Raw genomic sequence first — 71565 nt, 5'->3', positions numbered from 1 at the left:
GTTGGGAGTGTTTGGTAGTTTGAAGTCATTCCCACAGAGAGGCCTTTCCTCATTGCTGAGGGACCTGTTCTTTGAAAGCTAAAGCCTACAAGGAAGTACCGAGAATCAGGTGTTCTCTCATCCTCTTTCATACTCAAAAGGGGAAGCTAAGGCCAAGGCTGGGCTTACAAGCTGTAACTCAGAAGCCTTTGTAAAGCGTCACAGACTCTTCAAATGACAACACCAGGATCATGGGTTGGCTACGTGAAGTCTAATCAGAAGCCAACTGAAGGTGATTTTCTCTTAAAACAACTGGTTATCCAGTGTCCCCAGGAACATGTCCCTTTAAAGAAATAAGTCAAACTAATATGAGGTTAATAAAGGCTTTAAAGTCTCTCTCTTTCTCTCTCTCTCTCTCTCTCTCTCTCTCTCTCTCTCTCACACACACACACACACACACACACACACACACACACACACACACAAAGATATTTTGATTTTTTTTCATTTCCAACATAAACTGCCTTTCTTGGGGGACTATCTATAATCATAATATATTATATGAAAAGAACTATTTTCAATAAAAAATGGAAAAGTATGAAGGTGAAAAGAGATAGAGGAAGACATTTGAGTTGTGTCCCTGGCTTCCACACGGGCACACATAAACACATGTATACACACACACACACACACACACACACACAATCAAGAAGATGAAAAGAAAGCCACATAACTATATCAAATTGGTGAAAGTCAGCATGACGTATGTAGGGGAAAACTGAGAACAACTCTGAGAGGAAATAAAGATGATGTAACTACATAGAGAGACAAATCTATCTACAAAATGGATGCTCACAGATCCTGAGACTCGTTATTTTTAAGAAGTCAATTATGTGATCTTCAAGTTGTTGCTTAGATTCATTGCAATCCTAATCAGAATCTCAGTAGGTTTTTTCACCGGTAATTGGCTGACTCATTCTACAGCTCTTACAGAAAGGTGATGGAGCTAGAAGAACCAAAATAAACTTGAGAAGGGAAGACGCAAAAAGAGAAAATGTGTGTGTCTTCAACACTTTTAACGAAGCTCTAGTAATCCGGAACATGTGGAGTCACAACAGACCAAAAGGAAAAAAATCAATTGGTGAGAATGGAGAGTTCAGAATTAAACCCACCTGTACAGGGACAATTGATTTTTGACAAAGGTGCCAAAGAAATCCAGCAGAGAAAAGATAGTGGTTTTGGGAAATGAGACAGTATAATTGGAGTGAACGTCAATCGCAGGACTATAGAAATTAGATTAAGGACATAACCTAAGCTCGGATGATAAAACTTCTAGAAGACAACATGGAAGAAAAACTTTGTCTTTAAGTTAGGGAAGATTTCTTAAACATGCCACAAAAGAGTGGCCTGTTGTTTATACACATGGGGCCAGATGAAGATTGGCATCTTCTCTTCAAAACAACATTAAAAAAATAAGAGTATCAATTCTAAGCTGCCAGAAATAATTGTATAATATATATCTGATAAAGGATTTACACACACATATGAAACACTCTCCAGGTCTTAAAGGAAAAATGATGCCATCCAAGAAAGAAGAGACTAGACAAATTTTGGGTTCCTCATGTATTCACTGGAGACATGACAACAGATAAAATTTGTTCAACATATCATTCATAGAGGAATTGTCAACTAATTATGTAGAGTTTCCCTACTTTTAGGATAACAAAGCACCCTAAATGTGTCTCCACCACTTACTAGCTTGTAAGTAAGACAACAGAAACTCATCTAGTATTGAGATGACAAACATTGAGACAAAAAATTTTTTCAATTTCTTTTTTTTTGTATTTTTGACCTTTTTTTTTTTATTAACTTGAGTATTTCTTATATACATTTCGAGTGTTATTCCCTTTCCCGGTATCCGGGCAAACATCCCCCTCCCCCCTCCCCTTCTTATGGGTGTTCCCCTCCCAACCCTCCCCCCATTGCCGCCCTCCCCTCACCAGTCTAGTTCACTGGGGGTTCAGTCTTAGCAGGACCCAGGGCTTCCCCTTCCACTGGTGCTCTTACTAGGATATTCATTGCTACCTATGGGGTCAGAGTCCAGGGTCAGTCCATGTATAGTCTTTAGGTAGTGGCTTAGTCCCTGGAAGCTCTGGTTGCTTGACATTGTTGTACATATGGGGTCTCAAGCCCCTTCAAGCTCTTCCAGTTCTTTCTCTGATTCCTTCAACGGGGGTCCTATTCTCAGTTCAGTGGTTTGCTGCTGGCATTCGCCTCTGTATTTGCTGTATTCTGGCTGTGTCTCTCAGGAGCGATTTACATCCGGCTCCTGTCGGTCTGCACTTCTTTGCTTCATCCATCTTGTCTAATTGGGTGGCTGTATATGTATGGGCCACATGTGGGGCAGACTCTGAATGGGTGTTCCTTCAGACTCTGTTTTAATCTTTGCCTCTCTCTTCCCTGCCAAGGGTATTCTTGTTCCCCTTTTAAAGAAGGAGTAAAGCATTCACATTTTGATCATCCGTTTTGAGTTTCATTTGTTCTAGGCATCTAGGGTAATTCAAGCATTTGGGCTAATAGCCACTTATCAATGAGTGCATACCATGTATGTCTTTCTGTGATTGGGTTAGCTCACTCAGGATGATGTTTTCCAGTTCCAACCATTTGACTACGAATTTCATAAACTCGTTGTTTTTGATAGCTGAGTAATATTCCATTGTGTAGATGTACCACATTTTCTGTATCCATTCCTCTGTTGAAGGGCATCTGGGTTCTTTCCAGCTTCTGGCTATTATAAATAAGGCTGCAATGAACATAGTGGAGCACGTGTCTTTTTTATATGTTGGGGCATCTTTTGGGTATATGCCCAAGAGAGGTATAGCTGGATCCTCAGGCAGTTCAATGTCCAATTTTCTGAGGATCCTCCAGACTGATTTCCAGAATGGTTGTACCAGTTTGCAATCCCACAAACAATGGAGGAGTGTTCCTCTTCCTCCACATCCTTGCCAGCATCTGTTGTCCCCTGAGTTTTTGATCTTAGCCATTCTCACTGGTGTGAGGTGAAATCTCAGGGTTGTTTTGATTTGCATTTCCCTTATGACTAAAGATGTTGAACATTTCTTTAGGTGTTTCTCAGCCATTCGGCATTCCTCAGCTGTGAATTCTTTGTTTAGCCCTGAACCCCATTTTTTAATAGGGTTATTTGTTTCCCTGCGGTCTAACTTCTTGAGTTCTTTGTATATTTTGGATATAAGGCCTCTATCTGTTGTAGGATTGGTAAAGATCTTTTCCCAATCTGTTGGTTGCCGTTTTGTCCTAACCACAGTGTCCTTTGCCTTACAGAAGCTTTGCAGTTTTATGAGATCCCATTTGTCGATTCTTGATCTTAGAGCATAAGCCATTGGTGTTTTGTTTAGGAAACTTTTTCCAGTGCCCATGTGTTCCAGATGCTTCCCTAGTTTTTATTCTATTAGTTTGAGCGTGTCTGGTTTGATGTGGGGGTCCTTGATCCACTTGGACTTAAGCTTTGTACAGGGTGATAAGCATGGATCGATCTGCATTCTTCTACATGTTGACCTCCAGTTGAACCAGCACCATTTGCTGAAAATGCTATCTTTTTTCCATTTGATGGTTTTGGCTCCTTTGTCAAAAATCAAGTGACTATAGGTGTGTGGGTTCATTTCTGGGTCTTCAATTCTATTCCCTTGGTCTATCTGTCTGTCTCTGTACCAATACCATGCAGTTTTTATCACTATTGCTCTGTAATACTGCTTGAGTTCAGGGATAGTGATTCCCCCTGAAGTCCTTTTATTGTTGAGGATAGCTTTAGCTATCCTGGGTTTTTTGTTATTCCAGATGAATTTGCAAATTGTTCTGTCCAACTCTTTGAAGAATTGGATTGGTATTTTGATGGGGATTGCATTGAATCTGTAGATTGCTTTTGGTAAAATGCCCATTTTTACTATATTAATCCTGCCAATCCATGAGCATGGGAGATCTTTCCATCTTCTGAGGTCTTCTTCAATTTCCTTCTTCAGTGTCTTGAAGTTCTTATTGTACAGATCTTTTACTTGCTTGGTTAAAGTCACACCGAGGTACTTTATATTATTTGGGTCTATTATGAAGGGTGTCGTTTCCCTAATTTCTTTCTCGGCTTCTTTCTCTTTTGTGTAGAGGAAGGCTACTGATTTATTTGAGTTAATTTTATACCCAGCCACTTTGCTGAAGTTGTTTATAAGCTTTAGTAGTTCTCTGGTGGAACTTTTGGGATCACTTAAATAAACTATCATATCATCTGCAAATAGTGATATTTTGACTTCTTCTTTTCCGATCTGTATCCCCTTGACCTCCTTTTGTTGTCTGATTGCTCTGGCTAGAACTTCAAGAACTATATTGAATAAGTAGGGAGAGAGTGGGCAGCCTTGTCTAGTCCCTGATTTTAGTGGGATTGCTTCAAGTTTCTCTCCATTTAGTTTAATGTTAGCAACTGGTTTGCTGTATATGGCTTTTACTATGTTCAGGTATGGGCCTTGAATTCCTATTCTTTCCAGGACTTTTATCATGAAGGGGTCTTGAATTTTGTCAAATGCTTTCTCAGCGTCTAATGAAATGATCATGTGGTTTTGTTCTTTCAGTTTGTTTATATAATGGATCATGTTGATGGTTTTCCGTATATTAAACCATCCCTGCATGCCTGGGATGAAGCCTACTTGGTCATGGTGGATGATTGTTTTGATGTGCTCTTGGATTCGGTTTGCCAGAATTTTGTTGAGTATTTTTGCATCGATATTCATAAGGGAAATTGGTCTGAAGTTCTCTTTCTTTGTTGTTTCTTTGTGTGGTTTAGGTATAAGAGTAATTGTGGCTTCGTAGAAGGTATTCGGTAGTGATCCATCTGTTTCAATTTTGTGGAATAGTTTAGATAATATTGGAATGAGGTCTTCTATGAAGGTTTGATAGAATTCTGCACTAAACCCGTCTGGACCTGGGCTCTTTTTGGTTGGGAGACCTTTAATGACTGCTTCTATTTCCTTAGGAGTTATGGGGTTGTTTAACTGGTTTATCTGTTCCTGACTTAACTTCAGTACCTGGTATCTGTCTAGGAAATTGTCCATTTCCTGAAGATTTTCAAGTTTTGTTGAATATAGGTTTTTATAGTAAGATCTGATGATTTTTTGAATTTCCTCTGAATCTGTTGTTATGTCTCCCTTTTCATTTCTGATTTTGTTAATTTGGACACACTCTCTGGGTCCTCTCGTTAGTTTGGCTAAGGGTTTATCTATCTTGTTGATTTTCTCAAAGAACCAACTTTTGGTTCTGTTCATTCTTTCTATGGTCCTTTTTGTTTCTACTTGGTTGATTTCAGCTGTGAGTTTGATTATTTCCTGCCTTCTACTCCTCCTGGGTGTATTTGCTTCTTTTTGTTCTAGAGCTTTTAGGTGTGCTGTCAAGCTGCTGACATACGCTCTTTCCTGTTTCTTTCTGCAGGCACTCAGCGCTATGAGTTTTCCTCTTAGCACAGCTTTCATTGTGTCCCATAAGTTTGGGTATGTTGTACCTTCATTTTCATTAAATTCTAAAAAGTTTTTAATTTCTTTCTTTATTTCTTCCTTGACCAGGTTATCATTGAGTAGAGCATTGTTCAATTTCCAAGTATATGTGGGCATTCTTCCTTGATTGTTATTGAAGACCAGTTTTAGGACATGGTGGTCCGATAGCAGGCATGGGATTATTTCTATCTTTCTGTACCTGTTGAGGCCCGATTTTTGACCAATTATATGGTCAATTTTGGAGAAAGTACCATGAGGAGCTGAGAAGAAGGTATATCCTTTTGCTTTAGGATAGAATGTTCTATAAATATCTGTTAAGTCCATTTGGCTCATGACTTCTCTTAGTCTGTCTACATCTCTGTTTAATTTCTGTTTCCATGATCTGTCCATTGATGAGAGTGGGGTGTTGAAATCTCCCACTATTATTGTTTGAGGTGCAATGTGTGTTTTGAGCTTTAGTAAGGTTTCTTTTACATATGTAGGTGCGCTTGTATTTGGGGCATAGATATTTAGGATTGAGAGTTCATCTTGGTGGATTTTTCCTTTGATGAATATGAAGTGTCCTTCCTTATCTTTTTTGATGACTTTTAATTGAAAATTGATTTTATTTGATATTAGAATGGCTACTCCAGCTTGCTTCTTCTGACCATTTGCTTGTAAAATTGTTTTCCAGCCTTTCACTCTGAGGTAATGTCTGTCTTTGTCTCTGAGGTGTGTTTCCTGTTGGCAGCAGAATGCAGGGTCCTCGTTGCATATCCAGTTTGTTAATCTATGTCTTTTTATTGGGGAGTTGAGGCCATTGATGTTGAGAGATATTAAGGAATAGTGATTATTGCTTCCCGTTATACTCATATTTGGATGTGCGGTTATGTTTGTGGGCTTTCATTCTCTTTGTTTTGTTGCCAAGACGATTAGTTTCTTGCTTCTTCTAGGGTATAGCTTGCCTCCTTATGTTGGGCTTTACCATTTATTATCCTTGGTAGTGCTGGATTTGTAGAAAGATATTGTGTAAATTTGGTTTTGTCATGGAATATCTTGGTTTCTCCATCTATGTTAATTGAGAGTTTTGCAGGATACAGTAACCTGGGCTGTCATTTGTGTTCTCTTAGGGTCTGTATGACATCAGTCCAGGATCTTCTGGCCTTCATAGTTTCTGGCGAGAAGTCTGGTGTGATTCTGATAGGTCTGCCTTTATATGTTACTTGACCTTTTTCCCTTACTGCTTTTAATATTCTTTCTTTATTTTGTGCGTTTGGTGTTTTGACTATTATGTGACGGGAGGTGTTTCTTTTCTGGTCCAATCTATTTGGAGTTCTGTAGGCTTCTTGTATGCCTATGGGTATCTCTTTTTTTAGGTTAGGCAAGTTTTCTTCTATGATTTTGTTGAAGATATTTACTGGTCCTTTGAGCTGGGCGTCTTCACTCTCTTCTATACCTATTATCCTTAGGTTTGATCTTCTCATTGAGTCCTGGATTTCCTGTATGTTTTGGACCAGTAGCTTTTTCTGCTTTACATTATCTTTGACAGTTGAGTCAATGATTTCTATGGAATCTTCTGCTCCTGAGATTCTCTCTTCCATCTCTTGTATTCTGTTGGTGAAGCTTGTATCTACAGCTTCTTGTCTCTTCTTTTGGTTTTCTATATCCAGGGTTGTTTCCATGTGTTCTTTCTTGATTGCTTCTATTTCCATTTTTAATTCCTTCAACTGTTTGATTGTGTTTTTCTGGAATTCTTTCAGGGATTTTTGCGATTCTTTCAGGGATTTTTGCGATTCCTCTCTGTAGGCTTCTACTTGTTTATTAATGTTTTCCTGTGTTTCCCTAAGGGAGTTCTTCACGTCTTTCTTGAAGTCCTCCAGCATCATGATCAAATATGATTTTGAAACTAGATCTTGCTTTTCTGGTGTGTTTGGATATTCCATGTTTGTTTTGATGGGAGAATTGGGCTCCGATGGTGCCATGTAGTCTTGGTTTCTGTTGCTTGGGTTCCTGCGCTTGCCTCTTGCCATCAGATTATCTCTAGTGTTACTTTGTTCTGCTATTTCTGACAGTGGCTAGACTGTCCTATAAGCCTGTGTGTCAGGAGTGCTGTAGAACTGTTTTCCCCTCTTTCAGTCAGTTATGGGGACAGAGTGTTCTGCTTTCGGGCGTGTAGTTTTTCCTCTCTACAGGTCTTCAGCTGTTCCTGTGGGCCTGTGTCTTGAGTTCACCAGGCAGCTTTCTTGCAGCAGAAAAGTTGGTCTTACCTGTGGTCCCGAGGCTCAAGTTCGCTCGTGGGGTGCTGCCCACGGGCTCTCTGCAGCGGCAGCAACTAGGAAGACCTGTGCCGCCCCTTCCGGGAGCTTCAGTGCACCAGGGTTCCAGATGGCCTTTGGTGTTTTCCTCTGGCGTCCGAGATGTGTGTGCAGAGAGCAGTCTCTTCTGGTTTCCCAGGCTTTTCTGCCTCTCTGAAGGTTTAGCTCTCCCTCCCACGGGATTTGGGTGCAGAGAACTGTTTATCTGGTCTGTTTCCTTCAGGTTCCGGCGGTGTCTCAGGCAGGGGTCCTGCTGCTCCTGGGCCCTCCCCCACGGGAGCCCAGAGGCCTTATACAGTTTCCTCTTGGGCCAGGGATGTGGGCAGGGGTGGGCAGTGTTGGTGGTCTCTTCTGCTCTGCAGCCTCAGGAGTGCCCACCTGACCAGGCGGTGAGGTCTCTTTCCCACGGGGTCTGGCTCAATTTCTTTAAAGATTAAATCTAGTATATGTCCCAGCTTTCCCCTGTCACCCAAAAGAAGAAAATAATTCTACCCAAATATTGCAAGTGGAATAGTACTCAGCCATTTGGGCAAATGGAGAGTCTTACCATTACAGGGGCAATGCAGTGTCTTACCAATGATGAGTGAAAGGGTTACAACAGAGAAAGGCACACACGCTGGGGTGCTACTAGATAAAACCCTCACCTTCAACGGGGCAATGCTAGTCAGTGTCTACTGAGATGGTAGGAAGCATGGTAGAGACCTGACTGCAAAATACTATTAAGGGTTTTGGAAGGCAATAGAAGTCTGTATTTTCGTTGTAGCAGCAATGTTTAGGTGAATGGTCAGACCTACACTTTAAATATATAGATAGGGAGTTTACCTTGCCTAGCTTTTAAGTTTATGTCCCAAAAAACGTTTTAAGAGAACTTAGAGGGCAACTGGTTGCGGTCTGTCTGCGAAAAAAGCAAGGCTCTGACTCCTACCCCAGTGGCGAATTTTGGAAGATTTTCTTTAAAAATCAGGGGTTTCATTTGGCACTGTTTGAGAAGATTTTTTTAGGTGCAGAGCAAAACCGTGAGCATGCTTTACCAAGACAGTGGCAGATGCAGAGTTTCAGAAAGATGGCGAGTCGAGGGCAAACCTTGGAGAGATTGGAATAAAAGCGACTCAGTAAAAGTTTGTTTTCCTTCTTTCCTTTTTTGTTTTTGTTTGTTCGTTTGTTTGTTTTGGGGGCGTTTTTGTTTTTTCTTTTGATGAAGCATATGAGACACCTTCAGAAGAGATTTGAAGGTAGCCCAGTTTCTGTTAATGTTCTCCAGTGAAGAAATATCCCCTTTGTGAGGCGAATTTCCAAACATAGAGAAGAACTATTGTCAGGGAGGGTGCGGATATACAGATACACACAGTTTGAAAAAACTGAATTAACCCCCCCACTAGCTTTCAGACTTCCCGTCTGGTGGAGAGAACATTTAAAAACCGTCCTTGCAGTGGTTGGCAGGCATGCGACACATCATTATAAGTAGTTGCTGGGCTGCAAAGGAAAATGCCGGAATTCCTCCTGCCCAAAAGAAACTTCATTGTCTGAACAACATTTCCCCTTCCTCTGTCCTGACCTAAGACCTCACTGCTCTACGGGTTGCTGGTCTGAGTCCACCTGTTTTAGATTCCACACGTACTGTGCAATGCACATATTTATGCAATTTGTGCTTGGCTTTTTCCGCTTTGCATAGTGTGTTGTTTGTCCATATTGTTGCAAAATATACATGTTCTCTCTTCTTAACAGTTGAGCAGTGTTCTGTAGTGTGTCCACATCATACTTTCTTCCATTTATCCACTGATCGCTTGCCAGTAAATTGCATCATTTGACTTTGTGGCTAATGCTGTCATGCTAGGGCAAGAGCAAATGTCTCCTCAACACACCGATTTCTTTCCTCTGACCACATCACTGTAGGTGGAATTGCTGGATCATGTGTTAGTTCTGTGTTCAATATTGGAAAGGACTTCTACATTGTCTTCCACAGTGGTTTTCCTAATTTGTATGGTTGCCTACTGTATTTATACCAGGGTTGGCTTTTGTCTATACATCCTTGCGGTGTCTGTTGTCTTTTTTTTAACAAGAATCATTCTTAAAGGTGTGATCTCTAATTGTGATTTTAATTTGTCTTTGATGTTTAGTGACACAGTCACTCTATTTGTGTCTGACCTGTAACGTGCGTGTCTCAGCTGGGGGACTTTCCATTCATCTCCTTTGCCCGCATTTCTAGCTGGGTAGTTTGTGTTTTGGTTTTCTCGCATAAGACACAAAATTTACGATGTTGCGACTGGCACTTTGAAGAAGCAAACACCAGGGACACGCTCTGCTGTGTGAACCCAGGACAGACAGCAAGGACCCACAGCAAGGACAAGACAGTTTTGAAATTTTGAGTAGCCATTGAATTCCATCACTCAGGTTTGTCTCTTCGTTCAGTGCTCCCCACTGGATTGAGTCTTAAAAGGTGATTGATTTTGAAAATATGCTTCCATTGTCAACATGGGAATAACTGCATGGCTTTGACACTGCTCAACAGCATGTGACCCCAAGGGTTCTCCCCACTGTCAATGGCCAGGAACTTCCCTAAAAGCAGTGCGTAAACTGAACTTAAATAACAGATATAGACCACCTCACATTCATTATGATTGAGGTCCAAAATGAAAGCACCACAGAACTTGATTCTTTCAGGACTGTGAGGGGAACCCATCCCAGGCCTCTCAGCTTCCTGTGCTCCTCAGCTGCAGGCCTCTACTCTCCCTAAGTCATCACATTGTCCTCTCCATCTAGTTCTAGGTCCAAAATTCCCCTCTCTAAGGACACAGTAACATTGAATTAAGGACCTTATCTTAATGTGATCATATGCAAAGACCTAATTGGAGAAAAAAAAAGGTGACAGTCACAATGGCAACTAGATGTGAGGTCTTAAACACCTTTAAGAGGTGATACCCACTTTGTCCCACCTTACCACTCAGCATAACGAAGCCACAGCACCAAGGAAACGTTATTCTGGGGAGAAACTAGTCAATTTGGAAGTGCAACATTCTTTTACTTAAACATCGCACGGGGCTTAGTAATAAGGCATTTATTTCATACACGTGAAGCCCCTTGTTCAGTGTCTATCACTCCCTCCCAAAAGTACCAAGTGGATCAAGCCAGGCTGACTGTGCAGTACTAGAATCCACTCACTAGAAGAGCCTGGATAAAGTTTGCTGGACCTAATAACAGTCTAGAAGAAATTCTGTTACTTCACTAGTAATGTTTCCACTTTCCTCCCAAGGCCTAGATGTGGCCTTTCCTTTTGAAATCTTTTCTGTTGGAGAGATGGATCGTAGCATAAGGTATTTTCTGTGCAAGCCTGAGGACCTGAGTTAGGATTCCCAGTGCCCACATAAAAAAGACAGTTTCACAGCATGCCTTTTACTGCAGCTCTGGGGTGGTGGGGAGACGAAATGATTCCTGGAATTCTTTGAACACCAGGCTAACCAGTGAACAAACTGGTGAGCTCCAGCTTCAGTGAGACCCAATCTCAGGAAAGGAAAAAAAAAGATGTAGGGCTATAGAAATGGCTCAACAATCAAGGCATCCAGAGCATCTGAGTTTGCTCCCCAGCATCCCCTGACAGCTCACCGTCATCTGCATCGTCAGCTCTGGGGCAGAGAGGGAGCGATCCAAAGTGTCCAGCCTCCGTGTGCTCCTGCACGTATCCCTACTCAGATCATTCAAGTGACTAAAACCAATCAGAGCAAAGCTTGAGAAAATAAGGCAGAGCATGTTAGAGGAAGATACCTGGTGCTGACCTCTGACCTCCGATGCATAAACACATTCTTGCAGAAGCACTCACATGTGCATGTGCTCACACAAGCTGTATATATACCACACACACACACACACACACGAATTAGAATAAATTAATAAAATGTCTATTTACAATATTATTTCAGAACATGGATTTTAATTCAGAGTGAGATTTAGTTTGCCTTGAAGAAGGAAGGAGGTCTTTTGAAACCGGTGAAGGCTTCTATTTTCTTTTTTTACTGCCAGAAGGGACATGATTAGGAAGACAGCATGATTAAATCTAATTAGTATGAAGGAATCACTAGCAAGAAAAATTGTCTCCATAAAAAGTTTTCCAAGTAACTACATGAAAGAAAGTTCTGGGAGCTTAGGGCACTGCTCTCTTGCACTGGCCTTGACCTTTTGACAAAAAAATCTAATATTAAATGTTCCCTGCAAAGCTCATGTGTGGAAAAATTGGTCCCCAGCTGTTGGGCCTGGCTGTAGGTGGTAGAGACTGTGGGAGGCACAGCTACCTACAGGAAGTGGATTATTGGCAGCCCATCCTGGAAGGTTATCTTGGGAACTCAAGCCCTCATGTTCTTTCTTTCTCTCTGCTTCTTAGCCCCACAGTATGAATAGTTTTACTTCACCAGGCCCATCCCACAGTGATGTTTTACCTTGTCCCATGCCTAGCAGTAACACAGTCAAATACCCTTGGACTAAAAACCTTACGAACTGAGAAAAAACCAAAAAGCCAACAAACCAACGAATGAAACAAAAGCCCATTTTTCTTTAAGTTAAAATTTTCAGACATTTTTGTCCCAGGGACCCTAGGCTAGTAAAAGGAGGAGCCTGTTGTAAAGCAAAACCCGGAATTTTACACAACTCAGCCTAGAAGCCAGATTGGGGGCCAGTCCTGCTAACTTGAGACTGAGATTGCTTCCACTCTAACATCAGTTACAGAACAATGGCCCAGCTCCAGGAGGTCCTTCGTCCTGATTTCTGTGAGCTCCAGATAACAGCAAGCAGAGTGACATCCCTGGAGTGATTTTCTTTTCTCCTTTGCTTTTGCCTACAATGCCTACATTCTGGAACAAGCCTCAAGGCCCTCAGTAATGTCACTGAGAATTGATCCTGCTTTCCTTCTGACTCTCTGACCTTGTTGGTTTTTTTGTTGGTTTTTTTTTGTTGGTTTCCTCCCTCCAAGGATGCCTCTCATAGCACCGGGCACCCTGCTAGGGGTTAGGGGGAAGAAGAATTCAGGAGCTAGTAAGCCCTTTTCTTTTCATCTGTGTCTTTTATTTGAAAGTAAAACTTTCCCATGAGCCTACTTTATCACATCTTTTTTGGTCAAATCTCAGTCACACACACACACACACACACACACACACACACACACACACACACACACCATTATAACCAAGAAACATTGAATATGTGGCAAATGGAAACGAAGAAAGAGCATGAGACAGGGGATTCTAAAGTGCTGCACTTGAAATAGCAAACAGCTATGAACTAGGCCATGTCTCTGAAATTATTTCAACGTGGAAGTTTACTCTGGATTGACTGCGTTGACCTTTACATGGACTGATTACTTATTTACTTTCCCAATTAATCATTCTTGAGTTTCATGAGAAAAACCAATTTCACACACTACAAATAGAGGGCATCTTGAGCAACTGGTCACCACAAACAGGATTTGGGTTTTTGATGTTAACTTTAGTTCTGGCCAAATAAGAGTCCTAAGTGGGTTATTTTTTTTTTCATTTTAAAACTGTTTATTTTTCTGTACTGTGTGCTTTTTATTGGGTATTTTGCTTATTTATATTTCAAAGGTTATCCCCTTTCCCAGTGTCCCCTACAGAAACTCCCAATCCCATCTTCTGGCTCACTGATTCTATGAGGGTGATTCCTCCCACCCACCCACCCAACCCCTCCTCCCTACCCTAGCATTTTCCTACACTGGGGAATCGAGCCTTCACTGAACCAAGGGCCTCCTCTCCCATGGATGTCCGACAAAGCCAAACTCTGCTGCATATGCAGTTGGAGCCATGGGTCCCTCCATGTGTACTCTGGGTAGTGGTTTAGTCCCTGGGAGCTCAGGGGGGTCTGGTTGGTTGGTATTATTGTTCTTATGGGGTTGCAAACCCCTTCAGCTCCTTCAATCCTTCCCCTAACTCTTTTGTTGGGACCTTATGATCAGCCCAATGGTTGGCTGCCAGCATCTGCCCCTGTATGTGTCATGCTCTGGCAGAGCCTCTCAAGAGGCAGCTATATCAGGCTCCTATCAGCAAGCACTTCTTGGCATCCTCAATAGTGTCTGGGGTTAGTGACAGAAATGCCATCTGTATTATAAAGATAAATGTCCCTTAAGAACAGAGGACCCATTAAACATTTGAGTGGATCCTAACATCTTTTATTTACTTACTTGTATGTTTCTGTATCTGTCGCCTAATACTCTGGTGATTCTCCCTTCAACTCTTAAGAAGGGAAGGCCAGGCCTCATCACTGTCATGACGGCAGTGACACTCATCTCCCCTGACCAGGTCAAATCCCAGCAGTTGTGTGTACAGAAATATGGGGAACCACAGTTGGCTAACGGACCATATGTGAGATGCTGGGGAAAGGTAGATGCCAGTGGGGAGACTGTTGGTCTTGAGGATGGTCATAACTGTGACTCTTTCCTCACCCAGTGACTACAGCTTGGTCACTTCTAGTCATGGCTTCTCATTTGCGCACCCCCCCACACACACACACACACACCTCCCCAGTCACTACAGCATCTCGGACAGGGAATCACATAACCGCATGTGTGCCTAAGGAAGACTTAAGGCTCATTTCCCAGGAACACAGAGGACACATTTATGTATGTCTTTCTGGCCACCTGAGGTGTTCGCCCCTGACTAACCCATAAGCTTCTTCTCTCAGAGTGGCTCTCACTCTGGCAGTCCAGCTCTTCTAATATTTACCAACTCAACACATTCACATGTTGGTTTCCTGGATGATTTTGTGACTCTGTTCACTGCCAGTTTTCTTTTATTATTTTGCACAAAATTAATTTCTCCCCATGCTTAAGGCAGTAAGACTAGGTTTGTTGCGAATGTTTCTAATTTAACTCCCCACCCTCAGCATGTGTTTGGAGACTCACGAGCTATTTGGAGGTCAAGGGACAACTTTCAGGAGTCAGCTCTTTCCTTCTACCCCACGGAAGAAGCAAGGCCTCTCTTAATTGTTGTTATTTTACTGTGTACCCCAGGCAACCTTGCCTTCAAACCATTAAGCGACTCTCTGGTCTCTGACACCAATCTTTTCCTGCAAATCGTGAAACTGGAGATACACTCTACCACAGCTGTTTGTTTGTGTGAGTTTCAGGAATCAACGTTTGGTCTTCAAGCTTGCTAACCCTCTGAGACACCTCTGAGCAGTCCCCCACCCCCATTTTCTTGGCATTTTTTGTTTTGCTTTGTTTTTTTATCGGCTTATGAAACATTTTCGCAGTTGTCCTTCATACAGGGCTCTAAAATAAGACAGTGCCCATTGTGGGTGCAGTTTAAGAGGTCAAGTCCTTCAGCCTTGGCTCAACTAGAGTCTCTCCCAAGCCCATCCTGCCTTCTTGAGGCTTCCTGGTCGATCAGTTCACCTCCCTCCCTGGATCCTGGCCCCCAGTTGTAACATCTCCTTACATGAAGGTTTTTTCCACTGTCCCTACATCAAAAAGGAAAAGGAAAAAAGAAAAAAGAAAAAAACTTGGGGGTAGATAGGTATTCATATCTATTTGGCTGACAATGGCTTATACCACTTTATTAAGGACTGGTAGCGGTTGGGGATTTAGCTCAGTGGTAGAGCGCTTGCCTAGGAAGCGCAAGGCCCTGGGTTCGGTCCCCAGCTCCGAAAAAAAGAACCAAAAAAAAAAAAGGACTGGTAGGGAACTGTAAGGGTGCCACTACTACTGTTCAAAGATAGCCTATAATTATCTGTCTGAAACCAAAGTTGACTTTACCCTTATCATCGATTAAACAACCGTAATAGTTAATGGAGGAAAACTTCCTGGGCAAAATGAGTTTAGTGACTGCAGCCTCCATTGTCAGCAGACGGGGACTCCAGGAACTCATGTTGTTGTAAGCTACCCATAAGCCACTGCCCCACCACCCCACCTCCCAGTCTAAGACCATTATTTCAGTGTCTAAAGAAATTGCCATCTGAATTATTTCCCAAATAATTGCTAGGTGGTCATACTTCAAGAAGGGCCCAGAGAGTTAAACTCCACATAAAAACAAGGCTTTGGGATCTCTCACAGGTTCTGGTAAGCAAAGACAACTGAACCACTAGCCCAGATCCCACAGCACAGACTCACCCACACCAGGGTGCTGTGTTCCCAGAGTATGTAAGTAGATCTTCCCTGAAAGAGAGTTAAGGAGAACAAGGACTCAGCCTGGGGACAAAGCTCCTTTCCAATTCGGTCAGGTTGACAGTGAAGTCAAGCCTCATGTAGAGATAGAAACTCCTGATCTGCCTGATTGATTTGTTTTGTTTATTTGAACAAAGGGCTGTTTCACAGCTGAGGCTGAGTGCCCAGCATCTAGCCAGCTGACTTCTGCGCCTTAACAAAAGCCCCAGCTGCCAAAGAAAACACTGAGGCCCGGAACAAAAATCCAAGATTTTCCAAGGCCATTTGATTCTAACACAAACAGACAGCATTTTTGCAAATAAAGATTCAGAATTAGGATTTAGGGCTCCTGTGTTCTTACATGCAAAATATGTAAACTTTTCAGATGCTAAGGTTTACCCCTAAACTAAGCTCACCATCAAAAGGCAGTATCATTTGTGTGTTTTCTTCATTCTTAGGCTCCTGGAAAACAAACATGCCGGCGTGCTCACAGTGGCAGACAACCAAAGAGAGATCCTACCTCAACTACCTCAGACAAGACCAAAGAGAAGACACACTCGGAGCTGTCCTCTGATGTCTATGTGCACACCTTGGCCAGGGTACAGCATCACTCACTCACACTTAGGAAAGCTGGAGGGAGGGGGGGAGGGAGGGAGGGAGGGAGGGAGGGAGGGAGGGAGGGAGGGAGGGAGGGAGGGACAGATGGATAGACAGATGGAAGGATGGATTGTTGGATGGATGAATAGAAGGGTGGATGTGAATGAGATGAAATTTTAACATTTGGGGGGTTGACACCAGGTAGATGCTTCTTGGTCAATGGAAGTTTCAAATCTAAAAAAGAGGGACCAAGTCTTAGAAAGTCAGTTTAACAACTTTGAAACAAGAAGCTATGCCTTATATAAACATGAGGAATGTCTGAAAGGCTGGCTTTGCAAATATTTCTCTTAAAAGTAAAAGGAAATAGTGCTGGTTTTGGTTTTTTTTTTCCCTGCACTGTTAGAAAGAAATCACCACGGGTAAAATTCGGGTTTGTAGCACATCATCGAGGTGATACACTGGAAAGCGAAAGACTCAGGAGAGGGTGGTGACATGTGCAGGCTCTGGGGTCAAAAGCCAAGTTTTCTCCAACTTTGGTGATTGGTGATGCTGGCTGAATTCCAAGTGTCTGTGACCTTCTCTACCATAGCGAGAACAGGGAGGGAACCGGAGGTTGACTGCTCAGACTCTATTTTCAATCCCTGACAAGGATGGGAGGGAGGGAGAGGTGATTGACAGCTGATCTCTCCTGGCTCCACCCTATAGCTGCAAGGTCTGAGTTCCCAAAACACAAGCTAAATGAAAGAAGCAAGAACCTGTTGACTTCTGGCTGGATAGCAAGATTGGAGTGATACTGGCCTCGAGTAATAATTTTAAAACGAGCCAAGGGTTGAGGAGTGCAGGAGAACAGTCAATGTCCACAGTGGGGCCAGAGGAGAAAAGAGGGGTATGGCAGCCCAGCACCACACAATGTCCCCGTCTGAGCAGAAAGCAGCCAGGCTGTTTGTTCTTGGCATTGATCTAACTCTCTCATAAGTTTCTGGCTACCTCCCAGACAGAACGACATGTTCCCTACTGGGTGCCTAAAGGACTTAAAAACATGTTTGCTTGTGCAAATCGTCAAGTGGTCTCTAGCATCAGACTTGACCAGCAAGTTTCAACCATTACCATGTCCAAAGCACATTGTTAGTATGGTCGGGACACTCTTGCAATTAGAGCTGATTTTAAGTGAGCCTAGCTGTTCCAGTAAATCGTGGTTCAAAAATACCCACTTGGGAAGAGTAAGTATAGATATGGTCTCAGCTAATCTTTTTTTCTGTCACTGTCACTGATGTAGCTTTTAGGTCTTGCACCTGTTTCCACTATGCTGCCTCCCTCCTGCCCGCCCTCCCTCCTCCCACCTCCAGCCGGGGTGAGCTCCTCGAGCTGGGCACATTACTCACCCTGTGGGAGCTAAAATAGCACAGATTAACACCAGCCTTCCAATGCCAGCGTGTAGGCAATGGCTCAGCCTTTCACTCTCCCTTATCTGGAAGGTGAAGAGGAGGCATTAATCAGTCACCGTGAGAGGTCCCTGCTGGGTCTCTAGGGCTTGCTCCCAGTGAGCAAAAAAGCTAGTTTCGCTTTCTGAATTCCGACCATAAACAGCAGTCAAAGTATTACAGAATATCTTAGTCAGAGACCAGATTTCCTCCCCACACACCAGTTGTTATAAACAAGATGGGCCATGAGGAGTGGACTTGCCAACAAACCCCCCCCCCCCCCCCCCGAGCTGGGGACCAAACCCAGGGCCTTGTGCTTGCTAGGCAAGCGCTCTACCACTGAGCTAAATCCCCAACCCCATGAATTTTCTTTTTTTAACTGGGTATCTTTTATTTACATTTCAAATGTTATCCCTTTAACCGGTTTCCTGTCCATAAACCCCCTACCCCCCTTCTTCTATGAAGCTGTTACCAACAACAACTACCAACTCCTCCCCGCCCTCCCACCATGACATTCCCCTACACTGGGGGGCTCAGCCTTGGCAGAACCAAGGGCTTCTCCTACCATTGGTGCCCAACAAGGCCATCCATCTGCTACTTATGCAGCTGGAGCCATGGGTCTGTCCATGTGTACTTTTTGGGTAGTGGTTTAGTCCCTGGGAGCTCTGGTTGGTTGGTATTGTTGTTCTTGTGGGGTTGCAAGCCCCTGGTTCCTTCAATCTTTTCTCTAACTCCTCCAATGGGGACCCTGTTCTCAGTTCAATAGTTGGCAGCTAGCATTCACCTCTGTATTTGTCAGGCTCTGGCATAGCCTCTCAAGACACAGCTACATCAGGCTCCTGTCAGCACGTACTTCTTGGCATCAGCAATGTTGTCCGGGTTTGGTGGCTGTATGTATATGGGCTGGATTCCCAGGTGGGGCAGGCTCTGAATGGTCATTCCTTCAGTTGCTGCTCCAAACTTTGTCTCCATATCCCCTCCTAGGACTATTTTCCAACAGAACTTTCTTTCTCAAAGCGTATTGCATTTCTCTACCCCCTCCCCCAGTATATGGCCGCACGTTATCCAGTGATTCCTCATAGATTTCTTTTTGAAGGTCTTGCCCTGTGGTAACAGACTGCAGTCTTTCTGTATGTCCTCTCCTCCCATATAATTTTCTCTAAGTGTCATAGCTCTACTAGAATTCTTCATCCTGATCCATAAACCTCTCAAATTTATGAGGACCACAGTTGGTTATGACATGAGAGATGTATATATTTATATATGTGTATACGTATATGTATATACATATATGAACGTGTATATGTTTAACATCACAGAACACGGACAGACACTGTTTGTTTGTAGTTAAGCTTGTTTACTGCCCACACGTCTAGTTAGCTGTGTGACACTGGACAATGGCATGACTTCTCTGTGCTACTGTTTAATCATCTAGACAATGAAAACTGTGTACTTTCACATGGTTGGAATGAGAATAAATCAAACTGTATGTTCAGTCAGCAACATTAAGTTTGCTGTATTTATAGCCAACAAAATGAAGTGACAGAATAAATGATTTTCCCTGTGTTTGATTCATCAAGCTGCTAATAAATAAAAACACAAAATGTAAAACAAAGAATGTGAGGATTTCAGACATGACTGGCACATTCGACAGTATGACTTGATGATCTTAATAGTCACAGAACTCTCCAGTTCTCCTTTCCTCAAGCATGAAGGAAGGGTGCAAGGTATCTACTGTTTCATGGCGACTCTGCCAGCAGTGCTTAGCTGAGACCTTTGTGCGAGCATACTCATCGTTTTTGAATAATCAGCAATGACAACCAATCTACCATTCCTTCAGTCACAATACTTGGTACCAAGTGCCCGCTACCCCTAGCAATGGCAGCAACAAATAACATACTCCCTAAGAAGGGCCTAGCAGCTATGTGAGAATGAACTTCTCTCTTCTACTTTTTATTCCACTGAAAGAGTGACACTCCCATGCAAGCAGGGCCTTCTCCTTGTCTGGTGCCTTCCACAGCAGCATCTCTGGGCAGGATTTGACAGACATACATGGAAGTTTATCTTGCCAATTTTCTAGGTGCCTTTCAATCCAGGAAGGCTACCAGAGCAATAAACCATCATAACAAGTCAAATCTATTTGACACCATTAGTTCTGAGTGAAACCTAAGTTAAAACTCCAGAGACAACCACCGCACGCTCAGCACGTTTAAAGATAGGAAGACTAATGTCCCTAACTACAGGCAAGAACGCTCACCCATGAGAGCTCAGACACTATTGGTGGAAGGAAAATGGATGGCACTTTGGAAAATTATTTGGCATTTTCTTAGGGAAGATGAAACCAAGTCCCCACCTGAAAAAGACACTATGTATTTTGAACATAGAAGTCTCAGGAACAGGAACCTGGAACTGACCCGAACGCATCCTACCTGAGGACTAACTTTCGTAGTGTCTGAAGGTGTCATGCAAGCTGTCAAGAGAGGTAACCAATCAATAGGTCTTACTAGCCCTAAAGATACAATAGTGGTACTTAACTTATATCTTGGAGGTAACCAACTGCTGCCCAATGGAACGTAAGGCCCTCTCAGCAGAAGGGAAATAACTTCCGATACTGTAAATGCAGTCAACTACCCATGGCTAGTGAGGTCACAGATCTTGGTTAAAAACTTTTACTGCTACTTTCCTAAGTCAGCATAACTCTAACTGCATTCTAAATACTTAGCCTTATATCCACACAGAAGTGTAGGTCTTGCTCCTCACCAAAGAAGCTTTTCCTTTGCAGCAGATAAAGACCATTACAGAAAGCTACAACTAGCCAAAGTGCTGGGGAACATAGCCCCTGATGGTACAGGAGAACCCATCCCAGAGTTCCTCCTTGAGGAAGACTAATCCACCTGTTACATCCACAATACAACCCTTACCCCCAAAACTTAGGAAACTTAAAAGGATGGGAACAGAGGACTGAGGAATCTTTGGGGGGATGTGTCTTCTAGAAATAACAGGAAATAACACCCATGAAATTTCAGCAATACGGCTGCCTAAAGAGGACGTCAGTTGACATGCCATCCTAGATAAGAAAGAGCTCATGGAACCCAAGCCTAGATGAAGAGTTAAAGGAATTGATGATTCCTGAGAGAGGGTGAATTAGTCTTCCTCAAGGATGAGTTCTGTGATTGGTTCTCTAATACTAAGTGGTTGTCTCTGAAATCGTGCACATACAAACAACAGTAAGTCAGATCAATAAACTCTCTTTATCCAGGAAAAAATTAAAGCATGTCCACAAAAATATTTATGAAAGAATATTTAGAGTAGATTTTTCCACTGTATTAAGTCAAGGTTTTCTAGAGAAACATCCAATAGACTGTTTATGCAGCTGTATTGCTTAATGGAGGAGATACATTCTGGTGACTCTAATAGTTGTGTGAGCAACATGGCATTTACTTATATAAGCCTACATGGCGTGGCCTTGTATTAGTCATTTTTCTGCTGCTATGACAAAATACCATGATGAAAAAAATTTAAGGAAGAAAAGGGTTTATTTTAGGGGGATATGGTCCATCATGGTAGAAAGGCTTGACATGGCCATAGGCGTAGGGAGATGGCTAATCTGATCACATCTTTACCCATAGGAAGCGAGAGAGAGGGTGGGAAAAAAGGAGGGAAGGAAGGAGCAGCAAACCACTGAACTGAGAACCAGACCCCCATTGAAGGAATGAGAGAAAGGACTGGAAGAGCTTGAAGGGGCTCGAGACCCCATAAGAACAACAATGCCAACCAACCAGAGCTTCCAGGGACTAAGCCACTACCCAAAGACTATACATGGACTGACCCTGGACTCCAACCTCATAGGTAGCAATGAATATCCTAGTAAGAGCACCAGTGGAAGGGGAAGCCCTGGGTCCTGCCAAGACTGAACCCCCAGTGAACTAGATTGTTGGGGGGAGGGCGGTAATGGGGGAAGGATGGGGAGGGGAAGCCCTTATAGAAGGGGAGGGGGATGTTGGCCTGGAAACCGGGAAGGGGAATAACAATGGAAATGTAAATAAGAAATACTCAAGTTAATAAAGATAAAAAAAAAAGGAGGGAAGGAAGTGAGGGAGAGAGTGAGCAAGAGAACAGGAAATGAGGTAAGGCTATAAACCCTTAAATACTACCTCCAATAATATACTTCCCCAACAAGACTTCTACTCCTAAAGATCCAAAACCTCCCCAGTCATGACCACCAGGCAAAGGATCAAGTATTCAAACACATCAGCCTATTGGGGGACATTTCTCCTTCAAACCACTGCAAGGCCTAGCTTCTTAAATGGTGGGTCACAGCCCCATATGGGGGCATGTTGCTGAATGTGGAGGGGATAGCAAGTTTAGTAAATGTTTTCTGAACAAGAAACAATTAATTCAAAATAAAGCAAATAATGAGCATGTGGTGTTTTAAGTAGCTCTCACTTCTGTCATATTACATGACATCACTGCATCCTTGGTTCTGGACACACGACATGAGCACCTTGAACTATGTATGCTATCCCTTCATACATCATCCACAAAAGATGATAACCGTGTGTTAAGAATACCTATGTTTTTACCATCTAAAGTTTTCTTTTCTTTAGGTACAAAACAAAAGCAAACAAACCTTTCCTGAGCGTGTATGTAATTTGAGCTATATGTCTGAGAATATTTGACCTTCAAAAATTATAATTTGGGTTGCTGAGTTCATTTAAAAAACTTTAAATGATTTTTTTCACTTCACTGTCAGACAAATTCTCTAACAAATTTTTACAAGTGTCTTCTGATCCAAAGGAACTCAAAATCCCTGTACTGATAGCCCTCACTCCCCTTCTGAATTCTTCCAGGTTTGTAATACTGACCATGAGCCTCGGAGAACAATAAGCCTAGAACCCAAAAATGATGACCTATTTCATGTTGCCTAGCGGTTACATGCAATTAGGAGAGGAGGTCTAGACACAGCATTGAAGAGGCTTCTGCAGATAGGCCTGAACTCAATAGGCCAACCATTGGTAGGCACAATGTGTGCTGTGCTCTAGATATCCCAGACCTGCTTGGGTTTAAGCTCCACATAATACTCAAATACGGAAGGCAAACTATGAGGAAGCACATGTTGAGTGAATTAGACCTCTGTTTCAATGCAGAAAACATGATGAAGACAGGCTGAAAACTGATTCAAATGTAAGCATGTTGATAGAGGGCTCATTTCTGAGCCAGTAGAACTATGCTGCCTTTGTCTCCCCTCTGTTACTGGGCAAGTTCCCTCCTGCCAACTACTGCATGTAGAGTAAGTTCATAGATAACATGCGTGTATTCCACTCACATATGACTGTTACATATGTGTGTGATTTGTGGGCTACAAATCATTTGCTCATATAAAATTAACAGGAAAAAATCAAGAATAAAATAATAACTATATTTATCAAAAGTCGAGTTGGTGATGTAACTCAGTGTTTGTGGTAGACTTATTGGCATGCTTGTGTCCCTGGAGCAGACAGGAGGAGAAGAAGAAAAGGAGGAGAAAGAGTAGGATGAGGTTGAGGAGGAAAAGAAGGAAGAGGAGTAAAGGAGGTGAAGAAAGAAAAGAAGGAGGTGGAGAAGGAGGAGAGGGAGGAAGAGAAAGGAAATGTTTTCTTTTTTCCCCCACTGCCACATCAACTACAGTGAAACACAAATACTCTTACTGTCCCTAGTGGCCAAAGGTATGAACTGCATCTGAGCTAGTCAGTGGCCAATTGTTTTGATGTTACTGGGGAAGTAATCAGTTTGTGCTTCTCCGAAGAAAGCACTTTTACAACTTCTACAGCCTGGCAATGAACTTGCCTGACTCTGAACACCAACATATGAGCTAGTATAACACAAATCAGATATGTGGTTCTCTTCTCTAACATCAAAGGGATCAGGCAGAAATCTGAAGCTTTCATTTAGGTAGCCTCTCTTGTTAACTCTCTGGTAGGTTTTGTTTCTAGCTTGGCCTTAATACCTCACCCACAATCTGTTGCTATTTTGGGCTTTCAAATTGGAATCAAAGAAACAAAGAATAAAGGGGGAAGGGGCAATTTTCCCGCTTTGTCCAAGGCTTAAGAGAAAACTAAATGAATCCCATAATTTACAGAATACACTAGTCAATTGTTAAGATCTCAACATGCCTTCTAGATGCCCACATTGGGGTAAGCAAAAAGCAGAGCCTGGAAAGCAAATGGGAAACAGGCAGGGAAAAGGAAAGGAAAGGAAAGGAAAGGAAAGGAAAGGAAAGGAAAGGAAAGGGAAGGGAAGGGAAGGGAAGGGAAGGAAGGAAGGAAGGAAGGAAGGAAGGAAGCAAAGGAAGGAAGGAGGGAAGGAGGGAGGGGAAGGGGAGGGGAAGGAAAAAGAGAAGGGAAGGGGAAAGGAAGGATGAAGGAAAGGGGGAGGGGAGCAAAGGGAAGGGAAGGAAGGAAAGAAGGAAAGGGAAGGAAGAGGAGAGGAGGGAGGTGAAGGAAAGGAGAGAGGGAGGAAAAAAAAGACAGAAAACTGAATGAACCGAACTATGAATGGAATTGTTTATTTCCGGGCTGTATATACAAAAACTAACCACAAAGGAGGCTTCATTTCAGAAGTGACTGCTGCCTATTTCCGCATAGTTAAGCAGTATGGCAGGAGAAAGTTCTCCCACAGTGCACCCTTCACACAGCAAGAGCCAAGAGCCATTAGCAGGTCACTCTGACTGTTGCACTTTGGAGTGTGACTCAGTAGTGTGGGAAGTTGTATCAACAAAAGGGTAATAAACTGGACCAAAGTTGTGTCTCAACCTTACAAGCCCTATCATGCCATCCAGCACTACACTGTAGGTGTCTCCAGACAGTGGGACACCTTCTAACCACTGACTGGAGATTAAGGACATCCATGAGTCTTAAACAATGATGTGTGTCGTTTCTTTTAATTCTCCAATAGGTATGGTGTGAAAGGTATTTAATCATGACTATCTTTTTTTTTTAATGAGGGCTGGGTTTATGGCTGCATGGGACAGTGTTGCCTTGAAAGGACTTGTGTTCAAGTCTTACCACTGCAAAAAAATAAAAAGAAAGAAAGAAAGAAAGGAAGAAAGAAAGAAAGAAAGAAAGAAAGAAAAGAGAAAGAAAAGCAATGAAGGAAAGAAGGAAGGAAGGAAGGAAAGAAAAAAGGAGAATCAGCACTCCAAGTAGGAAGTTGACTGGACTCATGTAGATAGTTGGTGTGACTGTCCTATACCATCTTGTGGAGTTAACACTGCCCCATTCCAAAAGGATCATTTTGCAGGGGTGAGGTCAAGCACCCTCCCCTGAGTATCCAGCTGTTCCTCTCCACCTGTTGTGTGCCCATAGCCTAGGAAGGGGCTAGAGTGTATAGATCAGAGGAAGACTAGTGGAGGGGAGCGCTATCTGATTCAGGGATGGCCCCATCCCTGCTAGGCAAAGGCTTCCCAGATGCAGCTTACTGCAGTGTGGGAGCACCCACAGCCCCTTAAGTAACCTTTCACCTATGCCTGTAAGGAAGCTCGGTAAACTCATGAGCTCCCCAGGATGAACTTTGGTGGAATCCTGCTTTAGTTTGTCACTGGGGCCTTAGGAAAAGGGGTAGTTATTGTTCATGTCTCCCTCTGGGAAGGGATTTTACTAATGATAATAAAAGGCACCATTGATGTACTGGTCCCTATGCTGCACTACCTTAGGGGTGAACATTTCATTTTTCTATGAACTCACTGCAGAATGAACAGTGGCTGCTGAAGACCCAGCTTGCTGACACCTCCTGTTCTCTGCAGGATTGTCCTCAGAGCCTCTCACGGTCCATTCTGACATCAGTCCTAGAACGCCCCTGACCCTGAAGGACTGTAATCACCCTCTGTCTCTATAAAGTTTATCGATGTCTCCTGCAGTGCTGGGAGTGGCAGAGATCCTGAAGTTCCAACGACAGGCTTCCAGTCTGTCAGTTCCCTTTCCTTAACAGGCTTTTAAAAATCACTTATGCTTCAATATCTTAAAATGCAAGAATATTTAAAAATGCAATCCCTTTCCCATTCAAGAATAAATCAGTCTGTAAGACTGGAGTGTTTTATAGGCAAAGAAAAACATGAATTGGTGTCATGGTTTCAACACTCTATATTTATTTATCATTTGTTTGATAGTTTGAACAATTGAGGGAAGTGGAGAAAATGGTAACAATACAATTCTCCAGACCTTTTCACACAGTCAAAGGCATTTTTACTATGTGATCATGGCAATTTCTCTCTTCCTTCCACCCTTTTATAGGAAATGGTCCTCTCTCCCTCCATCCTGTCTGTAAGGTCGGTGTTGGTGGCTCTTACTACCTGTTCCAGTGCCAACCATTTTTCTGACCTCAATGGCTCCAGAGTACTCCTCTTACCCCAACCCCATCCTCTCCAACATCATGAATCCAGCCCACCTGTCTGTCTGCTAACTGCCTTCTCAGGCCCCCGTGACCTCCCCAGGACCAAGTAACCAAGGCTACCCATGCTCTTGTTGCCTGGACAGTGCTGTGTGTCTTTGGTCTTGTCAAGATCCCTGGAGGACCTGAACAGAGCACTGAGGAGAGTTTAATCCTAGCCCATCTACTGGGAAAATAGCAAAGCATGCTGAAATACCCTGACCAGGGGCAAAGGCAGTTCAATGTAAACTTTGATTTCTCCTAGGTCTGAAGGAACAAGGGGAGCAAGCAACCTCAAAAACCTAGGGAGAGCAGAAACATAAGAGAGAGTTGTCTCATAGGAGTTGTGGTCATGTCAAATAACCCAGTCCCTAGCAAGCAGCTCAATGAGAGGGAGCCAGGACAAGAAGATCTCCTCTCCTGCTGTTCTTCCCATTGACTAGACCCAAGGACTAGGGATTCCAACTGAGACTTGAATGGAAGTCACCCTTTCAAGACTCTGAGCAGGAGAAAGAGGGAATGGGTTCAGAAGGGTGACTCAGGTTGTACATTTCCCTTCCTCCGTCAGGTAGCTTAAATTTTCCATTAAAATTTACTGCCCATTAGCATGTACTGACTTTCAGCTTTACCCATCTTCTACCTCTGAGAATGCCTTACATACCCTACAGTAAGAACTCTGATTTGTTAGTTCCTCTGTTCTTGACAAACACAAAAATCTAACTAATCCAGGGTCATCTTACATTCTGAACATACAAAGTGCATCTGTATTTTATTTTCTGGGCTCAATTAGCATATATTTGCATAGTCGTTACTCAACATCATTGAGGCATACCTCTACCTGAGAAAACCAATTAGAAAAGAACAAATTTAAATGCACCTCATCCACTTCGTGTTGCTTAAAAAGGCAGTGTGGGGCGGGTGGGGTGGGGGATCAGCCTGTGTTGGGGGTTGTATCTCAACCATGGTAGGTGTAAATACACCCTTGAATAAGGAAATGACGCACTGAAATGCAACTTCCAAAACTCAACCCAATCAACCATTGTGTATCAAAAAGCTCAGTTAGATAATATTAGGTAGTTTCTAATTAAAACAGACTTGATGTCCTTTCATTCTTGATTTCTGAGTAAAAGCAAATAGACTAAGACACTGGCCCACTGAAAGTGGTTCTTACTGTGACTGGTTAAGCACATTTTCTCTTCCATCCATCTTTAACCCACCCACTACATGTGTAGCGGTGCTAAATGCACTCTTCTGAGAAAAAGAATAAATAGGTGGATTTCTCTATCCCTCCTTGGTCCTACACTGTGATGAATAGAGTCTGGCATTAAGGAAATCTCCTACTGATCCGCACTCCTCACTTGGGTCCTCCTAGTCCTTCCTCACCAAAGACAGGAGCAGAGGGACAGCACTCACTGTCCTCATGGCAAACATGACCCTATGACCAATTAGATAGTAAAAGGAGCCACACCTCCTGAGTGAACTTACTCACAAAAGAGCAGCATTTCAGTAAGTCATCTTCTTGCCTGTTTGCTAATCTTCCCCAGTGTTGTTCTTTCCTCTCCTATTCTTTACCTCAAAAGAGTTCAAGGAAGTCTCAGTCCTCATCTACCTTGTATTCATTGATTCCCCCACCCCTGAAGAGCCTGCCACACAGACCACCTGCCTTGCTTCCCAAGTGGAAAGGAATATCATATGTATCTGCTACAGTAATGGTTTTACTCAAAAGTTACATTAACCCATTGGTAAAAACCTATCTCTGTATCACAGGAACTATAATAGTATTAAAGATGGTGACAGCAAGAAAGTGCCTGATATGTGCAATGCTCAAAATAATCCTATCAGGTTTCATGGAGGAAGTAACACCCTTAGTCCCATGTTAAAGGGATGGAAATTAAAGGGAGCAGATATACCATTTGTGGTAAGATGGGGGTGACAACCAGGATATGAAGGATGCAGTGTCAGAGCTCAATCTTTAAAGTATCTGCCCAGCATCCTACCAAAAGAGCCATGGGATCTTTGAGTATGATCTGTGATGCTTGCGTTTCAAGCGGAATTAGGGAGTAGTTACATTCTTCTTCAAAAGTTTTGAAAAATGTATGAACTTAGAACTTCGTGGGTTTGTCACATGAGTAACCAAGATTGAAGGTATTACCATCTTTTGCCAGGCTGAAAACTCACTGCAAATGGTTTGTTGTTTTTCTTATCTCTCCCGTCTTCTTCTGACTACTGTGTTACTATCGGAAGCTACCAGGTTCCAAATGGAAGGACAAGCAGATATGTAGTAGCGAGTGACTAAAAACTAGAACACAGACTTTTGTAGATGCAGAGAAGTACAGAAGAGTGGAGAGGAGGCCTCTTCCTTTTACCAAAGCCACCACCTCTCATGGAACGTTTTGAAGAGGACTGGGGTTTTTTTTGGAATGTTAGATGGGTATTTACAGAAAATTCTCCCAGAAAGTACAATGGCACTGTGAGGGCACAATTTCTTCCCTTGCTTTGTCCAGGGTTAAGTAAGTAGTAAGAAAAGAGGAAAATGAAAAGCCCAGGATGCCAGAGATGGGAAGAAGTGGACAAGGAGCATCCAGGTCAATTTCCTACTTATAGTTAAAGTACACTTACTAAATAGTGACAGCCTCCATTTTGTTTTGTTCCAGTCCTGCCCTGTTCACTTTCTTTTGAAAACATTATTTGTTGACAGGCACAATTCTTCATTCTGCCCTTCTTCCTAAATGTTGAGAAAATCAGTGAAACAAGTCTTTTTTGGGTGGTGGGGGGGTCTGTGTCACTATTGAGAGTCAATATTGTGGGAGGAAGACAAGTCTTGTTGACATATAACTCACAAAGATCAAAGGAAAAACCAGAGCTTTATTTATGATCTTTATTGAAGTTTTATTAAAGGTCAAGGTACAGAAGTAATTGCAATAAATCCACATGCAAGCAATTCAAAACAAGTGGCTACAAATTCTATGCTAGACTAAGGGAAACATTGCAACACTACGACAAACTCCCCTAATTCCCTATATGAGGAACACCTTGTCCGCTTGTTCTCAGTCACTCTATACCTGTGATGAATCAGTCTAGCACAGACTTTTCTGCCAAAATGTTCCTGATGATAGAGAGAAATCCCCAACCCTTTGAATATTCTGAGATATGTTCTAAATAACATTCAGTCAAGCAAACTACTTTCTACGTGTAATCTGTACAAACTCAGCATTCTGTCCCACGATAACAATCTTGTTCTAATACAGAATAATTTTTTTTCTGAAATCAGTTGAGTTAAATTGATACCTCAAAAGCATGAACATGTCCATCTGCATAACACTGGGGGTAAGAGGGTCTCCATTTACAAACACAGTTACATGGGGAACTACTGGGATATCTGACAACATCTCTAGTCACCACAACAGACGAGAATCTGACAGAAAGCAAGAGGCAACACCACAGAGAAATGAAAGGAGTCTGCCCACAGTGGCAGGTACAGTGTCTACACTTCACTACTTTAACTGCTACCAAGTCTGTGCCCAGAGGCGATAGGCTAATCCAACAGTGTCAATGAGAACCAAATGGGCAAAACCAAGTTCTCCAGGAGGCATACCAGTGTGATTCTACTAGCAAACACTAAATACTTCCTTCTACACTTCGCAAAGGGTTATTTTTTTATTTTTTTTTTAATCGTCTGAAGGGAGCCACTGTTAAAACGCAAGTTCCTTATCTATCAACTAAAATGCTCTAAACTGTCAACCTGTCCCATGGAAACACCAAGAAAACCAATTAAGTCATTCTCTTCACAACTGCTTTTGCCCACTTCACTAAAGTTCTTTCTCATCTATGTGAGAGCCAGAGTGTAGAATATTTTTTTTTCTCAGAGTCTGTGATGGTACTAAATAGGAAGCCACACAAAATAAAACACTATCTAGATAATCTGGAGAAATTAAAAGACATTTACCATAATAATAGCAGGTCCCTCCACACAGCTCTCCATGATTCAAAAAAAAAAAATCAAGTCAGCACACTTCAGAAAGTTAAGCAGTAAATATGAATTTGCACCTGTACTCCTGCCCCTTCGCTTCATACAGCAGTCACCTGCTCGTATGTTTGGATCCCCTGTTAAACATGCGACCCTGGAGGACAGGAGTCCTGTCTGACCCATCTGTGACCTCCAGTGTCTGGCTCAGTGAGTGTGTAGAAATGTCTATTCCTAGGCTATTAAGTAAACTGCTCTTTCCTTTTTTATATCTATCTAGACTCAAAGATCTTGTTCCCACTGCACTCCTGTGCATTTGTCACCAAAAGGAGTGGATGATCTTGGTTTGGGGAGGAGGTGTTTCTAAAACTAGTAACAGCAATGTCTCCCCAATAGTCATTGGTGGGAGACACCAAGCCTAAGAGGTCAAAGAGGTCGCTCACAAAACCTGCCACTTTGCAAACTAAACAGTCATGTAAACTTATTACTGATAATGTAGTGGATGAGATTCAATGTAAGAAAATGTGGGTCCCTTTACAGATGAAATCACATGTGAAAGTTCTACAAACTTCATTGGGTACCTAATAAAAGTTGTCACTACATGAGCTATTACTGTTGTGTAATGGTGTCTACCTTCTAAATGTGGCCATTGTCTCAAAATTCTTTAACTTTACCGGCTTATTTTCCCTCAGCATGCTACTCTAGGATTAATGGCTTGGTGAATGTAAAGCATTTTGAAATCCCTAAAGTGTGATAACCAACCCAAGTACCGTTTTATCCATGCAAACTGCGTCTACCCAGTGAGTCCACTTAGAAATCTAGGGTTGGGAACTGTTGTCTCCTAAGACTTAATAAATGATTCCCTCTGGCTCCAAAAGCAAGTACTTCTTCAATGACAGTGGGAGGGACAGCATAGGAATTGCTTTGTGGCATCTGTTGTGTAACGCTTTTCGAATGGCACATCTTGACAGGTGCATGAGGGTCCTGGGAGTGTTACAGCACACCTTGAAGAGAGAGTGGTAGAAATCCCAGTGTTTCTGGAAAGCAAGGCAGAAAAGGTTAATTTGAGGGAGGCTCCACAGCTTCCACAGATACAAATTCACACGCATGCATTTATCCCTACTTTACTCATTAGAATAGATTTCTAGGTTCTCTGATAGTGAACAAAATTGAGCACAAAATGAAAATGGGTAAGTCAGGAAGTAGAGTATGAAAGGGGTGGGAAGAAAAGCAGACAAACACATTCACAATCCAGGATAGGATATAAACTACCATGACTGAACTGTCTGGACTAACTAAAACCAAAATGGGTGATTTTAGTCTAACTCAATATTATAGCCTGCTCTTTATGTACCTGGTAATATCTACTGGCAGAGGCTAGCAGACAAGTAACTTTATAAAGTAAAAGAGCTAACAACTAGCAGAATAAGATGATACAAATCAGCCATTGACCTCTAGGCACCAGGGAACTTTGTACCTGGCACCTCTCATGTATTAGACAGAGCTGTGACTTCAGAAGTCTAGAACAGGATGCTCTGTGGGAAGGGCTTGTTTACAGATGGACCAAAGTCTTTTAAGTCCACAAGTGGGGGGCATGACTCTACTAAGGATTTTGCGTGAAGCTCACTGTAGACTCTGAAATAGTGTTTCCTGCTTAGTCATAAGCGCCTAGATATAGTTGAAAATAAACAAACTAGCTCCATAAAAAAAACTACGCTATTGTGGGAAAAAAACTGCTGAGTGGACAGTCCTGGATAGAATCCCTTAACTCACTTAAATTGAAGGGAAATAAAACTTCGACTTTTGTATATTTACTTAAGTGTTTCTCAAAGAAATTCTCCAGGACTCCCTAATAACACATATTTGACAGACATGCATGCATAGACTTTGAAAGTATTCTCAAAACCAGTTTTTTAAACAAGAATGCCGAGTTCTTATCCAGAGGTCTGGCGGCACTGGCTGGTGAAAAGGACAGCAAGTGGATTACTTACCTCCAGGTCGTCATCAGGAATGGCTCTCCTCCACTTTATGTTCCATCTGATGTGCTCGTAGGCATTGACCACAACTTCAATTGCCTTGGGACAAGAGTGGCAAGCCTGGATCACCTGCAGAGGGAACGGAGAATTGTGTCGCTTGGTGTAGACACATGATTCACAATTCTCACAGACATTAAGAACCCCTAAGCAAGGTTGGGTACGGTTTCACACACCTGGAGGATCCCCTAGTCAGTAGGCTTTGAGATCACCAAGACTCTGGTCTTTGAGGCCCAAGAAGGGACCACACCAAGACCGCGTGTCTAGAAAGAATTCCCGTACCTATCAAGTTGTCCGGATCACTCTACTTTTTAAGGAATATCACATCTTTTGGGTCTGGTTATACTGCCTGGTCCAATGTAGAAGGGCATATTCATGAAATCAAGCTAACTTTATCAACCATGAAAAATAAAAGATAGGCTGTAGGTTGATGTCATTATGCAGGTGAAGGCAGGTACAGGATAGAACGAGGCCTGTCATTGGATGAGAAGGAAGGGTGGGAGGGAGAAATGTTTTAGAGAGGCAGAGGAGGCAAGGAGGAGGCAACCAAGAGAACATGGCTTTGGATGTTCAGATTCCTCTCTGTACATATTACAGGTTGTTAGGACTATTCTTAAGGGATGGATGTGTATAGGATTTTGTGTTGTCTAGGTGGGCAAATTATATCATATCAATTGGATCAGAGGCTATACTGTGATGTGTTCTTTCATGTGGCAATTTAATTGAGTTCAAGAGAGTGTTTGGTGGCAGGATGCACTGGGCTGCCACAGAATTGGGATGTATATGCCTGGTGTGGTGGAAAACAGTCAAGAGAGCTGTAAGGGTGGGGTGGCCTGACAGGGTGCTGTGTTGGAATGGCTCTGGGACAGCAGAAAGTAGATGGGGGCATCATGGAGCTGCTGAAATAAATTAGCACTAGTTCCAATGGTTTGCCAGAACCAAGACTATCAAGAGAGTGTGGACCACCAGGGTATGTGCAGCAACCGGTTCCAGCCCTCTTTTTTTATTTTTAATTTTTACTACCCAACAGGCTCCTAACAAGAACAGAAAGACAGGATGTTGAAGAACTCCTTGCTCTGCCCATAAATTAAGTGATGCTGAGAGAGGTAGTCTCGATACATACTTCCTGCTGCTTGGGACTCTGAGAGTCTGCTAAATCTGTCATAAAATGACTGCACAGTAGTACCACAGTAAGTTTACTGGTGACCATATGGCAAAGCAAATTTCAGAGTTGCCAGTGAGTCAACCAAAGACATCTCCCAGCAACAGCCCCTACAGTGGACTGGTGTCATATACCAAACCACACTCAGTCACTTGAAAGAAAAAACTCTCAGCTAGGGTTGTGGTTGTTAGGCTGGGGAGTTATGTCCCAACACTGAGCAAATAAATCTACAGTAAGTCTCAAACCAGATAACCTTTCCATGGGAGGTAAGCCAGTTATGCTGAAGTGGGAGGTGTCCATATAACAACCCGTCTTATTTAACTCTGGGTTTCCACCTCCTTGTGAAAACTGAGGAAATGGAGGAAGATAAGATTTTGCTATGAGTTGTCCTTCCCTTGCAACGTATCGCTGACTTACTGGAGCCTGCAGTCTTCATAATGTGGTGTCATGATTAAGGACAAATTTTGAGTAGACAACAACTTTCATATATGCCCTAAATACTGCTTGAAAGGGGTTTATGCTAAAATTTACTTGTTATCTAAAATTCATTTCAACTTAGCCTTTAGTGTTGTCTCTGGTAATCCTCTTCCTTGCTCCTCTTCAGAAAAGGTTCAAATAAAGTTGTGCATACAGGAGTGTAGATGTTTATGGTTTAGAAACTAAGCATCATATGTCTTATGCTTCCATTTACATGCAACATCCTCCTGTGTATAATGAAGCAATGACTTCAACTGTCATTAGAGTAAAACATTTGGTGGTTCCAAATCCCGACCTTGTGCCATCTTCAGATGTGACAGGCCTAACACCTCCACTGCTGGCATTAGTTTTGGCTGATAGTCTATCTTAGTTATGGTTTCTATTGCTATGAAGAGACACCATGATCTCAGCAACCCTTATAAAGGAAAACATTTCACTGAGACTGGTTTACCATTTCAGAGTATTAGTTATTTATCATCAGAGTAGGAAACGTGGCAGCATACAGGCAGACGCAGTGCTGCAGAAGGAACTGAGAGTTCTACATCTTGATCTGCAGGGAGCAGAAGGAAGCTGCCATACTAGGCCTAACTTGAGTATATGAGACCTCAAAGCCCTCCCCCACAGTGACATACTTCCTCCAACAAGGCCACACCTACTCCCAGAAGGCCACACCTACTCCCAGAAGGCCACACCTCCTAACAGTACCACTCCCTTTAGGCCAACCATTCAAACACAAGGGTCTATGGGGCCATTCCTATTCAAATCACCATATATTCTAACTACTAAGTTTTCTTTTGACAGAAAAAAGTCTTGATTATCAAACCATGAAAAGATCGTTTTTAGCCTGACAGCTGTCATTATCAGCACCTCAGGTTTCTGGGACTAACACAACTGGACTCATCTTCTCGGGCCTCAGTAAGGTAATAGGTAGGTAGGCAGGCAGGCGGGCAGGCAGACAGACAGACAGACAGACAGATAACTATAAAGACAGATAATAGATAGATAGATAGATAGATAGATAGATAGATAGACAGACAGACAGATGATAGCAAACTCTAATGCACCACTCTGGACTGATTGCCAGGAACCTAGACAAACACATGACAGCAGGCCATTGTGGGCACCAAAGGATAAGTCACTGCCTCTGCTTAGCTTCTGATAATCTAAGAAGCAGAGGACACCAGGGAACTTACATTCTGTCTCTATACTGCCTTTTCCTTCCATCACAGAATAAAGACTAACTAGAGATGAAATTGTTTTCTAAAACAGTGATCACTGGGGAATCGATCAGATGCTACCCCCTCACCATCTGACTCCTAAAGCATAGACAAACATGGTGTAGATTCAAAGCGCTGGGCAGATGACTCGATGGACTGAGTACTTACTGGACAAGCATGGAACCTTAGTCCCATCCCCAAGACCCTCTAAAAGAGACTGGCATCCTATTCCCAGTGCTGAGGAGACAGAGATAAGGGAATGCCATCCTGGGAGCTTGCTGGCCTTAATTATGCAGCAAACTCCAAGATCAGAGACAGAGCCCGTTCCAACAGTCCAGTGGAAAGTGATAGATGAAGTCAACTTCAAGTTGCATTCACCTCCAAACACACATACACACACACACACACACACACACACAGAGAGAGAGAGAGAGAGAGAGAGAGAGAGAGAGAGGATTTAAAGATGTTTTTCTAAATCGCCACTTGTAAGACACTTCAGTAAGGAACTCTCCTAAAGTCACCTTGAACCTTAAAGAATGATAAATTTTTGTACACACACACACACACACACACACACAGAGAGAGAGAGAGAGAGAGAGAGAGAGAGAGAGAGGATTTAAAGATGTCTTTCTAAATCGCCACTTGTAAGACACTTCAGTAAGGAACTCTCCTAAAGTCACCTTGAACCTTAAAGAATGATAAATTTTTGTACACACACACACACACACACACACACACACACACACAAACAAACACCATTTATTAGTAAGGTAATTGTGTGACCAATGGGCTTCACACGTTATTCATATTCATATTATTATATAAATCACATTTACCTCCCCCAAATTCTCACATTATCTTTCCCTTCCCCAGGAAAAATGTCTCTCTTGACCTACAAGAAATCTCGATTTTGGCTCCCTGGGGTGTCGCTTCCTTCAGAATTATGCTAGCAGCAGGAGAAAAAAAATCAAATGTCCTTTTGTACTCTGGAAAGCAATCGTAGACCCACCCTATCAGCCTCTCCACACCACGTCGCTTATATAATTTATACATTGGCTCTCAGTGAACCACACACTCTGCCCATCCTCTTTGCAGTGGGAAGAGAGCCACTCTGACCTTGTTCCTTGTAAATAAGGAAACTGAATTCCCTATCCAGGGGAGAACAAATCACTTTATCTTCAGGATAAATGAGTCAGTCACTCTCCTGTCGTAAAGACGACTTTCTCTTAGGAAAGGCTGTGGAGCGGTTGTTCTAAATCACATTGAAGCGTCTGGATAGTACATTGAAGTTTTTCTTCCACTTTCCCAACCTCACACACTTTACAGGGACAGCAATGAAACTATTGACGATGGCAGCCAGGCACCAGAATTCAAGCCTACGTACGTTAAGTCTCCTTAGCAGTCAGCTAAAGCACAGGAAGTTAGAAGAGCAAACAAAACCCAAAAGGAAGACACTAACTGATGGTGCTGCCAGTGTTCTTCGGGACCCAAAATTGCGTGCTTGTTGTAAAGACTAGAGGAGGCGCCAAACAGGGTTGGTGCTAGAAGTTTGTACCCTGCCCCCAAAACACGAAACACAAGGAAAAAGATGGCAGGGGTACTGTCTCAGCAGATTGGTGGGCACACCACCCCCACTCTCAATTTAAATGCTGGAGAAATCTGGGGTGAGGGAGGTCTCAAAAACAAAGCTGTATGTATAGCAATACATGACTAAGTAGACACTTGGCATTCACAGTCACTAGGCCTCTGTCCCTAAACAGCAGACAAAAATTAATCCTCAGTTGAAAATACTAAGAAGTAAGTGAGAAGTCCCTCCTAAGTCAGGGTTACTGACTCACCAGGTCTTAACTGAATAACTGAATGTTCTTATCAGGATTATCTGGAGATTGCCCTATGACACTCACTGCTCCTAAGCCATCTCTATCATTTCTACTTTTCCTTTTCCTTACTCTTTTTTTTTTTGTTTGTTTGGTAGTTTGGTTGGGTTTTTGTAATTCTGATAGTATGAGACAAGGACTTACCTTATAACCCAGGCTGGCCTCAAACTTACAATCTTTCTACCTCTATTTCTTCGATGCTGGACCAATAGGAGTGTGTCCACCACCACCACTTCTGACTGCCCTCCCATCTCTAGAACTCTGTGTGTGTGTGTGTGTGTGTGTGTGTGTTTGTGTTTTATACATTTATATGTGTATATATTCTTTACGTGCATTATGTATGAATTCTATATGTGTATATGTATACGGGACTCAGTGGAGTTAGAAGGAACATTCCTCAAATTTCTCAGTTTCTTTAAAGTTTCAGAACTACACTATCATCTGGTTTGCTTTAAGTGTTAAAACGCATTTTGACTACAAATTAATGATCATCATTAACCTGATGCTAGCGCCTCCTGCCTCCCTCTACTCCATCATGTACTGTGCATATTAAAATGACCTCTGTGTGTTTTCCTTTCCCAATAGACGAAGCTACTTGAGTAGGTACCTTGTCTTGGTCATATCAACATCATTAGCATCTGCTCCCTGCCAGCCCATTAGAGACTGTTAATTAGTATTGTTCAGAAAAGAGGTCATTGCTGCATGATATTTTGTGAATAAATCCTTGAATAAAATTATCTAAGGTCAGGTCCTAATCCCACCACTTCGGGAGCTCAGACGTGATTGGTTACCCCCATTTCCTCACTGGAAAACAGAGGCGATGAATCCTTTATAGAATTATTGAAGGAAGCGAATGAGCATATCCAAATGTTTAGAACATCGCGCTGAATTCATTACAAGTCAGTATTGGTCCCCTATGTGTTAGCTGACATTATTGCTAACTTTAGTCCAATTGGAAGAATGTACAGTTCTTCCTGGCTATAAGCTAACTCAATCTATAACAGGTTGTGTAATCTTTAGGCCAGATATTGGATAGGAACATTTATCTTTCCCTGGTGCACTGACTTCCAGCTCCTGCTCAAATTTCAAACACACAGAGAGGAAGGTGGGGGCATCTAATAGCGGTCGGATGTGGTTACTTCAAAGATCAAGCTGGAATCACCGGGAGACTGTAGGGCAACACACAGCTTTACTTGAGCTAAAAGCGGGGATGTAGCCTCACCTTGTGGAACTGTGGGGGGTAGATGCGCGCAGCCCCGTGATTCAGCAGCAGCTGGTAGCAGATCTCGGGCTGCGCAGCAGGACGCACGGAGGTGACCTTCAGCACGTACTGGATGGCTGCACAGCCATTGATATCCATGAGGTTGGCCTCCGCACCCGCCTCCAGCATCATGTGCATGAGCACGTGGTCGCAATTCCAGGCAGCCTTGTGCAGAGGGGACTTGAAGTCGTCATCCCGAGCGTTGACCTCAGCGTTGTTGTCTAGAAGCATACGGCAGATGAGGTGGTGTTCCCTGCTGTACTCCTGCTCCTTGAAGCGCAGGGCCCAGTAGGTGGCGATGGCCAGTGGGGTCTCCATGTGGGCGTTCATGCTATCCACGATGGCCCCGTTCTCCACATAGAAGGCCACCAGCTCAGAGAGGCCGAAGTGGGCCGCCGTGTGCAGGGGTGTCTCCTCATCCTGGTTGTTGGTTTTCATGTTCACGTTTGCACCTATGGAGGAAAATGGAAGCAGACAGACACTTAAACACACATGTGTGTTTATGGTTCCTTCATATGCATGACTTTCCTCATGAGGTTCATTGAGCAAGACTTTCTCACGGGTTCTCTTTAACCTTTGCTTATCACGTGTGACTCCTGCCCAGCCACAAAGGGTTATTCCTGACCCCAGTGTAAGTCGCTCCTTAAGCCAGTACCACCATCTTTCTGAATGCTAACAAATGCATCGGGGAACAGGAGCTAACGATTTCTTACAGCCTTGAACACTGCTTTTCCTTCCCAGGTGGATTCGGAAGTAAATGATGTCTATAAAAAATGATTAATATCATTAAAATGCCAAACACTAGTACCAATGAAAGATTTTGTGGACTTTTTTCTTTAAAATTCGGAGGTTAGAAATAGGTAAAAGAGCGTGGCACCGAAACCTGACTGTTTGAGTTTGATATCCGGGACCCGTAGGGTAGAAGGTGAGAACCAGTTTTCACCAATGCTGCAGTGAGTTCCGTGCACATCCACACATACACACAAATAATAATAGATAAGTATAACTTTAAATTCAGAATAAGGAAGATATTTTAAAACTGCAGCTCATGCAGGAGACCTTAGAAATTTGCGAGGATTTTAAATTGAAAGTTTGGCTTCTTCGTGTGAGTGTGCCACTCATCTCTGTGCACAGTACGTTTGCAGACCCTGCCTGGAGATGGAATTCCATGTGACGGAGAACATTCTAGTACAGGTTCTGGGGGCTGAACCCACACCTCTTCAGAAGTAGCAAGTGTTCTTAACCACTGAGCCCTCTTTCCAGTCTTTAGAAATTGTTCTAACCGTTTTATAAACTAGAGAGAGACTTTCTTCTCTTTCAAAGTAGGTGGATCTAAAGTTTGGTGCAAACTATGGTGACATGAAATTTCCAAGTGCATTGACTGAAGTCAAAGCATCCTGGGAGCTGTGTCTCTGTGATATAATAAACACACACCCAGACACAGACACACAGACACACATAGACACACACACACGCTCTGTATCATCAAAAGAGCTTAAATGCCATAGTTCAAATTAAGAAGTTTAAAAGTTAGCATTAGAGAAACAGTCGTCGAAAGGCAGGAAACCAGACTGTGACTAAGAAAAAAATTTGATAATATGATTGGACAGTGCCTTAGGAATGAAACTCACTTACTGAACAGAGCAGGAAACCACTGTGGATTTTTTTTCTGATAAGAAATGTTAAGTGTTAGCAACCTGAGAAACTAGAAGTTTCCTTCTTTGCCTAATTTAAAGGGGCAGACCAAATGACCCCTAAGGGCCAGCATCATAAATAATTATACCTGAAATTTTCATCAGTCCTCAAAATAAAAGTCCAAAGAAACTCATCCTCATCATCATCACCACCACCATCACCACCACCATCACCACCATCATCATCATCATCAATATGGTAGTGGTAGTGTTATTGATATTTATTTCTGTCACCAATATTAATTTGAGAATTGGACAATGTACCACATCATAACCTAAATGTATTTCGTGCAAAACCTCGTAAATCTCCCAGCCACTCTGCAGTAGATGCAATTTTTATCCTAATTTTATAGTTGGGAAAAGTCATCCTTGGGTTAACAATTTGCACAAAGTACACCAAGGTACTGAGCTTGCAGCAGAAATTTGCAAGCGGGCAGGCTGGTTTGAAAAAATAATCCCGTATTAGTATGCTATTCTACCTCATTATTATTTTTCTACAGGAAATTTTATATTGCTTGTTATTATGAAAACCAGATGCAGTAGAAATGCCATTGCATTTTATAAATTTCAAATCAGTTTTCTCACATGGATAGCTCCTTCTTGGCCCTATTTACAGCATCCCCTGATTATGCAGAATACATTTAAAGAAGGAAACGTTCCCACAAGCAGTGTCTGGATAGGGAATCAATTCTCCAGTGAGGCTTAGCAGATACTGGGTCTTCTCACTTGCAGGAGGCATTCTAATCAAAGGCATCCTCCCTGGGCCAGGGTTCATCAGTATTCTGACCTGGAAGGGTTCTGGGTGAGGTCTTCTTTCTGCTCAGGTTGCTGCTCCTAAGTGAGATAGGACAAATACAGAGATCTTTCTGGAAGTCATGTGCAGGGTCACCTGAGCTGCTGGAGAGTATCCAGTAAGAAAGAGAATCAAAGAGTCGGAATGGAAATTTTACAACTTAGAGGGGACCACAGCCTTGGAGCTTTTTCTTAATGGACTTGGGCTTTATCCTTGACCCTTGACATCTTGGGATAACTGAATGCATGGAGGAGTCGCCTTTTCTGAGCTGGAACATCTCTCTTTTATACTTGAATGTTTTTTTCTCTAGCAAGAACTTTCTGAAAGAATGTATGATGTAAAATTTTAAAATTTTAGATTCTCATGATTTCCCCAAGAAATTAGATCTCAGAGGCTGGTTGGGGGAACTTTGAGAAGTATGTTTTATCAGGAAGATTCAATGCATTACTTTTCAACAACTTCCACTTTAAAAAACAAAAACAAAACTTAAAACAAGAAAAGCTCGTCTTCCTGCAGCAACAAAGAGGACGGTCTGAAATCCCTGTGTTTGCAAGTGTTGCCAGTTTTCTCCAGAGTCTCTGAAAGAGAATCCGTCTCAGCTGTGGTGCTGGTTTGCCGAGCCTTGGTGGCACTTTGCTTCTAGAAGTGTCAGTCTTCACCTCTATCTCCACATTTCATTGTCTGTGTCTTCATTAAGAAGAATACTACATGTTCTGCAATAGGTTCATCCCTCGCCAGAATGGCCTCATTGATACTAGTGATGGCATCTGCAGGAACTCTGTATCCAAGCACGTTCACAGGCTGACATGTTAGCGATTAGGGCTTCTATGCACTTTTTTTTTTAATTCAACTCAAGCTCATAATATAACAAGTACAATGTGATATACAAAGATATAATTGCACAGCTTTGACATTATTATAATCTTATAATCGTATCTCAGTTAAGGATGCAAACACCACCTCTCGCTCTTGACCTTTCTTTTCTGAGACCCGGCCTCACTAATACAGCCCAGGCTACCTCTGCTTCCTGGGTACTGGGATTAAAGGCATACACCGCCATGCCCTAGTGGGAAAATGAGCATTTCTTGGTGTAGAGGAGTTCCCAATCCTCCTACTCTCTTCCCACTTAGAATGTCACCCAGTCATAGGTGACTCTAGTGGCTTCATCAGCCCATTCAGATAGGTGAGTCTTCATTTCTGTTCAGTCTTACCACTTGTATGTCTAGACTGGGCAACTTAGACAAGACTTATCAATATACTTGATAAAGTAAAAAGATTGCCTAGTATGCACGAGAACCTAATATCAATTCCATATGGAGGGCATTTATTAATTTTTAAAATTCTGAATATTATAAAGAAATAGAAGTCGACCAAGTTTTGTTCCTTAACAAATAACCTACTTTTTACTTATTCAGTTGTTTTATGATTTACTTTTTTTATTGTCAAAATTTCATATATCTCTAATTAGATTTTTTTTCGTTATCCTTAAGGCCCCATTACTCTAGAACTTGGCATTCTCTGTGTTGTGAAGTTCAGAACTGACTTCCCCTGTGTCAGCAGGAACCATCACCTCTTCATCCCCTGTAGACTGTCCTTTATGTCACATGGTGAGGTTATTTTTTAATCCTTTCTTATCAATAATCTCACCAACTCCAGTGACTTCTCTATTATCTTGGAAGATCGATGTTTCTGGCTCACTCTCTCTTTTCCTTTATCCTGACACTGTTCTGCAAGCCTTTATGGGTAAGCCATCCAACATTCTCTTGGTTATGGTTGTTGGTTCTTCTGGGGAGAATTTCATCACCGTTATTAAGTACCTGAGTGCCCCCGCCTGTTACAGATTCTCTGATAAATGCTTACAGGTGCCCACACTGTTAGGCTCACTCTCTGGTTAAAGTTCTCCAGGTGACCTTCGCTAAGTCATTCCTCATTTCCCTGATTATCAGTATATGGTAACTTTTCCTTAGGACATGCTCTCAGGATACATTCGCATGCTTGAACTTAAAGCAATGGAAGTTCCTCATTCACACCCCCTTGGTACAAACCTAGATTCAGTGGACAAACCCAAGAATCTAATGTTCTCCATTTGTTCTCTCTGGAAGCCAAGTCTAATCGGTGTTGTGGCTTCCTCATAATGATATGGAGTGACACATGGTTGAGAAATAAACTTGAAAACCTCAGGTGAACTTTTCACTGCGCAAAACGGAGCGGGACTTGGTTTCTTCCACGCAGTGGGACACTTTTCTTTGATAAAAGGCAACGATGTAGTCCTGCTTTGGCGCATTGTTTCAAGAATCATTATGTTGAGTGGAAGAAGCCAGTTATAGAAGACTATTCACTGCTTGTGTGAGTCCACTCATATGTCAAGTCCAAAGTACACAGGAATGCAGAAACAAAAAGTAGGGGGTGGTTGCCTATGAGCAAAAACTGAAGGAAAATAGAGAGTGGTTGCTGAGGCATCCAAGGTGAGTTTTTGGTTGATGGTGATAAATTGCAAAGTTCATCGTGGTCATGCTTACAAAACAATTATTTATTGAGCCCCGGCTGTGTACAAGTTGCAGCTTCTAGGAGTACTTTTTTTTACCATCTCAGATAAGAAAGACTTCGTTGAGTTGGAATGTTAGATAAGACATGGGCTAAAATGTTTATGCATATTCAGGACGTTAAAGAAAGGATAAAGCAATGGGAATCTTGAAGAAGGCAGAGGTTTTTGATTTTTATTTTTTGGCTTTTTGGTTGGTCAGTTTGTTTTTTTTTGTTTGTTTTTATTTTTGTTTTGTTTTTCTGTTTGTTTGTTTGTTGTTGTTGTTATCGTTGTTGGTTTTTCCCCTGTCATGGGTGTCTGGGGACGTGTCCTGGCAAGGAAGGAAACATGTAAGTTCATGGGAAAAGACACTTCCAGCAAAGGAAGCCATAAGGCCAAAGGCTATGAGTTGGAACAAGTTTTTTGTTTGTTTGTTTTGGTTTTTGGTTTTTGGTTTTGTTTTGTTTCGTTTTGTTTTAATGCTCACAGAACATAAAGAAGGCCAGCACTGGGGCTAGAGAGATGGCTGAGTGGTTAAGAGCACTGACCCTTCTTCCAGAGGTCCTGAGTTCAATTCCCAGCAACCACATGGTGGCTCACAACCATCTATAATGGGATCCTCTTCTGGTGTGTCTGAAGAAAGTTACAGTGTGCTCACATACATAAAACAAACCAACAAACCAATAAAGAAATCTTTAAAAAATAAAATAAAGAAGGCTGACACCAAGGAGACAATTAAGGGGGAGTAGAAAGTAACACTGAGGGAAGAGGTGAGGAGGGACAAGGGAACTCATGGAGATGAAGCAATCACATACACCTTTGTCTGTGGCTGGCTTGGTGGAGGGAATCAGAAGCAAGAAAGCCAAGACATTACTGGAAGTCTAGTGCCGTGTTCAGGAGTAAACACTGTTGCTTGGAGTTGGTCGACCATGAATGTTGTAATCTGAAGTGGTCTCTCCCAGAAGGGAGAGATTTTGGCGGCACCGACTGGGCCATGGTGGGATGTAAGACACACTCAGTGAAAGCGAGGAAACAAAGACACCTGTTGGGTTTTTCTCTGTGAGCAACTGCAAGAGCGGGATCATCCTTTGACATTATTTATTATCATTGTTAAATATGCAGGGGTGATGAGTTTTACAGAGTGGAATAGAAGGTTCTAGATGGGAGAGGGGCAGGCTGGAAAACCTCAAGTGAACACCCTTGGATGGTATTGCAATCATGGGGCAGGATGGGTGCAGCCATATTTAAGCTTAGACAGGAAAACTCATAGCAACACACTAACACTTGGCTGCAGAAAAGAGAAAGAGATACACAGTCTGTGAGGCTGACGACAGGTAAGAAAAGAACTAGTCCATCGGCTCAGCTCTGTGCTTGAAGCTGGCCACGCTCCTTCCCAGTTGCCTCTTCTCTGAGAAGGCATCCCACCAAAGTCCAACCGTGGCGTTCTTTCCTTGGCCACATGGAAACAAGAAGCAGAGATAACAGACTCGTTCCCTGTGGCTCCTGAAGCAAATCTTTTTCATATCGAGGCTTATCTGCCGTCTTCCTCACAATATTGGCTTCTCGTCCCCTGGGAGGCAGATGTTTCTCAAACAGCCTATGTTTATTTATCATTTTGTTTATTTTAAAGTTACTGAACCTGAAAGGAAAAGATCTCTTTCCTAGATGTGCAGCTGGAAAGATGCAGGCGCTAACTGTGCTCAGCCATCTTAACGCTTACTTCATTTTCCTTTATCTTTTTTAATTCCGAAGCCCGCTGATTAAAATTTAGCCAAGTAACCATAGATAAGCGTGAATAGCGCAGACTGGTGGAAAATGGACTGCTATTATACAGTCCTGCATTCATCTTGTGGGGCGCATGAAGTGAGACCGTATCTTCACTCGAAACTGTTGAAGAGCTTTTCTGTGGAGATGAATGCTATCACTACGGTCCACTGAGGAAAAAAAAGACGCTAACCCAGAGGAGCTTAAAAAGTAGCAATGAATTTGCAACAAAAACACAATATAGACTCCTTACTTTACCCAGGGACACAATTCTGCTCTGTTCACTTTCAGAGTAAGAGGAGGCACGGCCCCATGACAGAGATGGAGCTGAGCGCCCATGTCCACACTGGTATAGGACCGGGTGCTGATATGGTATGAAAACGCGGGGAGGTGACCGGAAGCATCACATGAGAAGGAATCAGCTGAAGACCAATAGGTGTCCTTCTCAGAGGCAGCAACAGAAGTGAAATCTTGGTTGAAAAATTCTGTGCCTGGTGGAGCCAGTGTTCCTGACAATGAGCGAGGGATCTTTTAGTCCAAAAGCATTGCCTGGTGTGTTTCTGTGACCACTGCCTTACCGGAAATCTGATTAAGCTCTCTCTCTCTCTCTCTCTCTCTCTCTCTCTCTCTCTCTCTCTCTCTCTCTCTGTGTGTGTGTGTGTGTGTGTGTGTTATTGGAGCTGAGCATAGGCCACCATGTTAGCAAGCACTCTATAGCTGAGTTACAACCAACCTTATCGTAAACTTTTTAAGGTAAGTTTCCACTGCATTGCCCAAACTGAGCCTCAACTCACTTTGTAGATCAAAGTGATCTTCAACTTGCAGTTCTCCTACTCCAGCCTCCGAGTACTTGGGATTGTAGGCACCACACGTGACACCAGGCTCAGCTAGGAAGGGACCCTGGAGAAAGACCTTCTGCTAATACAGTTAGGGGTGTTTGCAGCTATCATGTCCAGGCCTTCTTATGTGTGGTGAGAAAAACTGAGACTAATCACCAAGTCTTCAGTAATAAGTGACTGGTGGTGACACCTAGTCAAAGAGGAGATAGCTGCTAGTTTCCTACCACTGTCCCGTAATGGCACAAATGGCACAAAGTCTTACAATTCCATAGGCCAGAGATTGGACCCGTGTCTCAGCAGAAGGTATAATTAGTTTTTTGTGTCAGCTTGGCTGGGTCATGGTGGCCAAATGTTGTTGGATTCAAATTTTATTGGATACTATTCTAGATGGTGGTGTTTGTTTGAATTGTTAACTTGTTTGGTTAAAGTACAAAATAGTGTATTCTATTATGACATATATATTTACCATACGTATCCATCATTGTATCCTGTTTATTCCCACACTGTCATGCTATTTCCTTCTCCCCCAAGCTGATCCACTCCCCGCCAAGCAGCCCTCCTACTATCATTTTCTGCATATATATATGAAACTCACACATATATTTTCCACACGTGATAAAAGTCATCATTTTTATCTTACTCCCTGGCCTCCTTGCTTCTCTTTGTAAAAGTGGTTTGTGGGTAGGATTCTTATTTGAATCTGTAGACCATGAACAAAAACAGATTGTCTTCCCAACCTGCAAGAAGGGACCATTTCCCCAGACTGATGCTCTTTCCCAGGCCTCCCTGAAATGGGAGCAGGAAGAGAGTTTGAATTACACAAAGCCTCATGCTCTTGCCGCACTGAAGGAGAGTTTCTCTTCCACCTATAAACCCAGTATTATTAGTCTAGATTTCCCAAATCCTGTTCTATGATGTATTAATATAGTGTGGTATATTAAAAAGAACCGTGTGATTAAATAAATGTGTGTGTGTGTGTGTGTGTTCTGGGCAACTTCATACAGGCCCATGTTAGCTTGCACAAGCTTGGAAGGAAGCTGTCTTCTTTAATAAGAGCCTTCCCAGGATTGTTTGATCAGTGACCCTCCTTCTGGACCACACCTATTCACTGAATAATACAGTGGACTTCAAGAATGCATTCGTAGACAAAAGCAAAGATGTCATACAGACCCAACACAGAAAGAAAAAGCCGGACGTGAGGCACAGTCATGCACAGGTAAGCAAGCCTTGGGATCGTCTTTGTTTAACCATTCCCTCCAATGCCAAGTTACTTGACCTATTAACAGTGTCCTACATAAACAGGTAAGCACAAAGATTCAAGGGACTTGTCATTCCGTCTCTGGTCTACACAACTAGTGAATACTGAGTTATAATTTTTTAACTCAGAAAAATCTTGCTACAGAACTTATATTTTCAGGAGTTACTTTTGAGTTTAGATTTTGACAAGCAAGATAGGTGTGTGCCCACTGCCCTGATCCAACCAGAAATGTTAGCAAAGGAGGGCGTGCTACCGAGCTGCTTTTCCCTTATCAGAAGCACCAGAGAATTCAAGTTCATTGATTGGCGTTCAGGTTATAGTGGAGACAAACTGTCTTTGAACAGGGCAACAGCAAAGTACAAGGAGGGTCCAAAGACTACTTAACAGGTACTCCGACTAGCATAGGTGAGACAGCACCACCTAGTGGGCAGCATAGGTACTCTGCACTGAGGTCACTATTACTACCATCCCATCCGGTTTTACTAGTTAAGCTATTAGCTCACCGGTCAGTGAGCAGATTGAGTAAATGGAGAAACTACAGCTAACCTCATGAGATAGTTTTGAAAGTTAAGGGGAGCATAGACACAATTCCATGTGGGCAATAAAGCAGCATGTAGGGTAAATTTTGTCTTTCTCTTTCTGGCAAAGCTGTGTTCTATAGCCCAGACTGGCCTAGAACTCAGCATCCTCAAAACCCAGGCCCCCAAACACAGGTATGTGCCATCACACCTGGATTTCTTACCATTATTATGAAGTCCGGCCTGCCATTTCCCAGGGCCCTTCTGACCTCGTCTGCAGTGACTCAAGCTTTGTCAGAGAGAGCACATTCACTGCCTACTCCTATCATGCACCCTTCTTAAGTAAGTCGGGCCTGTTCATTGGAAAATGGTTTGGAGGAGAGTTGCCAAAATCCTAAAGCCACAGTGAAAAAAGGCCAAGGATCCTACTGTGTTGAGGGTGTCTCTCGGTGGTATTGACTAAGAACTCTTCTTGCTGCTGGGTGGGGGTGTTTTGTCCCCAAAAAGGCAAGTGTTTGCTTTTCTTCAGTTCCCATGGGCCTTCTAAAGAGTAGAACCTATTAGGAGCTGGCACATGCCTAGTACATTTGCCATTTTCCTTCCTTGTGAGCTTTTTCACTAAGATTAGTAAGAAGCTAAGAGTCTCAGGGTCTTGTTGATTTAACTGTTACCTCCAGCTCTGAGCCCTGATGTACCTGACGAAATTGTTTAGATTATCTTCTGTAAGTCATTACTTGCAGAGGATACAAAGAAAACACTGTCTGTCTGCTTCCAAATCTAATATCTTTTTGCTAAATGGTGTTTAAAATGTTCGCAGGATAATGAGATCCAGGCTCCTCTGAGCAAGAAAAAAATTATAGAAGTGCTGATGGGGGAAAAAAAAAAGGTCATTTAAGCCCAAGGAAATGTCAACCTTTAATTTCCAGTTCTAGATGCTTCTAGCCATAAGGCAAAGATAGTGCAACCAGTCTGAAAGCTCAGGAAGTTGCACTGGGTTTTGGAGGGTGAATCTAAACTCAACAATGCTTGCTGGAGAAGGAAACTGGTTTACTTCTGGGAGGATTTTGAAAGTGCTAAACAAGGGCTCCCAATTTACGTTTGAGAAAATATCCTAGAATAGTCTTGTAGGTAAAAGTAAGGATATTTAAAGAGTACAACCTAAAAAGATGCAACGTAGTAACAGGTGAGTGTAGAGGAAGGGGCTCTGCCTGGCAACAGGTTGCTTCTATTGCTTAACATCTTGCAGTATCTCCTTTCGGGAAGGAAGCCAGAGCTTCGCCTTACACCCAGCTGTTTTTGTTACTTAATATCTTGCAATTCTCCTGCTGGAGGTAGTGATTTGGAAACTGATCAAAGAAGTGTTTATAATTACGGAGTTTAATTTTAAGGAAAACGAATAAATGGATTTTTAATATAGCTTCTTCAATCACAGCCCTCCATCTCCTTGTATTGTTACAGCAAATCAGAAAACCTAAACGGAGGCATTATCCTATTCAAAAGGACAGAATTACTCTCCCTTAGGGTTGTCTGCTTACAAAATGAGACCATCTGTGTTCTAGGAAATGATGAAGTGGGGATAAATGATTGCTTTGGGGCAAGTCAAAGACACATACACTCTGTGTGTGTGTGTGTGTGTGTGTGTGTGTGTGTGTGTGTGTGTGTGTGTGTGTGTGTGCATGTGTCTTTTAATTAAGCACACTTCCTCTACCTAGCTGCCATCATGGTGGTTGACTTTTTTCAAGCTAATGGAACTCAGATATAATAGTTAAGCTTCTCAGATCATGTCAAGGAAGCACAAAGTTTTCGTCAAGTTCTTTAATCTGTCCACTGTGTCAGAAGGGAGAGCTATATATGGTTTGCATTGAGACTCAGGAGGACCAATGTGGACTTGATGCAAACAGCTCTGAGCCTGCTCAGATGAGACAAGCCAGGTGAACCTCCTTTAACTTCTCTGAGTTTCTGATTTCTCATCTGTGAGATGAGAAAAATAATGTGCACTTCACACAGTTGTCAAAGATTGAATGAGACATTTTATTCTAAAGTGCCTGACATATCGTACCGTCCATGCTTAATATACATTATCTTCCTTCCCATTTTCTCCTTTGTGAGCATATATACTAGCAACATCAATTTCTTTTATGTGTAGAGCCGATGATGTTAACTTTATTAAGCGAGCTCTTTCCATTAAGCATTTATCCTTATTCATTAGCTTGGAGGACTGGTACCCAAAGATATTAAATTATTTACTCAAGTTTAATGAATGAAATTGAAAACCTTTTTCCCCTGCTTAACATGAATGTGCCCTTTTCAGTATGCAGAGCCTTGCTGCATTTATTCAGAAGCTATTGCTAAGTGCTTAGTTTGGAACACAGGATTAATGAGCACGGAGACCTGGCGTTGGTCACCATGGCGACCAAGCTAGCTTTGCTCTGTTCTGAGCTCCAACAAGGAATGTAGGATGCTTAGCTCTGGCCTGCAGGATAGTAACTGGGTGTTCTTTCTCATATATCTGACTCCCCATTGCTGTTTCCAATTACTCTCTAATTCCCTTGGGACAAAAATAAATAAGAAGAACATCCCTGGTTCCTCGGGTCTTTGATTCTTTAGCCGCCTAACCTCCTTCCTAAATACATTCATCTCCCTATCAGCCTCTATAGATTCAGACACCTGAGTCACATTTTTCTTCAGTACATAAATGCCTGTCATCCCTTTGGGTGTTGAATAAATACACCATCAGATGACCAAAATACCCTGGTCTCTCAGGACCCCAGTCTCTTCAGTGACTTTCCCTCTCTTCTGACGCCTTCTCACTGTCAATCATGGATTGTGCCTGTCTGAAGCCGGTTGGTCTCTCACAGTCACTAACTCACGTGTCCAATTCTCTGACATAACCTCCTCTCTTTACATCTTGCTTGCTTGCTATTGGCTACCGCCATCCTGGGAACTTGCAGGATGTTCTCCCTACAATCCCTCTGCCCCTTATGAGTTCCTTACATTCATCCCGTCCCCCCCCCCCCAGATGATTCTACGTCCTGCCATTCCATTCTCTCTACTGCCAAAATGTTCAACTCCCTCCGATTTTGTCACTGCGCCCGCTTATGCTTGGGGTGACAGCTCTCCTGAGGGACCATGCCACAGTGTCGGTGCCTGCTCCCAAACAGCTGAAAGTCACATGACAAGAACCACACTGTTGCTGTGGCATCTTCAGAACAGGACTGGTACTGTCACCCAGGTCAGCAGGGAAGTTGAGCTGGCCCCTCTGTGTGGTCTAGCATTTGTCTTCCTGACTTACTTCCCATCCTCTGTAATCATTACCCCAAAAGTCTTTCTCCCCATCTTCAATCCTGGTCCTGTCCTGATCTTGTTATGACTTGTTTTACTTAGAAAATTCTGTGCAAATGGAGGCTTCTTCAGACCCTGACAACTCATGTAACAAAGTCTCCATCCTCTCCCCTTTTTCACTCTAGGCCATGAGAGAAGTGGGGTTTTCCTCTCCAGAGGCTATCTTACTGTCTTCTCTGGACCTCACTGCCTAAACTTGTCAGACACCTCGCACCCTCTTTCCTGTCTTCAAACTTTGAACACTGAGTAGAATTCCCATTAATTGTGTTTGTTTGTTTGTTTGTTTATGTTTGGGAGTTACATTAAAAAAGAAGACTCTTCCTCTTGCCTAGTCAGCAAAATACACAATATAGAGTTTTGTTCACCTCGCTTTTAGCCACCAATATTTTCAGTTTCATTTCTCTCTCTCTCTCTCTCTCTCTCTCTCTCTCTCTCTCTCTCTCTCTCTCTCTCTCTCTTTCTTCTCTCTCTTCTCTTCTCCTCTCTCTCTCTCTCTCTCTCTCTCTCTCTCTCTCTCTCTCTCTCTCTCTCTTTCTCTCTGCAATATTTAACACCATCCATGACACCAGATCAACAGAGATCTTCTAATCCCAAACTCACTGTACCTCCCAGGAACACTGAATGTGTCTGACGTCTTTCTCTGACAAGTAAGTTCTCATGGGAAAGAAAGGAATACAATAAGCCAAAACCTGAATACAGCATTTCCGGTAGTGGTACTGGCAAGGTTTTAAGTACACTGTTCCCTCAGGCACTAGCCCTTGTTCTGGGTTGAAGATTTAATATAGACTCGACAGCCAGCATCCAAAAGGTGCTACTGTGCATGTAGCTATGCTGGGGAAAAGATCTGTCCTCATGAAACTCAAAGATGTAAGCAAAGAGAAGTATGATTTAAAAAAAAAAACCCTACGATGTCCTGTGAGAGCCTAGCAATGTCTGATGGGAATATGGAACGTAACACACGTCTGTAATGGTGCTCGTGGAAAATGGACTTCAGAATGGAAGGCTATTTTCAAGGCTCACACATGAGCAGATTTTAGCTCTGTAAAAAGGAGAGGGTAATGTCCTGGAACGGAGGTAGATTTACTGTGGTTGTACTACCTTTGACCCATCACCCAGAATACTGGAAATTCTACCTTGTGCCTCTAGGAAGAAGCCAGTTAGATTTTTTTCTCTCTCTCTCTTTAGAGACTCTAACCAGGAAAAAAAAAATTGAATGACTAATCTAGCCAAATCCTGTAGAGTTGAGGAAAGCTAATAGTTTATGAACTTCACCTGGAATTCAGTCATTCCATCTCACACACAGGGAGGCAGCCAAGGATTCTAAGACAACCCAGAAAGCAAGCATGGAGGTAAAAGCTACACAGAGCAGGGAATCAGCAGAAGGCAGGTGCAAGAGGAAAGCTGGGGAGCTAATATCCAAGTGATAGAAATTCACAAAAGAGGACGTTAAAGAGCAGGAAAGAGTTCATGCACAAAAACACTCGAAACAGTCAGAGTACTATTGCGGGGGTTGGAAGGACCCGGGAAAGAGGGCGAGAACAAATGCAGGCAAGTGGACCTTTGTGAGTTTTCAGAACAAGGCTGGGAAGAAAACCCTAAAGCTCCAGGAAAGAGTACCATAGGTCACGAGCAAAGGCTGAAAGGCTTCAGATTTGCCAGCTACATCTTGAAAAACAGAGGCCGTGAAGGAATGCTTTTATCATGCTAGAGGGAAATAATTATGAATCCTTGCTTCTCTGTCAATCAAAGAGGAGCAAACGCTCTGAGTGGTGTTCATCAGCTCCAGCGTGATTTCTCAGAGCTCTTGTTAAGGATTTGGTCAGCTCCAAAAGTAACTAACTAAAAAGAAAAAGAAAAAAAGCATGATTTCAGGAGGGAAGAATCTGACCTGAAAAGAGGAGGGAGGCCAGGATGTCAAGGAAAGATCCCCAGGGTGACAGAGATTCCTAGGAACAGGACATAAAGGCTTTAGCAGGGACTCCCTGTCCGTGAAGATGAAGTTGGTTAAAATATTCACTGAGGTTCAGTATTTTTGTTTAAAGCAAACAAACAAAACCAATGCAACATATAACAAATAAAAAATAAAAATAGGCTTAAAATACCAACCATAGAAATCTAAGCAAAACAAAAAAAAGATAAAATACTAATAAAAAGAGAAAGAAGACATGGTTATTCTAGCTGCAGCAAGTTTTGTGGTTATAATGTAACTACTCGGGGAACCTGGGGACTGGAAAGGACCTAGTGCAGGGAGATGATCCCCCCAAAAGAGGAAAAGGATATATGTTGTAATCATGTCACTATAATTTTGATTGTCACAAAACTTACACTGTTTCATCTTCCCTGTTTTTATACATAAATAAGTGGAAGTTGTTTGGCGATGTGCAAACACTGGGCTAACCAAACTGTAGATGTAAAAGCAGTTGCCTCTAAGGAAAAAGATGGGCACTGCATTGTTCATAATGAACCTCGAATATAATATCTTAATATTTTTCAAATAGCGTATTATCTCATCTCTTTTATTACATGCATCTTAATTTCTTCAATTTCTTGTGATATTATAAATCATCTTCTTTTTACTTTTATGTATGTGAGTACACCATCGTTGTCCTCAGACACACCAGAAGAGTATGTCATTAGATCCCATTACAGACAGTTGTTAGCCACCATGTGCTTGCTGGGAATTGAACTCAAGACCTCTGGAAGAGCAGCCAGTGCTCTTAACCGCTGAGCCATCTCTCTAGTCCTATAAATCATCAGCTTATACTACAACTTCTAACTGCTTGTTTCTGGTATAGAGAAATACAACTGACTTGTTGGTATAATCATTCGAGATGCAGAACAACTGCTAAACTCAATTATTAGTCCTAGTCAAATGACGGTGGATTTCTCTAAGGTTTTGTTTTTATGTAGATAAACGTAGTTGTAGGAAATAGTGGCAATTTTCCTCCTTCTCTTTGCTCCTCATACATTATTTATTCCTCTTTTCTATTTCTGTTGAGACCTAAAGGACAGGGTTGAAGAGGTGTGGGGAAAGTAGCCTGAAGAGGAGGCTTTAACATTCCACCCAGAGGGGACCAACAGCTTTACATGGCCTTCCTCAAGGCTGTGTTTTACAAAGTGTGCAGTGGTTCTCCATAAAGGATCCAGGGGGTGCTGGAGAAGCCGCTCTCTGATGGAGATGAGACAGGACGCCCCTAACTTACTTCAATTCTCTCATTCAGTACAGGAGACAAGGTGGAAAAAGGCAGCATTCGGGAGACAAGGCAATTTAGAGACACACTCTGCCATCTGATAGGGAATGATCTCTGAGCAGGTAGCGGTCAAAAAAGCCATTGCCTATAATCTACTGTTTCTGTTTCTCTCTTTGCGCACTGAGAGGTTTTTTTCTTTTGCTTTTTTGTTTTTTTTAATTAGTGATATATAATTTCCTTTTTAAAAAAAGCCATTTGAACAAATAACTTCAACTTAAAGAAAAACAATTAAATCCAATTGGCCTAGGTACACTACAACAGAAGGGGCAAACATCTTTGGGGTGAACTGCCAGTGGATGAGGCGGCCAGATTTGCGCTCTCACAGTGCATAGCACAAGGCACAAGAAGATGGACAGCAGAGAGGTGAGGAGAGAGCTGCTGTCCTGCGGGTATGTGGCTGCTTCCTTATTAAAACGAAGGCCTCACTAGTCAGGGACTCTCCTGACTAGGTGACTTGTGTTACTGCGACCCTCAGGAGCGGAAGGCGGTCTTTTCAAAGGCAGGGTCTTCTTTATAGTGCCCCTCATGCTGCATTCTGTTGGAAGCATTTGAATTTTGATAGCTTTCCTCAGGTAACAGTTTTTCCTCCTACCATCAGGATTTGCTTCGAGTGGCCCAAAGCAAGCAGTGTTCATTTTCCTCTTAGGAAAGGGGATGGGTAGAAATAATGTATGGCTTAGGAGCTGGCCAAACCTGACCTGACTCTCTTTATTCATAGGGAAATGCAGGAAGCAAAGAATGGACATTTTCACTGAGGTAAATAAGCCCTCTCGACTGAGGAACACCATTATACTAATACCAAAGGAAACAAAGGCCAGAAGATGGCGGCATTAAGTAGAAAGGCAAACAGAAAAATAGCAGGCAAAATCCAGCGTGGGACAAAGCCAGCCCTGCAACAGTGAAAAACAGGACAAAATCCTTTAAGAGAAAATTGCATGCAATTTTTTGGACTCAATTAGCCTTTTCCACAAAGAGCACTTTCCCACAAAGAGCCCATTAAATAGCAAATGAAATTACATCGGTTTTCAGTTGCCATGGCACTGGCTCTTCTCTAATGGACTTCTCTGGTCCCGAGGTTCACGTTAGACTGGCTTATTTTCCTTGCCTGTATGCAGTCTCCATTCCCTGTCCAGTCAGGAAGACAACGTATGTGTCTTCTTCCCCAGTGTGCCTACCTACAACACAATCCCAGCAAGACAGAATTCAGCCGTCAACCGAATTCCCTAGAGACGGGTGTGTGTGTGTGTGTGTGTGTGTGTGTGTGTGTGTGTGTGTGTGAAACCAACCACAATCTGTGACCATGACCGTTTGCACTAATTCGATGGTAGAAGGCAGGGTTCCTGGAGCTGTCCTCATGAGGCATGAGGTGAGAACGCCAAAGGTGCCCAGAAAGACATGAAAGTTAACCTTCTGCAGTCTCCAGACTGGAAGACTGGCCCACAAACACATACCTGCTTTTCCTCCCTCCAAAGAAATGACAGCCCAGAAGAAAGAAAGCTGCCCAATTACTTCATTTGCAATTTTGTTTTCCTACTGGTTCCCGTTTGCCAGATGTCCTACTTCCAAATAGGTAGAGAGGGCTAGAGACGTAGCTCAGCCGGTAGAATGGTTGCCCAGCGTGTGTGAGCTCAGCACTGCACAAGCCCACACACCTGTGATTTCAGAACTTGGGTGGTAGAGGCAGTGGAAATGGAAGTTCAAGGCCATCCTGGATTCCATATCAAGTTGAAGGAGAGATAGCCTGATTTATATAAGACCCTATCTTTAATAAAGCCCTAAAACTAAGGGTATTAACTTATAGATGATGTGCCTTTTTAAAACATTACCTATGAGCCAGAGAGATGGTTCAACAGGGACATGATAAACCCCCACGATGAAAGGAGACAACTCAACTGAGGCCAAAAAGTTGCTGTCTGAATGCTACACATTACCCATATGGCACACATACACACACACACACACACACACACACACACACACACACACACGGACACACACTCAGACACACACAGACACACACTCACACACACACACTCACACACACAGACACACACACACTCACACACACACACTGTAAACAAAGATTACATAAAGTTACTTAGATACTGTTAGATATTAGCTAACAGGAATGTTTGATAACTAACTGACATATTATTTTCTGATACACATAGCCTTTTGCAATTAAAAAATATATATCTATACTGTCCGTGCCTTCATAGAAAAGGCTATTTTTACAAATCATTAAACACTAGCCAAATCCAGTGGCTCATGCCTTTAGCCTTAGCACTCAAGAGGCCAAGACAAGAAGATTCCTACCAATTAGAGGGCTCCCTTAGGCTGAGTACCAGACCAACCAGAGCTACAATGTGAGACGCTGTATAAATAGACAAGTAACTAATAAATAAATAAAAACTGTCCATATAAATGTCATTTAATTTGTGCATGAGATGAATAGAGCATAACAAAATGTTCTATTAAGAAGATGAGAATTTTTAAATTCTTCAGTAATATACATGATTCTGTGGCAGTGAAAGTAAAGCAGATATGTCTTAAGGTTTTAGAAATATATATTTAGGGTTGGGGATTTAGCTCAGTGGTAGAGTGCTTGCCTAGCAAGCGCAAGGCCCTGGGTTCGGTCCCCAGCTCCGAAAAGTAGAAAAGAAAAAAAAATAAATATATATTTAGATATACATAGTATACATATATACACACATACATATGGGTATGTATGTATAATATTAAAGTTTGGAAGTTCGGGCATACAGTTTACAAACTGTGTGATGGCTACGATGTTCTGAAGACCCACAGAAATCTACCAAGTCTCGTCCTAAACTCAAACTGAAGGTGTCTAGCTTGTCTTTTCTGTTGTCTCCAATTCTCTGAACGATAGCCTTGTTTGGAGGGGACAGCTATGGCTTGAACTGGGGGCTGGGGATAAATGAAAGCTCTGTGTCGAACGTCTCCCTGTCCAAAATGAATCTTTAAACCCAGAAATGGGATTCCTAAGTTGAAGTTGGCATGTGTAGCAGTCAAGATACCCCCTGAGTGTGCACTCCTTAAGGGTGTGTGAGATGAAGCCTCGCCCGCAGCGGAGGGAGGAGTCAGCCATCTGAGCTGAAGGAAGGATCCTTCTGCTTGGCTGTGCAGACACTGCTTAGGCAGCCATGCGCCAGTAGATGGCTCCACACGCACACTTATGTGGGAAGCACCAAGTGAATCTAGTGAATTATTCTAAAAAGAAGGGGGTGGGGGGACATAAAGGCGGGGATATATTAGAAGTAATTGGAGGGTAGAAGGGGAAAGTATGATGGTTGACTGTCATATTTTGTTGTATACATGTACGAAATTTTGAAGATTTAAAAATAAGAAAGGAGTGTGGGAGGACTGTCCTTGCTAACAGAACAACAGATCTGTCATTTTTATGATATAAAATCTAAAATTTAAACTATTTAAAATATGAACGAAATCTAAACTCAATCTAGCACGAAGGAAGTAAATATAAAATGTGGGTGTGTCCAGAACATAGGGCTGAGTGAGCTAGTAACATTGATCCACCCACCCCCTTCTGTGTGTGTGTGTGTGTGTGTGTGTGTGTGTGTGTGTGCTCCTCTGTCTCTCTGTCTCTCTGCCTCTCTGCCTCTCTCTCTTTCTCTAACCCTCACTGACCCTCCCTGTCTCTTTCCCTTCTCCCCTCAGTGTTCAGACATGTTGATGGGCCGCCTTCACACAGCTTCAGGGTGTCTTTAGGACTCCGTAGTCCTACTACCCTTCTTGAGTAAATTATTTCTGTACTCTTCCCTACTCTCATAGAAATGTCTGCCTTTCCTGCTCTCTCTCACTTTTAGCCAAGGACTTTGCCTCTGCATGGTTGAGGGGGAATTCCTCAGATTTGAATGGCCTCACATTATCATCACCAAATCTGCTCTGGTGTTGGAAATCATCTTATAGGGCACGTTTATTAAAAATGCAGATAGTTTCTTGTCATCCACAGATTTCATCCCGTCTCCACTTCAGAAACCTGGATCCTTGAAAGATTACTAAAGAAACTCTGTCGTGCTCATTGTCTGCAACTTCCCCTTGGCCTCCCTGCAGTCACCTTTAGCCCTGCAGCCTCCCCATCACAATCAGGCCATTCTTGCACATTTCTCCAGGCAAACATCTTTCAACAGTTCTTAGCACATTCTCTTCAAAACACCCATTTACACCCTCCCCAGCCTAATCTGGCTTCCACACTGTGTCATCCAACTGGTTTTTGTTTAGTTTTGTTGTTTTGTTTCGTTGGTATTAACCTTTCACCGGATTTAAGAAGTATCTCATTTAATCTTGATACCTTTCCCTGAGTCCCTGCCTCTTGAACACACCTCTTAGTCCTGAGATTACCAAAAGCAGGCTCACGACCCCAGCTTCTCCATTGTCCCATCCCAGTCTCCTTACACTGTGGTCACCTAAGCGTTAGCATTCATCATGACTTTGTCTAAATTCCTTCTTTTGTGTGTGTTTTTACTTCTTTTGTTTTATAGACAATTCATTGACGATTTTATAGCGAGAACTGGTCGGAAACCTGTCATCCTTGTGTATCAGTCTCCCAAGTGTTAGAACTCTTAAATTCCAGGACTACATTGGTTAGATAGCGAGACTTTGACTTAAAGAAAGAGAGAGAGAGAGAGAGAGAGAGAGAGAGAGAGAGAGAGAGAGAGAGAGAGAGATATTAAGAAAAAAAGCAGGGAAGAGAGAATTAAAATAGGGAAATAGAGAGAAATATAAGATGATTACATGCAAACTATGGATTTAATAAAGGCAAACTCCTCTTCTTGTATCCAGAACAATCAAACAGCCAGCAGCTCATTCATGAAAAAGGAGCAAAAACCATAACGGATATTTTTCCATGTGAAAATTTATCTGTCAGAGATTACGACAGTCACAGCATCCAGAAGAGACGCCAGCCTGAAGCCACAGTGAGACACTGCTACACACCTATGAGAGAGCTAAATGTTTTTTGCCCTTAAAGTAAAATACCTGTACTTTAAGATAAAGTAAAAATGTTTTACGTCATCAGTTTCGGCAAGGATAGCAAACAACTGGAGTTTGCACACATCGCTGGTGGAACTTAGAAAGTAGTGACAAGCCACTTTGGGAAGCAGGGTGTCAGTCTCTTATAAATCTACCACCCATCTTATCTTCCCACCTCTAGGTATTTATTGCAAGGAAATAAAAGTGTGTCTACCTACAGGAATCTACACGCAAGTACTTACATTCATGGTTCTCCAAAGTTGACAAGTTCTTGTCTGAGACGTGTAAATTGCACGGCACGTCTGCATGAAATTCTATTTGGCAACTAAAACAACTAAGTGACCCAGAAAAGTCTTCAACATTTTGTAAGAGTTCACTCTTAACATAGATGATATTTACTCCTTCTTAACAATTCCCCACTTTTATAACTAAAATTTATTTTGTTACTCTTTTGTTCATATCCCCCTCTACTGAAATATGTACATGTATACATATATTCATGTGCACATCTATAAACACATGTAAGTTGAGAGTGGGAGCTGTTTTCTCTTTGCTACTACTTTACCTGATGCATAATAATAGCTAAACAAACATGTTAAGTAACTGTGAAAATTAATACATTTCTTACACTTAAATAATAAGGAGCCAATACGACCTCGGTAAGAAACACACACACACACACACACACACACACACACACTATAAAACTAAAAAAAAAAAAAAGGAAATATTCTTGTATATGTGGATTTCCGTCCTGAATCAGTTTAAAGGTACTGGAATGCCTATCACACCGCCTGAGGCGAGGCGGGATGATGAAGTCCCCAAATCAACAAACAAACCATGTGTATATGAACCCAACATCAGTCACCCAGCAAGTCTTACCTCTCGACACCAACTGCTTGGCACAGACGATGGAGCTGGGTGTGGTACAGAAGTGCAAAGCAGTGTGGCCGCTGAGGGAGTAGCAGTTGAGCTTTGCGCCACGGTCACAGAGAATCTTCACGCATTCGAGGTTAGCTATCTCACAAGCCACGTGCAGAGGGGTCTTCCCGTTGGGCCGACAGTTGATGGTCGCATTGTGGTCCAGCAGTACCATCAGGCACTCCACGTGACCGAGCAAAACTGAGAGGTGCAGGCCTGTTGCCCAGGAAGACTTCAGCTTATAACTGGGCAGCCAATAGCCTGAAGAAGGAAAGGAAGAGGAACTTACTGTTCGGCCCCGTGCACCTCCCTGTTTTGTGAGGATTTTGATAGATCAGGAGTTTGCCACTGGCAGCCGACGACGAGTCTCCCAGAGCCTTTTTCTGAGGACTGACCCGGGTCAGGCTTTTTGCAACTCTTATAGTCTCCACTGCTCCTATATTCCTGTTCCTTTAGAATTTTGCCCATTGACTAGGCACAAATTAGTAAAGAGAATGGTTTGTAGAATTAAGATCTTAGACGAATCATTCTCACTACTTGAAATGCTTTGCCTTCCTCCTTCTAATCCAGCTCTTTGAAACACAGTCTCTCTGTGTAGCCCAGATGGGCCTTGAACTCCCAAGCAATCCTCCCCCCTCACTTTGTCTGGTAGTGGGACAACAGGCATGTTCCACTGCACCCAGATCACCCGAACTTTCTGTACCCCATGCTCCTCTACAGGAAACTTGCAATGACAGTTTCACTATCCGCGTAGAATGGAGCCCGTTCTGAACCTAAATCCAAAGTGCACTTTGCTTTTGGTTAGTGGCAAAGACGCAGTGTGAGCTCTGTCATACTCACTCCCATGACACTTTGGTGCTGCAACTTACTGAAAACTTGTGCCTGCAACTGCGTAGGGAGGGAAAAATGGCCCCGGAAGAAAGAGCAAAGAGCTAATTAAGAAGACATCATTTTTGTTGTAAAATCAAAGAAACAGAGGATGCTGGCTCTGGAGGGCAGATCATCCCGCCCAAGCCTCTGATTTTTCCAGATGAGAAGAGTGTCACTTCCTCAGCCTGCTGGAGCCACAGATCCCTTGCTTCTCTCCAACCTCACGGACTACCGTCACGCAGGGGTTCCATCTGTGCTCGTCTTTATGGCGATGGTATGGGTTTAGTTCCAAGACTATGATACAGATTACCAAGAAGGGAAGATTCTCCTGAGTGCATCTGTAACGGTGCCACGTTGCTGGCACAGAAATTGTGTTTATTTACAGTGTCTCCCCCTCCTAAATTCCCAGCAGCAGCCAAAGAGGTTTCCTTTAACGTTTTACTACATGGACCAATCGGTCCGTCGTCCTTGGCTTTCAAAACTCTGTCTCATCTGTGTTTCCTCTAATCATAGCTGGTAACAGGGAACCTGGCTCACAGACCACAGGACCTTGGAATGTCACCAAGCCTAAAATGGAACTCTTTCTAAAGCCCCACCTCTTTTCCAGAGTGTTTGGGAGAGAAGAGCACAAGTCAGCTGCTGCCCCTAGAGGGCTGACTGCAGACTCCACATATGCTGATGTCTGCTTTTAAGCTGCACTTCAGAACTTTGGTGGTAAAGTTGGGGGTGGGGGTGGGAGGGTCTGGATAACCCAGCCCGCAGCAAAACAGAAAGCTAACTGCACTGAGCACGGAAAAGATCACTGTTGGGCAAAGAGGCCATCCTTAAAAATGGGGCTGAAGCTCAGGTTCTCTAGTAAATATGGAAATAGGTACACTGAGCTTCACAGAGCACAAGATCTGGGGTCACGTGAACCTCTGAAACCAAGGATGAGGTATGTCAATTCATGTGCTATTGCTAAAGCCAGTACATGAAAAGATCTGAATTTTCTCACGCACATGTGCCTGCACACGCGCGCGTGCACACACACACACATACACACTCTCTCTCTCTCTCACACACACACACACACACACATACACACTCTCTCTCTCTCACACACACACACACATACACACTCTCTCTCACACACACACACACACGCACACTCTCTCTCTCACACACACACACACACACACATACACACACTCTCTCTCTCTCACACACACACACACACACACATACACACTCTCTCTCTCTCTCTCACACACACACACACACTCTCTCTCTCACACACACACTCTCTCTCTCTCTCACACACACACACACACACATACACACTCTCTCTCTCTCACACACACACACACACACACACACACACACACACACGCACACGCGCAGAGTCACCACCAACAGTTACAAGCATTCCAGGAGCATGTGACTTGCTCTTAATAATTACCTTTGAAAGGTATAGCTCTGTGCACTGCTGCACAGGCTGCCATGGAACTGTGTGCTCAGGTTACACAGAGGGACAGAGCAGGCTGGAAAGGAAGAGGAAGACAAAACCCCTGGGGAGGTGGGGCAGTGCTGCCTCCTCCTGGGAAAAGCTTGGCTTCAGCAATGGCTTTAATAGAAGAGAGGCTGAGGCAGGAACAAGGCTATTCCCTACGCACAAACCCCATTCTGAACACCACCCGAGCCCCCCCAGCTCCAGCCAGGAACAAAGCAAACTATAGCATTCATGGTATTCATGGTCATTGCTTCCCCTCTTCACAGCACGATACATAATCTGCTCATGCTGTTCACCTAGAGTGTACTCCATTATATCTGTATGCAGGCAAGAGCCTCCCTGTGGCTCTTCATGTGAGTCAAACCAAACTTGTGGGGCACAATCATGTTCATCTAAACCCTAGTGCCAGAGTCCAGACTCTGTACGATTGTGGTTTGACACTTGCATTGGCTCTAACTTATCCAGAGGTGCCACGGCCGAGTTATGCATATGCATGGCTGTGTCTCTGTGACATGCTGATTCTGCCAAATGAAGACTAGGTAAGGAAAGGGTGATAGTTTTTTTTTAGTCACCTTGGAGCTTTCTTTCAGCCCTAAAATGGAATAAAGCTATATTGTTTGCAGGAAATAGATGTAACTGGAAATGATCATCGTAAGCCAGTCACAGAAAGGTAATATGTCTCTCTGTCTTTTACAATCCATAGATGCCACATAGTATATATGTGTGTGTGTGTGTGTGTGTGTGTGTGTGTGTGTGTGTGTGCATGTGTGCAAGTGTGTGTGTGTGTGTGTGTGTGTGTGTGTGCATGCGCGCGAAGTAGAAATGAGATTCTCAAAGGAACAAGAGAGATTAATGGGAAGAGAAGAGAGATGAGAGAAGTCAGGGAGACTGGGGTAAAGAGGGAGGAGATTATGCTTTAGTGTACCCTATATACCTGTAAAAAAAGAAAAACTTGAAAAGTAACAGCAAAACATCTTTTAACTCCCAAACTCTAATCTCCCCCGAATCTGTCAGAAGTTACTTCTGAACTGCAGTTCACCACGCACAGCTAAAAGTTTAAAGAAATTTTACAAGTTTTAGCCTTACAAAAACTATGCAGAGCTACGTGTACACCTCTCTGTGTACATTTGTGGGCATTTCATATAAAACTGAGGCTGAAGTCATAAGCCTACAAAGTTAGGCAGAAAGCCCTGTCTCTCAAGGAACGTGGTGAGGAAGGGAGGGTTGCAGCCTGTTTTTTGAAAGGAAGCATTGGTTCTGCTCCAGCACTTGGAAAGGATACACATCTCCAGTTAAACTAAAGCTAAACCCAGGCTCCCCAGCAGTTATCACAGCTAAGGTTCTCAAAGGAAAACCAGCCCCACACCCGGAGAAGCCTCTGGCTGCTGCCAAAGTTTGCACACTCTGCTCTGGCGGGATTAGCAGACAGTTGCTGGGACCATGTCCCTGTGTTTACACAGCCCTGAAAGATTATAGACCCAAGCACAATTCTAGGCTACTATTCTAATGGCTAACATTCTGAGGATAATTCTCAAAGGCTCCCTAGAGAAGGATGGGACAGGGACGCAAGCTTGAAATACAAAGTTTTAAAAAGAGAAACTTTTTCAGCAACCAGAAAAGGGGAAGTCTCCACCCCTATCCCCAGTCAGTAATAATAGTAGCAGTAGTAGTAGCAGCAGCAGCAGCAGAAAGGAAGGAGGAGGAGGAGGAGGAGGAAGAGGAGGAGGAGGAGGAGGAGGAGGAGGAGGAAGAGGAGGAGAAGGAGGAGGAAGAGGAGGAGAAGGAGGAGGAAGAGGAGGAGAAGGAGAAGGAGAAGGGGATCATTTGTTAAGAATAAAAAGCGTTCATGATGTTTGGGTATCAGCTGCTCCTTAGGAAGGTAGAGTATCTGCCAGAAAGTCTTCAAGTGAAATCATTCATTGGTTATTTTAATTAAAAATATGATTACCATGCAAGGGTCCAAAAGAGACTGTGGGCCGTAAACGAAGTCCTTAAAGTGCATTACACTGATTAATAAAGGGTGTTCATTAGCCTTGGTGACTAGGGAATTTCACACCAAAGATAGATCTGATACTCTGCTTGTCTTATTAGGGGGCCAAAGTTCATAGATCTACAGAGGAACAAAGAATATGGCTGGAAAAAGCATCAAAAATTAGCTTTGAAGACATCCACCCATGGTCCCAGTACATAGGCTACCAGTACATAGGGAACCAGTGGGAACCAGTATGATAGAAAGCCTTGGAGATTTCTCCTCCCTTTGATGTTACCCTAAATATTTTCTACTTGTCTCAGAATAAACTATGTCACAACCTCCCTTTAACCATTTAACTGTTAGTTGCATCAGGCAATTAAAAACGCACTTGGGTATTCATGATTTCCTTATGTCGCTGTGGTTTTTAAGCAGTTGTCTGGCCTGCCAAAACAGCTAAGTTGGTGTTGGCTACCAAGCTTGAGTACTTGAGTTTGAACCCTGTGACACACGGTAAAAGGAGAGAACCAACTCACACAGAATGTCTTCCGAGCCATCACATGTTGTGACTCACTAGCGTCAAATAAAAACGAAGTGATTGTCCGGTCAATGGTTAGTTTGCTTATATGTCTGTGCATTTAAAAAACCCCCCGTCTCTGCCTGTCATTCCCTGGGAGTTATTGCAAATACAGACCAGCATGCTTTGCTTGTTAGCTTTCCAAAGTGAGAATAGTGGCCTTTTAAAATTAGCAAACCTGGATTTTTATCCGAAGATTTCACGATAAAGCTTAAAATAATGGGGAGTGGAGAGAGTGAGAGCCAGCTTTAAGAATTAATGCTAAGTGCTGGTAAATCCCTGGCACATACTGAGAATTACTATAGTCTGTTGTAATGGTTGCCTTTGCTGGTGGGAGTTTCTTCAGGAGAAGGATCCAGAACAAAAAGGAGGAAAAAGCCATCTAACCCAATATCTGTGCTCTATACTCCTTACAAAATGCACAGGAGTTCAGTGGAGGTTGGGAGGTCATCTTTTAATTATTAGTGCACTTATGCGTTTTTAGATTAGAGTCTGGAGAGATTTACTTTCTATGTTGATTTCTTTGCCAGTTGAGTTCCGTGTTCCCTTTCTAATACTCACACGGGGATCTTGACATTAGCAGGGACAGGGTGTAGTCAGTAACAAATTCAACTGCATTTTGAAATCCTGTGGAAAGGATGTAGGGTGTTTTAAAAGGAACTCGGATTGGTTACGGGTGGATTTCAGACCAGCTAACCCTCTGAGGATAATCAACTGTTGAATCCAGACTCCTATTATCAGGTACCAAGAAAGTTTCAAGGTGACCATTAACTGTTGCCGGCGGCGTTATACTTTGTTTCATTTAGGACATGCAAACCAAGCAGACGACACCCACTCTTTGAGATTAGACAGCTACGTACCCTTTCTGAGAGTGGATGTGAATGATGAAGCTTCTTTGCTTCTTTTATAAAAATGAGTCAAACTGTTTTGTGAACTTTCCCCATTCAGTTTTAGGAGTACAGCCTTTCTGTGTACTTAAAAAAAAAAAAAAAAGCCAAAGAGTAACATGTAGCCTTTCAACAAATCCCAAAAGTCTACTTTTACTTAATAAAATAATAATAATAACAATAACAATAATAATGATGTCTCAGAAAGAGTAATCCAGCCACATATACTTCAAGGCCACACAGGGGCTGTTCCCATCCCTTAGACAAACTCCAGAAAGGGCTGACTGACTAATTAGCTACCCAGTGGTAGAGCGCTCAGTCCCACACTGCTCTGAGAATTTCTTTGTGAGGTAAGATATTGATATCACCACTTAGATCTACTTTACTGGGCCAGAGGTGAGGGTTCTATTCCCCGCTTCCATTCCTACCCTCAACGGTGAAAAAGCTGATATTGTGCCTAGAGACACCTAGGAAAGAGTTTCAATTAACTTTGGTGAGAGTGGAATTTCTACCCCGGGCTCAGGACCACAGAATCACAGTAAACGGAGAGAAAAGTTATTTCTATGCGTACCGTGTACACACGCGCACAGTGATTCACTGGAAGATGGAAACCCAACCCTGGTGTTTCCACATGGACACCTACAAAAGACTGGGATTCTCTTGCTTTTGGAGACAGTTTAAATTTCTGCCCTAACAGAAAGCCACACCTCGTAGCCTGAATGCTAGTAAAACAATCATCGGCATAAAAGAAAAGTCACTTCTGCGTGCATCATAGGAATTAGCTTATTTTGATAAGAAGAATTTAAAACACAGTTTCTTCTCATTTGGGGTTTATGATACCCAAGAGATAACAGAAAACAGTGCCTGCTCACCAGTAGCCCACACCTCTAAGTTCTGTGTCTCAGAACTTCTGAGCCCTTGTACCCTGCGGGGTGTGCCTATGAAATAAGAAAAGATAGTATTTGCTACTCAATATCAAGCAGATTAGCTACTGGCTTGAATCGGAGTCCAGTCGTATATGGCACACAAACAGACGTTTCTTTTAAATATATTTAGCATCCAGATCGAATCACGAAATAAAGTTATAAGGTGCAAGCCACCTAATTATACAGCATGTAATTTTTCTTTCAACAGAATCTCTTCAACTTTGTAGAGGGGGAAAAAAAGCCTTCTTCACTTTTCAGACACAACAGCAATAACAATTTCTCATAAAACACAAATCAAAGGTGTAGTAAGTGACCCCGGCTAATCTACACTTATTCCGAAATGACAGAGAGTTAGGCAGAAATAACTCCTATTAGCATCTGTGTCTGGAAATTGGCGATGCTAGTGATTTTGTATGACTAGAAAACAGATTTATATTTGAACATTAACAGCTCTCCCCCCTCCCCATCCCCAAGACTTTCCCACATATTTTATTTAGGCAGCAGTGGGGGTAAACAGAGTCTTTCTTTACAGAATGCTCACCAAAGGGTCTAACTGTTTTAACTTTTCCCATTAGCTAGCTGACTTGAAAAATCAGAACTAGCGTGTTAACCTAGTACTGATTTCTTAAATAGGAGTTCCAGGGGTGAGAAAACTTAAAGAATTTTGTTACGATTTTTGTTTTCTCTCTCTCTCTCTCTCTCTCTCTCTCTCTCTCTCTCTCTCTCTCTCTCTCTCTTTTTTTTTTTTGGACAAAGCAGAGATTCTGAATTTTAATTTTTTAAATTTTTTTTATTTGCTCTATTATCGTAGCTGAGCGGAAAAGAAAAATAAAAGTTAACTTTGTGGTATTTAGGGTTCAGCTTTTGTTCCTGCACTGAAGCCCATTAAACTGACACAGACCATGAAAGTGCCTGTGGTACATCTTTCTCCATTCATTAACTCTAAATGGAGAAGAAAGTTCCCTTTTTCATCCGCACGGACATAGAGATGATATATCCGTAAGTGGCTGTTAAGAGAGAATCAGCAGCCTGACCCCAACAGCCACACGGAGATCGCAGCAGTCTTTAAGCGGAGCCGAGAGAGGCTTTCTTTATTCTATACCATCACAGTCACAAGGGAAGTCCCACACACACCGTGCATGACAAATACAACTACCCAGGATCCCAAATTCCAGGCGCAAGAATAGAAAAGAGCAATAAATAGAAAGACGCAGGCAAAAATCCCTGTGCATCTATGAAAAACAGCCCAAATGCATTCTGATTCTAAAAGGAACGGAAGATTTTAAAAATAAGAAATAATGTCCAAACACTTAAACAATAAGAGCGACTGCTTTAAAGACAAAAGCTGACCTATTGACCTAAAAATCCATTTTATATCAATTTCCCAGTTACACCTCTACCATTCTTTTACCTTGTTTGTATGATGCCAAAATCATGTTCTCATCTTCCACTTCAAACACTGTGTCCACATCTATTTGCCTTTCGATTAAAATAGCCTTCAGCTTTTCGAAGTCATTTGTTTTTAGAGCCTCCAGGAACTCTTTCTTAACTAACTTGGCAGCCCCAGCTCTGCTCATAGAGGCAGTGATGCCGTCCATCCTCCGAGCCCTGTGGAAGCGGAGCAGTGATTTATCAGGAGAGCAGCACCCAGCACACAGGCAAGGCTAGAGAGTCCACAAACTGCCGGCTAATTTTATCCCAAAGTTATGCTGACCCGTTCTATTTATATAGGGATCATTTCAAACTTCAAAATATCCTCCCAGGCTCTCACTGAGTTCTCAGGTCCTTTAAACTGCAGATACGTAAGCAGGTCCCTTCCGCTGTGCGTGGTGTCGATAAGAAGGAAGGCTCCTGTGACACATTTCCCAGCATGAAATGTCACAATTATTTCTTACAAGACCAAAGTGAAAGTGTAAGATTTTAAAAGCTCTTAATTCTCTTTATGTTTTCTCCTCAACGAAAACATCTGGCGCCTGGCTGGAGATCCAGTATCTCAGCCTGACTAACTAATAACCCAGAATGAGAATTTGTTTCAATTGTTGATACACGTGCTACTGAAAACCTTTAATGATTTTGTGAAATGAGTCTGTAAAATCGAGCCTAATTATGCACATCTAAAAACAAACAGAAGGTTTGCCAGTAACCTAGACTTGAAATTTTTCAGTATTGTGAGAAAGCAGAGTGGGGTAGTGAGGGGGGAGGGAGCAACATTTTAGGGGGGGGGAAGAACCTGAAGAAACAAGAAAATAAATGCAACAAGTGAAGGAACTTTATCGAATCCTGTATTTTATTTCTCATGTCAATTTTAAAAAAAAAGCCATGTTTGAACAAATTACAAAAACAAATAGAGTTTGATATTTCTTTCTAAGATGAGATTACTGTTGGAAAATGTGTGAGCCAGGTATTTGGGTTGTTTACCCTCAAAAGAATGCTGTTTACCCTCAAATAAAGCAATGCCTAATTAGCACACTGTCTCACACATCCTCTGTTTGTTTACATGGTGTGTGTGTGTGTGTGTGTGTGTGTGTGTGTGTGTGTGTGTGTGTGTGTGTGTGGAGATGGAACCCAGGGACCCGCAGGACTTGTGTTTTACTACTGAGCTACTCCATCCAAGGTCTCTAACACTTTTGTTTTAAAGTAGTCCAGACTTGTAAATGGGATACAGAGCTAGAGACTAGAGGCACAGAGACTGAGAGACCCACGGGAAACAAATGTTCGCCCAAAGTCAAACAGCTGGGAAGTGTAATGGGTAACGTGAAGTTACCTACTTACCAGTTTTTATTATTTATTATAAATTTTTAAAATTTCTCTGCGTTAGTTTTTCAACCGAAAAAGTTAGAGACAAAAATAAAGACTGAATCGTACTTAGTGTCATTAAAGTTAGGAAACTGACAACAGGTGCTGATTAGAATACAAACAAGCCACAATTTACATATCATGCATAGAGGTTCAGAGGACTCTGTGAAATCTCTGCAGTATTTGCAATGTGGTTTCTTTTTAATTTTTCAGTAATACATAAGTCTGTAAACACGATTGCAAATCTCAGATCCACAGATGTGGAACATAAATATATAAAACCGGACTTATAAATATATGTCCTGAACACATAACTTACCAAATCATAACGATTTGTATCTTCAACACCCAGACCCATCAGAGTCGTCCAAGCCTACCAGAAACCCCCTTCGCACACTCTACATCAGAACAGTCACTCCAGTCAACACCTACACGACTTCTAACGCTATGGATCCGTTCTAAATATGCTTTGAAATGTTTATTTCAATTTTTAAAGTTTATTCATTCAAAATTTCCTTACTTATTTTAGAGCAATAGCTCCAGCAAGAGTGAGACTGGGAGCAAGAGACAGGGAGACAGAGACAGAGACCTTTTCTGCTCCGCCCTGGGTCTAGACCCCAGGACGCTGTTACAAGACCTTTTGCTTTCATTGAACTTCTATCGGAGACTCTTCTGAGAGGCTTGCCCGAACTTACCAGCCAATACCTTCTTCAGCAAAGACTTTTGAAGTACTTAGTGTATCACAGTCCAGAACACTGGAAATGCAGCACTGAGAAAAGCCTACAAGAATTCCCACTGTGTGATAATGGCTTAAGATACTCTCCTTCACCTGTCCAAATGGAGTTTGAATTTCCCACAGAATGGTCTGTGACAATTAAATTGATCTGGTCCCCTTTCACGGATACCCCACCCCCATTTTGCTTGGAAATAAAGGGTGATTTAATTTTATTCCAAACAGATACGTTTAATATGGCCCCAAATTCATAGCAGTCTCTTTATAAAGGAAGTCACGATCCTAAGAGTTCCGTGTGTCCTTGGGAATTCTTATGTTCCCTGTAAAAGGGTGTTCAGGGAGATGTGATCATTGCACAAACAATGTCCAAAACACTGATATTTACCAGCCAGCATAGAAAACACTATGCTATAAATTACCAATATGGCCAGACCCATGTGAGTCTGGAAAGCAGAGAAGCCTGAAGGGGCCCTCCCCTCTGCACCCCCATCCCTGAACTCTATTCAGGGGGCCAGAGTGTCTCCCACTCACTAGGTCTTATTTAGCTTTCTTCACCATCTAGCTTCTGCTGGTCATACAGCATGTGCCTCCAGTCATTTGCCACTGGTTATGGGTTCTTCAGCCATTGTAGCCACATGGATACTGAACCACGATCAGTTATTAGCCATTTCAGAAATCGTGTGACTTCTCTCCAGAGATACCATCACTTTTGTCCACCTCACCCCACCCCTACCCTACCCCTACCCCACCCCCACTCCTACCTTATCCCCACCCCCACTCCACCCCACCCCAACCCCTACCCTACCCCCACCCTCACTCCCATCCCCAGCCCTACCCTACCCCACCCCTGCCCTATTCCCACCCCCATCCCCACCCTACCCCCACCCAACCCCCAGCCCCCCTACTCCCACCCCATATGCAGGGACCAAAAAGAGCAAGGCTAGCACATTGAAAGAATGTGAGCAGGATGAGAATTATATGGGATCAACTTGTTTCTCTGTCCCTAATCCAGCAAGACTCCAGCCCCCCCACC

The 71565-nt window shown here is 42.7% G+C and overlaps 1 protein-coding gene across 1 annotated transcript; it reads right to left on the bottom strand.

Annotated features, from left to right (window-relative positions):
• Window positions 1-30976: 30976 nt before the first annotated feature.
• On the bottom strand, window positions 30977-68613 carry Asb4 (ankyrin repeat and SOCS box-containing 4). The gene is made up of 5 exons (NM_001024318.1): window positions 68415-68613; window positions 60247-60546; window positions 38333-38823; window positions 32336-32449; window positions 30977-31381 (listed from the first exon to the last, which is right to left on the bottom strand). Exons 1-5 carry the CDS (start codon window positions 68599-68601, stop codon window positions 31193-31195), a joined length of 1281 nt encoding a protein of 426 aa, NP_001019489.1. The 5' UTR covers window positions 68602-68613; the 3' UTR covers window positions 30977-31192.
• Window positions 68614-71565: the final 2952 nt, after the last annotated feature.

Source organism: Rattus norvegicus, chromosome 4 (genome assembly GCF_036323735.1).
Source record: "Rattus norvegicus strain BN/NHsdMcwi chromosome 4, GRCr8, whole genome shotgun sequence".
Classification (NCBI taxonomy): Eukaryota; Metazoa; Chordata; class Mammalia; order Rodentia; family Muridae; genus Rattus; species Rattus norvegicus.
Note: the sequence above shows the minus strand (reverse complement) of the source record. Positions and strands in the feature narration are given on the sequence as shown.

What these genes read in the sequence shown, in the direction of transcription:
- Asb4 (NM_001024318.1), bottom strand. Translation starts at nt 68,601, where the DNA reads ATGGACGGCATCACTGCCTCTATGAGCAGAGCTGGGGCTGCCAAGTTA. An exon ending in ACCCCCCACAGTTCCACAAG is followed by an intron (nt 32,450 to 38,332) that starts GTGAGGCTACAT and finishes TTCCCTCTGCAG; the next exon opens with GTGATCCAGGCTTGCCACTC. An exon ending in TTCCTGATGACGACCTGGAG is followed by an intron (nt 31,382 to 32,335) that starts GTAAGTAATCCA and finishes CTTGCTTTCCAG; the next exon opens with AAACACTGGGATTTCTACCA.